We start from the raw sequence: 72,089 nt of genomic DNA, 5'->3' as shown, positions 1-72,089 counted from the left end.
CTAAGTAAACCAGGGAAAGCGCCAGGCCCCGACGGCGTACCGATTGACTTATACAAGGCCAATATTCAGCTATGGGGGTCTGTACTGACGCAGACACTGAGGGCCATCTGTATACGCTGCCCCTTACCATCTTGGCGAGACTCCAATATTATTCCAATATACAAAAAAGGTGATCGCCTTAACCCAGCCTGTTATGGGCCTATCTCATTGCTGGATACAACAGCTAAATTAGCAGGGAGAATTATCCTGAACAGACTGCAAATATGGGCAGGAGAAAAGAGTGTTTTAACTTCTGCCCAGTATGGATTCCGGAAAGGAATTGGGACAGTGGAGCAAAGCCTTAACTTAAGTATCATTATTGGAAAGTATACAAAGATTAGAGCAGGCAATTTGCATCTGGCTTTCATTGATCTATCCTCAGCATTTGACTGTGTACTACACGACAAGCTATGGGATATTTTAAGCAGCATGGGGGGTAGAGTCAGCTATAATTCAACTCATACGAGAAATGTACACAGGGTGCAGAGCAAGAGTGAGGTATGGGCTAAAAGGGGAATGCACCCGCCCTTTTGGTCTACATAGAGGAGTGCGTCAAGGTTGTTTCCTTGCCCCGTTCTTATTCTCAATGTACATAAATAATTTAGAAAATGAATTGGTTAGTAACTGCAAAGACCTACCCCAAATAGGTAAGCATGCTGTCCCGGAATTACTTTATGCAGACGATGCAGTATTAATGGCCAGGACCCCATTAGCTCTTCAAAAACGTTTAACCACTTGCATTACATTTATGTCGCAATTGGGACTCACCGTTAATCGCTCCAAAACGTTTGTTATGAACTGTGGTAGGAAACGCAGTAAGATTTATAATACTACCACCGCGGATGGGAGGGTTGAAACTGCAGGAACCTTTTCCTACCTTGGCATAATGTTCGATAAACAGGGTTCTTGGTCCAATTGCAGGAAAATGAAAAGAGCTCAGCTTATTAAAACAACGGCGGCGTTAAGTTTTTTTTTCCAAAAGGCTGGGTGGGATTACCCCCCGAACATGATAAAAATTTACAAAGCCAAGTGCATCCCGGCTATTTAGTATGGGTCTGGAATTTGGGGATACACCAACTGTAACCCGGTTCAGACGGCGGAAAATGACTTTTTAAGATATTTGCTGATGGTACCAAATGGTACATCATCATACATTATCCACTCTGAACTGGGGGTCCCCTTTATTGCAGATCTGATAAAGATTCAACCATTATTGCTATGGCATAAAATTTGGACCTCGGAATATACTGGATTAAACAAGGCCATCTTGACCGACTGTATGGAGTCAACATACTCAGCAAGGGTACCATGGTTAAGATATATCACGACCTTTTTTGGAAACATGGGTAACAAAAACTATTACACAAATCCGGTATCGCTAGAAAAAATCTCTAGGAAGGACCTGAGTGTTCGGGCATTGAAGTATCTAGAAGATTTACGTCATCTATAACCAAATAATTCTGTCAGCGGAGGGCATGCAGCCCTATTCGGCGAATGTGGTAAACCCCGCCACCGTTTCGTTCTCACTAGATTAAGGCTGGACACATTCCATCGTTTAGTAACCTTTCCAACTATGAACGACTGGAGTACCACGCTAAAGGCATGCCCCTGTGACGCAAAGGCACTTCAAACTACAATTCACGTGGTTCTATTCTGTAAATTTTAGAGAAAGCGCTTAGTAGTCCCTCTTTTAAGGTTAATCAATTTGCCCCAGTGTCGTATTGCATTTGCCAGCCTCCAGGTGTAATCCTCTATAGAGATGTGTGGAATTCTGGCTAACTTTTTATGCTCCGTATTAAATACAAGGAAGTCTATGGGGGTAGAGATGTAATTTTATTCAGTTCATTTAAATATTGATGATTGGGTAATATTAACAATATACTAAATACTCTGTCTGTTTTTTTAAATCTTTTTTATTATTTTAACTTATTTAAATTATTTATTTATCATATACTGAAATGTATAATATTTGATACTTTTATGACTTGCTGAAAGTCGAATAAAGTTTGTATTACTACTGAGTGTAGCGATTCTCCTGTACAGAATCTATTTGAAAGTAACTAGATCATTGGTTTAGTACAGACATTTCTAGACCAGGTCAAGTCCGAATATTCCCGTCTGGAAACTACAGAGATGAACAAGTTGCGCCCGCAACTTCATATAGATCAAGGATACTATTAACATAACAAAGCCCTGTTCTTACCCACTAAGTTAGTCCAGACAGAAGCCTTACGTATGTGCCACGATTCCCCCATCGCAGGTCATCGCGGAATGAAAGCTACCCAAAAGCTTCTGCTTCGCTCCTTCTGGTGGCCCACTCTCAAGGCGGATACTGAAGACTATGGTGGTCATTACAACCCTGGCGGACGGTGTTAAAGCTGCGGAAATACCGCAAACAGGCCGGCAGACAAAAAAAAGGGAATTATGACCCTGGCGGTAACCGCCAACAAAGACAGCCACTTTAACACTTCGCCCGCCACGGCGGTACAGAGAAACAGCGCGGCGGTCACCGCCAACAGACAGGCGGAAGACAATTTACTGCCCACAGTATCACAACACACCAATCCGCCACCTTTTCCGGGGCGGATTCTCCGTGGATAAAAACACGGCGGAAACAGCTTTTGCTATGGGAAAACGCTCACCTGAACACACTCCACGAGGAACGACGACTCCATGGAGCCGGAACTCCAAATACTACCTGCCCTTGTCTTTCTGCTCCTCTATGAACAACAGCGATGTAGGCGCAGAACATACCGGTGAGTACTGCATCTACGACACGGGGGAGGCAAAAGTTAGGGGGTCACCCACCAAACACCCCCACCCTCGCATATCACAACATACACACCAATGCAGTCAAAAATATCACATTAACAACCCACAATTCCCCCGTAAAAATGCAAAGACAAAGCGAATTGCGGTCAAACATTGTAATGTGCCAATATACATGTCATACAAAAATATACTGATTTATATCTCGAAATCCGTCATAATTATATATACAATACAAGAAGTAGTGCAGATATGTACACAACAATGTCCGTGCACCAACAGTCCAAAAATGCATGGGCGAGGCCCACAATAGATAACTGACCAAAATCCGAGAGAACACTGCCGTGGCATCAGATTGAAACACTACAGGCACCTCAGGGGGAAGGGAAGGTGGTGGGCACCTCAGCCGGATGACTGCAAAGCCAGATCCACGACGGGGCTCCATGCCCTTTGATGTATCCTGGGGAGTGCAAAGCCACAGTCTCACAAGTCTTTAACGTGGGTGGTTTGCCCACTGTACCATCCTGAGGAGTGCAAAGCCACTGTCTCACAAGTCTTTACAGTGGGTGGTTTGCCCACTGTACTATCCTGGGGAGTGCAAAGCCACAGTCTCACAAGTCTTTACAGTGGGTGGTTTGCCCACTGTACCATCCTGGGGAGTGCAAAGCCACAGTCTCACAAGTCTCTACAGTGGGTGGTTTGCCCACTGTGCCATCCTGGGGAGTGCAAAGCCACAGTCTCACAAGTCTCTACAGTGGGTGGTTTGCCCACTGTGCCATCCTGGGGAGTGCAAGGCCACAGTCTCACAAGTCTCTACAGTGGGTGGTTTGCCCACTGTACCATCCTGGGGAGTGCAAGGCCACAGTCTCACAAGTCTTTACAGTGGGTGGTTTGCCCACTGTGCGATCCTGGGGAGTGCAAAGCCACATTATCGTAAATAGATGCAGTTCTCAACTGGTACTGGGTGGGACTGGTGCCCAGACTGGATGAGTCTCCCGTGAAAGTTCCTGTCCTGTCACTGTCCCAGCTGCACATGGGATAAGGATGCCTGATGTGGTGGCCTATTCATACCCACACAGTGTTTGCCCTGCTCAGCGGTCTTCACTATGGCAGTCTTTGCCCTGTTCAGCAGTCTTCACCATGGCAGTCTTGGCCTTGTTCAGCGGTCTTCACCATGGCGGTCTTTGCCCTGTTCAGCGGTCTTCACCATGGCAGTCTTTGCCCTGTTCAGCGGTCTTCACCATGGCAGTCTAGACCTTGTTCAGCGGTCTTCACCATGGCGGTCCTTGCCCTGTTCAGTGGTCTTCACCATGGCAGTCTTGGCCTTGTTCAGCGGTGCTTTGCCATGGCGGTCTATGGACTGTTCAGCGGTGCTCTGACATGGCGGTCTTTGCCCTGTTCAGCGGTCTTCACCATGGCAGACTTGGCCTTCTTCAGCAGTGCTTTGCCATGGCGGTCTACGGACTGTTCAGCGGTGCTCTGACATGGCGGTCTTTGCCCTGTTCAGCGGTCTTCACCATGGCAGACTTGGCCTTGTTCAGCGGTGCTTTGCCATGGCGGTCTACGGACTGTTCAGCGGTGCTCTGACATGGCGGTCTTTGCCCTGTTCAGCGGTCTTCACCATGGCAGACTTGGCCTTGTTCAGCAGTGCTTTGCCATGGCGGTCTACGGACTGTTCAGCGGTGCTCTGACATGGCGGTCTTTGCCCTGTTCAGCGGTCTTCACCATGGCAGTCTTGGCCTTGTTCAGCGGTGCTTTGCCATGGCGGTCTACGGACTGTTCAGCGGTGCTCTGACATGGCGGTCTTTGCCCTGTTCAGCGGTCTTCACCATGGCAGTCTTGGCCTTGTTCAGCGGTGCTTTGCCATGGCGGTCTACGGACTGTTCAGCGGTGCTCTGACATGGCGGTCTTTGCCCTGTTCAGCGGTCTTCACCATGGCAGTCTTGGCCTTGTTCAGCGGTGCTCTGACATGGCGGTCTTTGCAATGTTCAGCGGTCTTCACCTTGGCAGTCTTGGCCTTGTTCAGCGGTGCTTTGCCATGGCGGTCTATGGACTGTTCAGCGGTGCTCTGACATGGCGGTTCGGATACTGACATTGGTGTGTGGCATGACGAACTCCACACTGGACATTGGTGTGTGGCATGACGAACCCCACACTGGACATTGGTGTGTGGCATGACGAACTCCACACTGGACAGTGGTGTGTGGCATGACGAACTCCACACTGGACATTGGTGTGTGGCATGACGAACTCCACACTGGACATTGGTGTGTGGCTTGACGTTCCACCATCGCCCAGCGGGGCTGTGGGATCCTGGTCCCTCCTGGGCACTGACTCCGGTGGTGGTCTCCTGACCAGTAACGATACTTGGGCCCTGCTGGGCACTGACTGCGGCGGTGGTCTCCTGACCAGTAACAATACTTGGGCCCTCCTGGGCACTGACTGCGGCGGTGGTCTCCTGACCAGTAACGATACTTGGGCCCTCCTGGGCACTGACTGCGGCGGTGGTCTCCTGACCAGTAACGATACTTGGGCCCTCCTGGGCACTGACTGCGGCGGTGGTCTCCTGACCAGTAACAATACTTGGGCCCTCCTGGGCACTGACTCCGGCAGTGGTCTCCTGACCAGTAACGATACTTGGGCCCTCCTGGGCACTGACTCTGGCGGTGGTCTCTGAACCAGTGACGATACTTGGGCCCTCCTGGGCTGTGACTCTGGCGGTGGTCTCCTGACCAGTAACGACGGTGCTGGCGGTTGTGTCTCGACCGCCGGAAATGATGGCGCACTTCTCCGCCGTGACACTCACAACAGGCTGGGCAGACTTCCTCAGGACCTTCCCCACCTTCTTTGGAGTTGCAGCTGACTCACCAATCGCCTTCGATCCCATTTCAGTTGTTGTCCCACCAGGAGTCTTGACACGGTCCTGTCGTCCACTCTCCAATTTCAGAGCCTTTACAGGGGGTGGGCTGCCAGTGCCTTGGCTCCGGGTCCTACTGCCTGCCCTGGTGGACGGTGCACTCCAAAAACCTGGAACACGCACCACTGACACTGGAGGCTTTTTGGCTGAGGCGCTACGACGGGACTGATGAACTGGAGGGGGGGGGTGGGGGCAAACAGGTCAATTTGACAGAGGGACAGTTTCTGACAGACACTGGGATGGGTAGCTGGAGGGGGTCTGGGAGTGGAGGTAGAGGAGGTGGTTGTAGTAGGTGTCACTTTAGGTGTTTTGGGTGCAGGTGCAGGTACTGGAGGCTGTTGCGAGGTGGATGGATGTTGGGTGAGTGATTGCCGGCGTTTGGGTACTTTGGGAGGGGGCGTCACAGACACACTGGGAGAGGACACAGGGGACGTGTAAATGGCAGTGGAGGTGGTGAGTGCAGGTGAGCGGCTTGTGGTGCTGGGTGTCCTGGTGCGAGTCCTAGTGCCTGTAGATGTGGTGCATGCAGGTGTGTGTGTAGACAACACTGGGAGGGAGGAGGGAGAAGAGGAGGAGGGAGACACAGTGGAGACAGTGGATGTTGCTGTGTCTGTATGGGTGTGATGCTTGTGTGAGTGCCTGTGGTGTGTGTGGTGCCTATGTTTGCTTGAGCTACTTTTGGGTGTTGACTTGTGTGCAGGCTGGTCTGTAGGTGTGCTTGGGATGGGCTGGGGTACAGGGGATTGGGTCTGGGTGGAGGAAGTTGGAGGGGGGAGGCTGGACACAGGGACAATGGCTGCCATCAGTGCTGAGGCCAGAGATTGCAGGGTTCGCTGAAGGACAGCCTGACCAGAATGAATGCCTTCCAGGAATGCATTACCGTGTTGCAACTCTCGTTCTACACCCTGGATGGCATTCACAATGGTAGACTGCCCAACAGTGAGTGACCTGAGGAGGTCAATGGCCTCCTCACTGAGGGCAGCAGGGGTGACTGGGGCAGGGCCTGAGATGCCTGGGGCGAAGGTGATGCCCACCCTCCTGGGTGAGCGGGCACGGGGCGAACGCTGAGGGGCTGCTGGGAGGGCGGTGATGGTAGAGGAGGTGGCAGCTGTACCTGTAGAAGTGGGGCGCACAGATGGTGCCGCCACCACAGGGGAGCTCACATCGGCGGACGAGTCCGTGTCGCTGGTTGGTAATCCTGTGGCCGATGTGAAGCTCCCCTCGCCCTCTGTCCCACTGGTGCATTCAGAGTCTGTGGTGTGGCCCTCCATGGCCATGTGGGATGCAGCTCTCTCGTGCTCCGGTGCCACTGTACCTCCGCCTGATGATGCTGATGTACAAAAGGACAGGGAGAGCAGGAAAAGGGGGCGAGACAGAAGAAAGAGAGTTTTAGTGCATGGCATACCGCTACCGGTGGCGGACAAGACAGACGCAGCAGCCCCATGCATTACGCCGACCTCCTGCCATCTGCACATGCAATTTCTGGGATATGGCCTACATGGCAATGGTAGAAATCTGCACACATGGATGGCAAAGGGGCAACTATACATCAACTTGCCTCTGTTCTGAGCTGGGGTAGAGTCCCACATGGCCTACATTACGGAGGGGCCTTGCCTACCTAACTCGCCCTGGCCTAGGGACACCCACAGCCCACCTCCCCCACCCAGACACCTCCACTGCACGCAAAGTCCACAGAATGAGGTTGTACTCACCCCCTTGTGTCTGCTGTGATGTCCTTAAGCGCCCATCCAACTCCGGGTAGGCCACCGCCAGGATCCGGAACATCAGGGGGGTCATGGTGCGACGGGCACCCCTCCCACGTTGGGAGGCCATCCCCAGCTGAGCCTCCGCCGTCTTCTTGCTGCAGCAGCGAATGTCCTCCCATCTCTTACGGCAGTGGGTGCCCCGTCTCTGGTGGGCCCCCAGGGTCCGGACTTCCTTGGCGATGGCACGCCAAATGTCCCTCTTCTGGTGGGTGCTGACCTACATGACATGCACAAGGAAAGAGAAACAGTCATTAGCTACTGCAGCGTCAATGTGAGTGGCCCCCTCCCAACTCTGTCCATGTGGCCCATTCATCCCCATGCATTTCTGTTGTAAGAACTCTGCCCCCTTCCCTCTCCCAACCAGCCCTGTCCACCCAGGCCTGGCCCATCCAAAGTGCTCCCTGTGTACTAACCTGTTGGTCTGGAGGACCGTAGAGTAGCATGTACTGGGGGAGGACCCCATCCATAAGTTTCTCCAACTCCTGTGCAGTGAAGGCAGGGGTCCTTTCCCCAGACGCAGCAGCCATCGTCGCTTCCAGACCGAGGTCACAGCAGCACTAACAGTGTAGGTCCTCTCCTGTCGAAGGTCAGGTATCTAGTGATTAAAGAGATAGAAAATGGTGGTGACGTCCGCGGCGGTGACGTCCGCGGCGGGGCGCATCATCACCGCCAGCGCACCTGTTCATTGGCTCCTGGGACCCATAGGTTCCAATGTTAACCAATGCAGCATTGCGCCGCGCTCTACGACTGCCTACCGCGAAGGTGTCCAACGCCAGCGCAGTTACCCCACAATTCCATTGTCCCAGTTTAGAGGTCAGGCAGCCGCCATTTCAGGGGCCCACATGGCTTAATTTACTACTGCGTCACACATACCGAGGCCTACACTCAAAACATTTCCCGGATGGGTTAATTGTCTGTTGTAGTCTTGTGTGTGACTGTGGGTACATACCTGGAGGAATGGTGACAGTTTCTTCGCTGTTGTCCTTCTTAGGCACCGTCAGTTGGGACATATTGGAAGATGGCGGAATCTGCCGGTGTACCGACCGCTGGTGGACCTGTTGACAACGGAAGAGAGACATTTGATCGTGACCTACCGGTTCGACGTGCCACAATCCAGGAACTATGTACACAGTTGGAGCCAGACCTGATGTCACCAATCCACCATCCGACTCGAATCCCCCCTGACGTCCAGGTGCTGTCAGTGCTCCATTTCCTTGCAAGTGGGTCATTTCAGACTACTGTGGCCATGGCATCAGGGATGTCCCAGCCTTTGTTTTCCAACGTGTTGTCCAGAGTGTTGTCTGCCCTGCTGAAACACGTAAGGAGATACATCATTTTCCCTGAGGTGGAGGATTTGCCTACAGTGAAAGGTGACTTCTATGCCGTTGGACATATCCCGAACGTCATAGGTGCCATTGATGGGACCCATGTAGCTCTGGTCCCCCCCGCAGGAGTGAACAGGTGTACAGGAACAGGAAGAGTTATCATTCGATGAATGTCCAGATGGTCTGTTTGGCAGACCAGTACATCTCGCAGGTAAATGCTATGTTCCCTGGCTCAGTGCATGACACCTACATCCTGCGGAATAGCAGAATCCCTGATATGATGGGTCAACTCCAGAGGCACCATGTATGGCTATTGGGGGACTCTGGTTACCCCAACCTGTCCTGGCTATTGACCCCAGTGAGGAATCCCAGGACCAGGGCAGAGGAACGGTACAATGAGGCCCATGGGCGGACTAGGAGGGTGATCGAACGCACCTTCGGCCTCCTGAAGGCCAGGTTCAGGTGCCTCCATATGACAGGTGGGTCCCTATTCTACTCACCGAAGAAGGTGTGCAACATCATCATCGCCTGCTCCATGCTCCATAATTTGGCATTGCGACGCCAGGTGCCTTTTCTCCAGGAGGATGATCCAGATGACGGTGTTGTAGCAGCGGTGGAGCCTGTGGAGCCTGTGGACAGTGATGAGGATGAAGCTGATGAAGAAGAAAACGACAACAGGGAGTCAGTCATACAGCAATATTTTCAGTGAGACACAGGTGAGTACATTTTCAGGTTTAACATAACATTAACTTTCACACGTCTATCTCTATCCTGTACCTACATTTCACTCACTATTTGTTAACTGAGTTGTCCCCTTCCATTTCAGTTTCACTAATGTGGTAACCTACGTGTCAACAGCTTGCACCCTTGAAAGGCTTGTGATGTGTGACATTGGTATGTTGGCCTTCCAATGGGTAACCATTTTTGACACTGTAATTGACAATACAAAGTTCAAACTTATTGACTGACTCCAGTTTTATTAGTGTTTCAAGGGTGTTTATGTAAGTGCATAACAATGAAGGGGGGTTGTGAAATGGGGATGGGTTATGGTGGAAGAATGTCCATGGCAGAGTCCAGTCTATTAGTCTCACAGGTACATTGCACATCTGGCGATTGGAAGTGGAGCTGGGGCAGTTCCGATTTGGACAGGGTAACAAGGTGGTACAGTGGGGGGACAATCAGGGTGGTCTTATTTCCTGGCGGGGGTCTTGCCATCTTGCTCTGTCCTGTTCCTGGATCTCAGGGACCGCTTTCGTGCTGGTTGTCCGTCTGCAGGGGGTGGGGTGCTGGTGTGTTGGTACTGTGGCGGGGCGTCCTGTCCACTAGCGCCGGCAGAGGTGGTGGCCATTTCATCTACCTGGCTAGTGTCAGGGGGCCCTTGGAGTGCCACGGTGTCCCTCAAGGTCTTTTGAATGTCCGTCAGCACCCCTACAATGGTGCCCAGGGCAGAGCCTATGGTCCTGAGCTCCTCCCTGAACCCCAAATACTGCTCCTCCTGCAGACGCAGGGTCTCCTGCAACTTGTCCAGGACCGTTGCCATCGTCTCCTGGGAGTGGTGGTATGCTCCCATGATGGAGGAGAGGGCCTCATTGAGAGTAGGTTCCCTTGACCTGTCCTTCCTCTGTCGCACAGCAGCCCTCCCAGTTCCCCTGTGTTCCTGTGCCTCCGTCCCCTGGACTGTGTGCCCACTACCACTGCCCCCAGGTCCCTGTTGTTGTTGGGGTGTTGGGTTAGCCTGGGTGCCCTGTAGTGGTGGACACACCGCTAATTGACCTGTCCTGGGTAGGGAGGTATGGGCCCGCTGGGTGGGTGCTGTGCTGGTGTTCCCAGGGGGTGGAAGGTCGGTGTTGGGCTGTGGCTGGGCAAGGGGAACCGACTGTCCTGAGGCCCACGTGGTCCGGGCTGGTCATCAAGATCCAGTAGGGCAGGGCTGCTGTCGTCACTGTGGGCCTCTTCTGGGGGTGGAGTGGTGTTGCCTGGACCCTCTGGTGTGGTGACGTTCCTTCGGGTTCCTGCGGGGTATGAGTACATGATTATTGCATGTGTGTGTTTCATGGTGTGCAATGTTTGGGTGTGCGTGTACACCAGTGCAGGCATTCCTGTGTGGGGGCTTGTGTGCTGATGGTTGGGAGGTGTTCTGGGTCTGTGCAGTGGGCATGCTTTAGTGATGGGTATCCATGCTTAGTTATGTCATGCAGGTCTTGGGGTTGGGATGGGTGGTTGGTGTCATGGGTAGATTAGTGAGGATTTGGGGTGATAGGGGAGGGTGTGAGGGTGTGGGTGTGATAGCATGCAGGTAGGGTGGAGGATATGATAGTTAAGATTTGACTTAGCAGTGTTCGTTCCTCCAACGACTCCTGCGAGGCCCTCAGGATGCAAGATGGACAAGACTTGCTCCTCCCATGTTGTTAGTTGTGGGGGAGGAGGTGGGGGTCCGCCGCCAGTCCGCTGTACCGCGATGTGGTGCCTGGATACCGTGGAACGCACCTTCCCCTGTAGGTCGTTCCACCTCTTCCTGATGCCCTCCCTATTTCTTGGGTGCTGTCCCACTGCGTTGACCCTGTCCACTATTCTTTGCCATAGCTCCATCTTCCTGGCTATGGATGTGTGCTGTACCTGTGAGCCAAATAGCTGTGGCTCTACCCGTAGGATTTCCTCCACCATGACCCTGAGCTCCTCCTCAGAGAAGCGGGGGTGTCTTTGGCGTGACATGGGGTGGTGTGTGTGAGGTGTTGGGTGGTGTATGTGTTGATGAGTGTGGTGAGTGTAGTGGTATGTGGTGTTTTGTGCGTGGGTGTTGTGTGGGTGATGGTGTAGTGTGCCTCTGTGTGATGGGGTTCTCTATTCTGTGCTGTCTCTCTATGGCCTTCTCTCTAATTTTGGGTCATAGGGGTTTGTGGGTGATGTGGGTGTGTGTTTTATATTGTGTTAGATGTGTGGGAGTGTTGTTTGTATGTGTATCAGGTGTGTGTATTTGGATTTGTCCAATGTGGCTGTGTTTTGGAGATGTGTGTGTATTTTGAGTGCGGCGGTGTGTACCGCCAATGGAATACCGCGGTTGAAAGACCGCCACGTGGATTCGTGGGTCGTAATGGCATGGGCGTGTTTCTGTTGCCGTGGAGGCGGAGGATTTGTTTCCGCATGTTTATCGCTGATCTTTGGTGTGGCGGGATTGTGTGGGTGTCTGACTTTCGGCGGATTCCGTGATGTGTGTCATAATAGCTGTGGCGGGCTCCTGCCGCCGCCGCGGTGTATTGGCGGTCTTCTGAACGGCGTTAAGCGCCTTATACCGCCAATGTTGTAATGACCCCCTATGTGTCATCCTGTCCCATATGTGCACAAGCCAAGACACCCCGTACTAAACCAGTAGGATTACTTCGCCCATTACCTGTTCCCCCAGGTCCATGGCAGACTATCTCCACTGATTTTATGTGCTCTTTACCCTCTTCAGTAGGAAATCAAGTAATTATGGTGACCGTTGACTCCTTCACTAAGATGGCTCATTTCACGGCATTAAGAAAACTACCAACGGCAAAGGAATTAAGCCAAATCTTTACGCAAGAGATCTTTCGGCTTCATGGATTACCTCAGGTCATTATCTCGGATCGAGGTCCCCAATATATCTCCTGATTCTGGAAACAATTCTGTAAGACCCTGGGAATAGAAGTGGCCTTATCATCAGGGTTCCATCCTCAAACTAATGGACAGACGGAACGACTAAATCAAGGCCTCGAACAATATTTACGCAGCTTCTGCAATGCTACGCAGAGTAATTGGTCTACCTATTTACCACTTGCAGAATTCTCCTACAACAACTCAATACAGTGTACACAGTGCCTCGAAAGTCTCCCCTTTCCATGGATCTTACGGTTTCCATCCTAAGGCCTTCCCAACTCCCCTGAAAGATACTTCCAATCTTCCTGCCATCTCCTCCTATGTTCGGCAACGACGGGGTGTCCAACGTGTTATCCATTCTAACCTTGTGGACACTAAGTCACGCATGAAAAGGATGGCTGATAAAGACGTTGTGAGGCTCCACAGTATCAGGTCCACGATAAGGTTTGTCTTTCCTCTAGATTTTCACCTCTCCGACTTACCCAGAACAAATTTAAACCTCGTTATTACTGTATGGTCCATTCCTGATTCTCCAGAAGATTAATCCAGTGTCTGTGCGTCTTCGTCTGCCCCAGACTTGGAAGATACATCCTGTTTTCCATGTCTCTCAACTCAAACCTTACCTTCCTGATCCTTTTCACAGACAATTCTCCTGTCCTCCCCCTCTGTTGATTGATAATGTGCCCGAATACGAGGTCCAGGAAATCTGTGACTCTCGGGTTTTCCATGGACGCCTCCAATATCTTATTCATTGGAAAGGCTACCCTATGAGTGAGTGTTCCTGGGAAGATGCCCATTCAGTTCATGCCCGTCTTTTGGTCCGTCGTTTTTTCCAGCTTTTCCCTCACAAACCTGGGGCCTCGGGGGGGGGGGGGACCTACTGTCGCGCCGCGGCCACAAGCACGGGCCGCCACGGCGCAAAACTCGGAGACCGCAGCGGCCCGCGGGCAGGCCGCGGGGGAAGCCACGGCTCGATTCAAGGGTCGCGGCACTCGCCGCCGCCCTTTTCTCCGGCTGCGGATTCCTGGGCAGACACGGCAGGACCGGAGAACCCGAATCGGATCACGGTCCTTGCCGCACTTGGTGCGTTAAGTTATAATAGCGCACTGGGATTCCCGGTACCCCCTCCTTTACACCACTTACCGGTCACACAAGCAAAAGCCGGATGCCTGCACATGATTATCTTTTATGCATGCTTTTCCCCTTCCCAGCATGCTGTTCACTTCCTCTCTTCCCTGCATGCATTGTTTCTCTTTTTCAGGCGCATGTTCTCTATTCTTAGTTATGACCTCTTCCCCAATCCAAGATGGTGGTATTACTACTTCCTGTTTTCCACTTCCTGTCTAGGGGTATATAAGGGGAATCTATCTTCTTTCTCATTGCGTTGCAACACTCCTGTGGTGGTAGTCACGCTCCGGATGGTTTCCTCTTGTGGAGCCAGTTGTTCTTGATCTGTCTTCCGTCTCCAGAATTCCTGAATTCCAGAATCTTCAGTCCTAACGTCCTTGTGTCCTCCTTCTGTTTCAGGGAGTTCCGGTTGGAGGTTTTATACCCTTTTGGGGTTTTTCCTCTGGGACTCCTTCTGGAGGGCACGGACTGTAGTGGCTTACTATTATCAAACAGCACCGTGGCTACCGGAAGGGGTCGCCCCTACCTCGGCCAACGCAGGATCTGCAGGAACCGGGCCGCTCACCACCTCTCTCCAACCTCGACGGTAAGTCCAGGGTGAATCGTGACAGATTGCAACGCCCAAAACTCCAGTTGCAGTCCGGAACCATGGAGAATCCAGTGATGAGTACAGAACCAACAAGACACACCCTGCGCCTGACTATACAACAACAGGCTCAAGAACTCCAACAGCTACGTACCACAAACACTGTCTACCGACAAGCAGAGAACATTGCCAAGACCCCCGCCAGGAAAAAGGACTCTCCTGATTGTCACCCTTCTGTCCCACTCTGTTTCCCTGAACACCTTGAACTGACATTGCTCCACTTCCTATGCCCCCTTCGACATTGCATCTGTGATACCAAGAGACTGGACTCTACCATGGACCTTTCTCCAACATCACCCCAGCCCCTGGCACATACCCCTATACTCATTAGCACCTAAATAAACACCCTTTAATCAATTACCAATGTGGAGTCAGTCTGATGATTCACAAATGTATTACTACAACATTAGCAAAGCATTGCAAGGTATATGTTCATATACTCATACCAATGTATGACAGTTGTTGGGCAGCAGTACACATAGCAGATGGCAGAATGGGGTACACAGATCTGAAAAAAAGAAATCCAAAGGGAACAGTCAATGTCCATAGACAGAGTTTAAGAGGCTGCCATGTACAATGTCCTAAAGTTAACTGATATGTGAAGAGGAGTTAAGTCTCTTACCTGTGTGTCACTGGAAGTAATGCAGGGTACTGTTTGTCCTGTTGTCAACATCTTCTTCCTCTGCCTCCTCTTCCTCACTGTCCACGGGCTCCACCGCTGCCACAACCCCATCACTGGCTCATCTTCCTGCAGAAAAGGCACTTGCAGTCTCAATGCCAGGTTGTGCAACATACAGCATGCCACGATGATCTGGCACACCTTCTTTGGTGAATAGTACAGGGAACCACCTGTGAGATGGAGGCACCGGAATCTGGCTTTCAGGAGGCCTCACTGGGGTCAGTAGCCATGACAGGTTGGGGTAGCCAGAGTCACCTGCAAATGTCGAGGGACAGCTGTTAGACACACACTAACCCTTAGGGACAACCCCAGACCCAGACAAATATTCACACAGGGTCCATGTCCTCACCTAATAGCCACACACAGTGCCTCTGGAGTTGCCCCATCACATAAGGGATTCTGCTATTCCTCAGAATGTAAGCGTCATGCACTGAGCCAGGGAACTTGGCGTTCAAATGGGAGATGTACTGGTCGGCCAAACACACCATCTGCACATTCATAGAATGGTAACTCTTCCGGTTTCTGTACACCTGTTCACTCCTGTGGGGGGGGGACCAAGGCCACATGTGTCTCATCAATGGCACCTATGATGTTGGGGATATGTCCCAGGGCATAGAAGTCACCTTTCACTGTAGGCAAATCCTCCACGTGAGGAAACACGATTTAGCTGCGCATATATTTCAGCAGGGCAGACAACACTCTGGATAACACGTTGGAAAACATAGGCTGGGACAACCCTGAAGCTATGGCCACTGTCGTCTGAAAAGACCCACTTGCCAGGAAATGGAGTACTGACAGTACCTGCACTAGAGGGGGTATCCCTGTGGGATGGCGGATAGCTGACATCAGGTCCGGCTCCAACTGGGCACACAGTTCCATGATTGTGGCACGGTCCAGTCTGTAGGTGACAATTACATGTCGCTCTTCCATTGTCGACAGGTCCACTAGCGGTCTGTACACCGGAGGATGCCGCCATCTCCTCACCTGCCCCAGCGGACATGCCCTATGGGCAAGAACAGCGAGCAGAGGGTCAGGCAACACTGAGGTACGAAAACACTACTTTATTGCACACATTTTTCAATCCACTATGTCCCTGTCGTAATGTGTATGCAAGGCCTAGATATGTGTGACGCATTTAAAATTAATGCCATGTGGCCTCGTGAAATGGTGGCTGCCTGACCTGTAATGTGGGACAAGGGGATATGAGGTAACTGCGCTGGCGTTGTACACCGTCGCGGTGGGCGGTTGAAGACCGCAGCGCAATCCTGCATTGGTTAACATTGGATGCTATGGGTCCCAGGAGCCAATGACGATGTACGCCGGCGGTGATGGTACGCACCGCCGGAGACGTGACCGCCATTTTCTGTCTGTTCACTCACTTGATACCTGATCTTCGATAGGAGAGGACCTACACTGCAAGTGCTACTGTGACCTCAGTCTGGAAGAGACAATGGCTCATATGTCTGGGGAAAGGGCCCCTGCCTTCACCACGGAGGAGTTGGAGAAACTAGTGGATGGGGTCCTCCCCCAGTACACGCTGCTCTACGGTCCTCCAGACAAACAGTGAGTACACTGGCAGCCTGCTGTGTAGGCAATGCCTGTGTGGAGTGGTGTGGATGGAAGATAGGGGGGGGAGAATGAGGCGTGCAGGAAACGACGGTGAGTGCATGTGCATTAGGGAAAGGGTGGGAACGTGGGCAAATGACTGTGACGTCCAGACGGTTATATCTCCCCCTTTTTACCTGTACCATTCCTGTAGGTCAGCGCCCACCAGAAGAAGGATATTTGGCGTGCCATCGCCAAGGAAGTCTGAACCCTGGGGGTCCACCACAGACGGAGCACCCACTGCTGTAAAAGATGGGAGAACATTCGCTGCTGGAGCAAGAAGACGAAGGCCCAGCTGGGAAAGGCCTCCCAACGTGGGAGGGGTGCCCGTCGCACCATGACCCCCCTGATGTTCCAGATCCTGGCGGTGGCGTATCCGGAGTTGGATGGGCGCTTGAGAGCATCACAGCAGCCACAAGGGGGTGAGTACACTCTCATTCAGCTGAATCAGGTGCATATAGAGGTGTCTGGGTGGGGGAGGTAGGCTGTGGGTTCCCCTAGGCCAGGGCGAGTTTAGTAGGCAAGGTCCCTTCGTAAGGCAGGCCATGTGGCACCCCACCACACCAGTGTTCAGAGGCAACTACACCTAGTCAGGCTCGTGTGACATCCATGTGTGCATCAATCGGGCATAGGCCTTGTACCCCATGTCCCTGTGAATAATTAGGGAACTGTAAGTGCACGGAGTAGTGCAGAGGTCTTCTGTGTCTGTAGTGTCCGCCAACGGTAGCGGTATTGCATGCACTCAACATGTCTTTCCTCTGTCTTCCCCCCCCCTTTTTTTGGTCTTCCTGTTCTTGTGTGCAATAGCATCATCAGGCGGAGGAGCAGTGGCACCGGAGCAGGAGGGAGCTGCATCCCACATGGCCCTGGAGGGCGAGACAAGGGAGTCTGAAGCCACCAGTGGGAAGGAGGGCGAGGGGAGCTCCACGGCGGGGACAGGAGCTGAGACCAGCGACACGGACTCCTCCTCGGATGTGAGCTCCCTTGGGGTGGCAATCCCCTCTGTGTCCCCAACATCTACAGGTACAGCCGTCACCCCCCCTACCAGCACCGCCCTCCCAGCAGCCCCTCACCGTGTGCCCCTTGGCCGCTCACCCAGGAGGGTGGGCATCTCCTTAGCCCCAGGCACCTCAGGCCCTGCCCAGTCAGCCCGGCTGCCCTCAGTGAGGAGGCCATTGACCTCTTCAGATCCCTCACTGTTGGGCAGTCTACCATTCTGAATGCCACCCAGGATGTAGAGAGGCAGTTGCAACAGACCAATGCATGCCTGGAGGGCATTAATTCTGGTCAGGCAGCCCAACAGCGAGCTTTTCAGACTCTGGCCTCAGCACTGATGGTGGCCATTGTCCCTGTGTCCAGCCTCCCCCCTCCAACTTCCTCCACCCAGACCCAAACCCCTGTACCTCAGCCTATCCCAAGCACACCATCAGACCAGCATGCACACACCTCAACACACAAGGGAAGCTCTGGCAAATATAAGCACCACACATCCCACAGGCACTCACACAAGCATCATACCCATGCAGACATACCAACAGCCAACGCCTCCACTGTGTCCCCCTCCTCTTCGTCTGCCTCCTCCCTCCCTGTCTTATTTCCACTCACACCTGCATGCACTACATCTTCATCCACTACGTCCCTCACCAGCACACCCATCAGCACACACTGCTCACGTGCAGTCACCACCCCCACTACCATTCACACATCCCCTGTGTCCTCTCCCAGTGTGTCTGTGAGCCCACCTACCAAGGTACAAAAACGCAGCCACACACCCACCCAACAGCCATCCACCTCACGACAGCCTCCAGCCCATGCACCTTCACCTAAAGTCAGCAAATGTACACCTCCTACAACCACTAACTCTTCCTCCAGTCCCAAACCCCCTCCATCTACCTGTCCCAGTGTGTCTAAAAAACATTTCCTGTCCAACCTTGACCTCTTCCCCTTACCTCCCCTACCCCTTCAGTCCCCTAGGGCACGCCTTTCCAGGTCCCAACCCAGCACCTCAGCCACCACATCAGCAGGAACAGTGGTGCCAGCAGTAACCGGCTTCTGGAGTGCGCCAAGCAGCAGGGCAGCCAGTGTGCCAAGGAGCCAGACCACGGACAGTCCCCCACCTCAGAAGCATAAGAAACTGGACACTGCCCGAAGGGAGAAGGGTAAAACACCTACCACCAAGGGCCCACCCAGGACTACAGTTGGGAGTGGGAAGAAAGCTGTGCCACCATCCAAGGTGGGGGAGGGGCACAGATAGAAAGGGAAGTCGCCGCCAACCTGCACAGCGGAGAAGACCGCTACCAGCACCGCTGCCAAGGACACCGCCGCCACCAGCACCGCTGCCCAGGACACCGCCGCCACCAGCATGACAGCCAAGGACACCGCCGCCACCAGCACCGCTGCCAAAGACACCACTGCAACCAGCACCGCTGCCCAGGACACCGCCGCCAGCAGCACTGCTGCCAAGGACACCACCGCCACCAGCACCACTGCCCAGGACACCGCTGCCAGCAGCACGCTCACTGAGCCACCCACCAGCACTGCAGGCCCATGAGCGCCGCAAGCACCGTAGCTACTGAGGCCACCACAAGCAGGATGAAGCAGTCTGGGCACAAAGCTCCCTCCAGAACCAGTGGAGAAAGGCATCCACTACCTCTGTCCTTGGCAGGATGAAGCACTCTGGGCACAAAGCCCCCTCCAGAACCAATGGAGAAAGGCATCCACTACCTCAGTCCTTGGCAGGATGAAGCACTCTGGGCACAAAGCCCCTCCAGAACCAGTGGAGAAAGGCATCCACTTCAGAGACTGTGGTTTTGCACTCCCCAGGATAAAGCAGTGGGCAAACCACCCACTGCAGAGGCTTGAGAGACTGTGGCCTTGCACTCCCCAGGATAAAGCAGTGCGCAAACCACCCACTTGAGAGACTTGAGAGACTGTGGCTTTGCACTCCCCAGGATAAAGCAGTGGGCAACCCACCCACTGGAAAGACTTGAGAGACTGTGGCTTTGAACTCCCCAGGATAAAGCAGTGGGCAACCCACCTACTGGAAAGACTTAAGAGACTGTGGCTTTGCACTCCCCAGGATGCAGCAGTGGGCAACCCACCCAATTGAGAGACTTGAGAGACTGTGGCTTTGCACTCCCCAGGATGCATGCAGCAGTGGGCAACCTACCCACTGGAGAGACTTGAGAGACTGTGGCTTTGAACTCCCCAGGACAAAGCAGTGGGCAACCCACCCACTGGAGAGACTTCAGAGACAGTGGCTTTGCACTCCACAGGTTAAAGCAGTGGGCAAACCACCCACTGTAGAGACTTGAGAGACTGGCATTGCACTCCCCAGGATAAAGCAGTGGGCAAACCACCCACTGTAGAGACTTGAGAGCCTGTGGCTTTGCACTCCCCAGGATGCAGCAGTGGGAAAACCACCCACTTGAGATACTTGAGAGACTGTGGCTTTGCACTCCCCAGGATGCAGCAGTGGGCAACCCACCCACTTGAGAGACTGTGGCTTTGCACTCCCCAGGATAAAGCAGCGGGCAACCCACCCACTGGAGAGACTTAAGAGACTGTGGCTTTGCACTCCCCAGGATAAAGCAGTGGGCAACCCACCCACTGGAGAGACTTGAGAGATTGTGGCTTTGCACTCCCCAGGATGCAGCAGTGGGCAACCCACCCACTGGAGAGACTTGAGAGACTGTGGCTTTGCACTCCCCAGGATACAGCAGTGGGCATGGAGCCCCCTCGTGGATCTGGCGTTGTGCACTCATCCGGCTGAGGTGCCCCCCCTTCCCTTCCCACTGAGGTGCCTGTTGTATTTCTATCTGATGCCCCTGCAGTGTTCTCTCTGTTTTGATCGGGGGTGTGGGCCTCGCCCATGCATTTTGGGCCCAGTGGTCCACGGACTTTAATGGTGCAATACCTGGACTTTTTATTATTGGTGTATATATTTGTTTATAGTGTATATATATTTTTGAGTACTGGATTTTATTAGATTACAATCGTTCAAATCATTTCCTTTTGTCTTTGCACTCTTCCAGGGGAGGTTGGGGGGGTGTAACTGTAGTGTATCAACATGTATTAGTGTGTGTTGTAGTGGGTGAGGGTGGGGGTGGGGGTGTTGCGTGTGTGTGTCACTCTTTTTTCCCTCCCCCCTCCCCTGTGTCGTAGGCGCAGTACTCACCGTGGTCTTCGCCGCCAGCATTCGTGCTCCTGGTAGAGGAGCAGGAAGACAAAGGCAGGGAGAATATGGAGTTCCGGCTCCATGGCGTCCTGGTTCCTCGTGGGGTGTGTAGAGGTGAGCGTTTTCCCTTCCAAGTCCTGTTTCCGCCGTGTTTTTGTTCGCAGTGAATCCGCCCCAGAAAAGGTGGTGGATAGGCCTATTGTAATACTGTGGGCGGTACATTGTCTTCCGCCTGTCTGTTGGCGGTTACTGCCGCGGTGTTTGTTTGTACCACGGTGGCGGTCGGAGTGTTAAAGTGGCTGTATTTGTTGCCGGTTTCCGCCATGGTCGTGATGCCATTTTTTTCCACTGGTCTGTTGGCGGTTTTACCGCCGCTTTAACACTGACCGCCAGGGTTGTAATGACCACCAAAGTAACTTTGCACCTAACCTTCACTAAGTGAGGGTTAGACATATAGGTGACCTATAAGTTACTTAAGTGCAGTGTAGAATGGCTGTGAAATAACGTGGATGTTATTTCACTCAGGCTGCAGTGGCAGTCCTGTGTAAGAATTGTCTGAGCTCCCTACGGGTGGCAAAAGAAATGCTGCAGCCCATAGGGATCTCCTGGAACCCCAATACCCTGGGTACCTAGGTACCATATACTAGGGAATTATAAGTGTGTTCCAGTGTGGCAATGAGAATTGGTAAAATTAGTCACTAGCCTGCAGTGACAATTTTGAAAGCAGAGAGAGCAAAAACACTGAGGTTCTGGTTAGCAGAGCCTCAGTGATACAGTTAGGCACCACACAGGGAACACATACAGGGCACACTTTATGAGCACTGGGGTCCTGGCTAGCAGGATCCCAGTGACACAGGCAAAAACAAACATACATACAAGTAAAAATGGGGTTAACATGCCAGGCAAGATGGTACTTTCCTACAGTATCTCTTTAGGTAAACCAGTCCTGGCAAAATAGGGGATATCAACATCATGCATGAGCCACTAAGGTCCCCAATAAAGGAGCAAGTGGTGTAATCTACCAGTACAAGGATCTATTTAAGTGTGTATTTTCTGCTCTCATATACTCCCTGTAATGTGAATATATTGTTTCTTTTAATGGTGTAGGTACCAACACATGCCTAGTCAGATCTCAGATTACTAAAAAAACACTTGATGAACAAATTCCGTACACAACCAGCCCCCTCTCCCTGCTTTAACAGGTACCTCAGATTGGGATTCAAAATGGGCCTCTGCAACTCAGCAGGCAAAAACATAAAAAGCTGTTAGGGAATACAGCGTCAATAGAAAAGCAAGCAGAAGCAAGGAAGAACAAAAGATGGATAAGGAGAAAAGGGAAAATGGAAGGAACATTGGATGGGAGAAAGGGTGAAAGGAAGTATGAATAGATGAGTGAATGGATAGGTGGATGGAAGGTGAGAGGATGTCATAGTACACGGATGGATGGATGAGTGAGCAAATGGATATGTGGATAGTCAAGTGAAAGGAAGGCAGCATAAAGGGATGGGTACATAGGTAAATGCTCCGGGGAAAGGATGGGATAGTAAAGGCTTGGGCAGAGGGAAGGACAGATGGAAAAATGGCAGAGGAAATGGGTGGATGGATAGGTGAATGTACAGGTGAAAATATGGCAGAGTAAAGGGATTGAAAGGTGGATAAACAGGTGAATTGATGGTGTAGTAAAGGGATAGGTGAGTGGGTGAAAGGATAAGTGAATAGATGGCAGAGTGGATGGATGAGTGAATGGTTGGCAGAGTAAAGAGTTGGATAGGTGGATGGACAGGTGAATGAATGGCAGAGTAAAGGGATGAATCAATGAGTGGGCATATGGATGAGTGAATGGATGGCAGAGTAGATGGATGGATGTCAGGGTGGATGGATGGCAGAATAGATAGATGGACGGATGGGTGGCAGAATAGATGGATGGGTAGCAGAATGGATGGATAGGTAGCAGAGTGGACGGGTGGGCGGCAGAGTGGCTGGCTGGATGGGTGGCAGAAGGTTGGGTGGTCTAGATTGCAGAGTGGATGGCTGGCTGGATGGATGGATGGATGACCGAGTAGGTGGATGGACAGGCTGATGATGGCTGAGTGGATGGGTTGAGGACAAAGTGGACTGATGATTGGATGGAAGACTGTATGATAGATAAATGGCAGAGTGGATGGGTAGATGGATGGCAGAGTGGAGGGACGGATTTATCCAGAAAACAGATTGTCCCAGGGAAACAAAGAGGTATGACGGCCTGAACGCTATGGTCTCTGCTCCTCTCCTCCCACCTCTATCCTTCTGGCCTGTCCGAGTCCCATACCGGAAGTCGGCCATTTTCTTTTAAGCTTCTGTCTCTGCTGAGTACTAAGCCAGATGATTACCTTCCAGTAGAGCTGCAGAAACTGAAAGCATATTACTACTACTAAGGCAGCAAGTCAATGGAAATCAGAAGATAATTATTTCTCCCTCCGTGGCGCTGTCTTATACTTCTTCTCTTGAAAGACAGGCTCATACCTCGAATATTAAAGTAGAAACTCAACTTGCCTTGCAGTAAGCTGGCAGCCTGTTAGAAAACAAAAAGCCATAATCTCTCACAAATTAATTTTGGAGATTGAAAGGAAATAGTGGACAATGGCGTCAGTCATTACCTTGACTGCCTCAGGTGCAGACGGAGAACATCTATAGCTCCTGGTGTAAATGGGAAGACAACATCAGAGGAAACAGGAAGATCAAGTGACTGTCCAAACAAAGTGGCACCATGTATGCCATGTGACGTGGAAGCAGCAAGATGAGCTGGGTGACGCCATCATCTAGACAACACCTAGAGTCTGTCCCACCAAGGTAGGTCCATCCTCAGAATTCTCCAGGCTCTTATTCTGTCCTGACACTAAGGGCCATATTTATACTTTTTGATGCAAAACTGCGCCAACGCAGTTGGGCAACAAAAAGTTTAACGCCGGCTAATGGCATTTCTTAGCACCACCCGGGCGTCAAATTTATACTTTGGCACAAACCACGGGTTAGAGTCATTTTTTTTATTCTAACCATTGCGCCACATCGTAAAGGAAAACGACGTTAACGCGGCAAAAATGAATTTAATCCGGTTTACAATGTCACAAACCGGATATGCGCCTTTTTTGGACCCGATATAGTCAAAAAGTGGCGCAACCATAGCAAACTGTGCTAAGTAGCCCCAAAATGGATTCCAGAAGCCAGGAGATACCCCAGGAAGATGACAAACGACCAGGAACCAGCCATGAGGACCCACACAAGATCCAGGAGAGGGAGAAGATGAAAAGGAGGTGTTACTTAAGTGCAGAGGAGCATGAAATACTGGTGAAAGAGGTGAAGAAACACCAGCATCAACTTTTTGTCACCTGTAAATTGCCAATTGGGAGGAGAGAGGCAATTTGGCAACAAATTGTCTATAAGATCAACAGTGTGACAGAAGTACAGAGAACAGTCACTGAGTGCAAGAAACACTGGCATGACTGCAAGAGCAGGACAAAGGAAAAGATGGACAGGAACAGGAAGGCAGCACTGCAGACTGGAGGTGGGGGTCCAGCACCGCAGGAAGCCCTGGACCAGATGGAGAAGATGGTGGCATCCATCATCCCTGAGGAGATCGTCACAGGGATTCAAGGACAGGACAGCGCAGACTACCAGGATACAACACAGATGCAGGGTAAGTGGCATGGGGAACAAAAATGCCTAATTGTTAACTGCAGCCAGGGGTGGGACATACCTACTACACAGTGCATGTCAGCCATGATAATCAGGTAGTAGAAAGGGCAAAGGGGCACAGCATGGGTGCAGAAAGTGTTGTGCTGTGCCCCAGGGGAAACCTGGGGCACAGCACAACACTACACCAACAACCTTTGCATGGGGGTACTCTGCCATGCCAAGAATGTTGGAAAGGCAAAGCCAGTCAAGCAGGGTAGGGTACAACGTAAAACTGGCCTGCTGTCACACTACAGCTGGTATTGTCACAACATGAACTAGGTCTCGATTTCCAGTCTTAGGCCATATCCGCAAGTGCCATGTACCATTAACAGTTGCCACTACCACCTCTGCTGTGTGTGCAAGTCAAGTAGCCAATGGCAGTTACGTGCCCATGGATCAAACACACCCAAAATAGAGGGTTCAGGATGACAACGTTATCAATCCCCTGTAATTAATAAAAATGTGCAAATCCTGTCAAATGCTCATGTCTATAGGCGCTACAAACATCAGGTATTGTCATTAACATTATGAGGTACACAGCTGTAATGTCATACCCATGCTGCACATGTCAGGGTCTACCCTGTGCCTGTGTTACAATAGCTGCAATGCCACCATGCAACATCTCAAGTGTCACAGTGCTAAGAAAAACAGCATTGAGGGGGAGGACATATGTTTGTAGCTAGTGAAACACACCTGCACAGTCGTAAGAGGAAATGGAACACTGCTAGGACCGTCAGTGCAATCCAATGTAGCACACATTCCCGAACATCAGCAGTACACACTACCAATGCTGACACCCATATTGTGCCATGCCAATGCTATACATAGTATATGCTAGGTCTCAGCAACATATAGGTGGTTGTGAAATATCAGAGACTGGGTCAGTTCTAGATTGTTAAGAGTGGTGCAACTGCCATCAGAACACCCACAGCCAGTGGAAGGCCACACCATGATAATGAAAGTAGACGGAGGGTTGAGTAGTACAAGAAGGTTGCAAGATGCAACTTGGGCAGAACCTACACCTAGAGGATGTGACGCAGACATTTCCCCAAACTGCCCACACTACATGTGACATGCAGGTGGGGCATAGGCCTGGGAGAATGCTAATGTTAATGACAGGGACAATGAACAGGAACCAAGATTACAATGTGCAACTAATATGAAGTCAGGCACGTCACACTACAAATGCCACAACACAGACACACTAATTGTACAATATCTCATTGTAGAGGACAATGGCTCTCCTGGGGATATGCCTGTCCTGGACTTCCCTGATGACATGGATGATGAGCTGACAAACATTAGCCAGCAGACCCTCCAAGATGTCCTTGGAACCCTCTGGACCCCACCTTCAGTTGCAAGGAGGAGCACAGAAGTAGCAGCCATCACAGAGGACCCACCCACCACCCCAATTATACTGTCGTAGTTTGGACTCTTGCTCTGAGCAAGACTGCTGGTCTCAGGATGACAGTACTTTCGTTTGTAGGTGACTAAGTTTCTTCCTACAACTAGTTGTAACTGTTGTCCAAACCTTACCGGCTTACTAGCAGTACCTCACCAGAAACACAATAGTAAAAGGTGATTTGTAGCAGTCGCTTACGCATGGACTCAAAGTAAGATCTCTCAGGGTTGTCGTGGTTAAACGGAAATTACCCTTTTCTCACAGACTTATTATGTCTCATACAAACAAAGGCAATAACACAGATGCAGTAAAGTTATAATAGTTTTTATTCAACATAACTGCAATTTGTGATAAGTTGCATGAACTGCAATGATTAGGATAATGAATTTACCAAGCAATATTATTGTGAAGAAGAGAGTCATTGTTATAAAGACCCCCACCATTATGCAATATATGAGAAAAATATATGTATATGTATAAGATGGAATAAGCCCTAATACCCTAAGGAGAATAGGTCTAACCTCCTACCTAAAAGGAGAGCTGGGTTCGTTTAACCTAATCTGCCAAAGCTGTGTCCATGAGAGTAGCCCCCAACCCTCGTTACCTTGGAATGAGGTCTCTATCTCAGACTCCGCAGGGACACGAAGACTGGGTCAGCGTCAAGATGACTGCAACATCGGTATCAGCGATGGTGGCGATGCCCTCTGGTCGGAATCCCTCTGATTATCTGTCTAAAATTGTGTTGTATTTATACAGATCTACAAGGTCCCCTGACATAAGTGTTATTCATAACAATAGATAACAGGCATGCTTGGGACGGCAATTAATATCAACAATCCCTCGAAAGTATGGAGAGGGAAAATCCCTAAGTGTGAATGCCTACTGTATGTTTGTCTTTCGTGCTTGATCTTGACGCCTTGGCGCAGTGACACTGATAATAGAACCCATAACAAGTGGCCTAACTATAAACAAGGCCGCCATCTTAACGGAAATAAATAATTAAATGGACTAAGACAGAGCAAGCTAAGTAGGTTAAAAGTCACTGGGTGACGGGGGCACGAGTTTACAAGCCTACGGCTAAGCTAACTCCTGTTATCCCATTAAAACAAACTAGGATTCACTACAATACTACCTGCCAGCTCCAACCCAGCTGAGGACTCTGAGGAGACTGGCACCACCTTTGAGAGGACTGGAGTTGGAGTACATCAGGAGCTGGCCAAGGAGGTGCAGGTGGGGATACAAAATATGGCAGCCAGCCTTGAGGGGATGCATTCGTGCATGATGTCATCTGCAGAACAGGCAGTAGCCATGCAAGCGCTAACATCTATCCTGCAAGGACTTCAACAAAGTGTAAAGGAATTCACCACTGCAGTAAGGGAGTTGCCACAACACCTCGCACCCAAAACCTTTCACTGCGTGCACGAATGCAATCATGACCCCCTCAGGGCCGACCTAGCTGCCTACCACAGTGATGTAGCTGCTATCCTTAAGAACCAGCAGCTCCTCCTTGCTGCAGTACTGCCCTTAATAGCCCCACAGTTGGCAGCTACCAGGAACGGCAGCTACTGGGAAGGGCAGAGGAGACGACACACACATCAGAAGATGAAGACGTGGAACAGATCACCTTCACCCGTAAGAGTACACGGTAGCACAAGTCCATGCTACATGGGCACTTATATCCTAGGTCCTGTGCTTATTAACATGCCAGTCTTGCAACAGCTGCTCACATGCACTGTTTACCTTGACACTATGCTCTGTGATTGTCTCTCACTACCTCATTGGCAATTCCTGTTCCTCTGCACTGTATGACACTTCACCCCAGCATGTCCAATGACTGACATGTCCCATTGCAGTTGTGTAGCATCGCAATAGAAGGCGTCACACTAATGGACTCACAATCCTGGACTATGTAAATATTCCACTACAGCACTTACACAACCACTTTGTCTCTGTGTAATGTGACACATGAACTGTGTAGGAGATTATTGATGTATGTCACATGTCAATGGCCATAGAATGTCAATACAACTGCGTTTAAAGATTATGGGCTGATAACTATGCACTGGGGTCTGGATTGTATCATCATCTGTGCTTCCAGAGGATTATTTCTGAAGTAAATAGAAAACTGTGTTGGACTGAAAAAGTCCGCTTCAAGGTATGTTTAAGCTGAAAATAAATGTGTTCAAAATTCCATTCAAAACAATCTTTATGTATGTGACATCTGACTATAAACTTTCATCTTACACACACACCATACAGCAGGAATGGATGTGTACAAGTGTATGGACAAATATGTAACCTGGGAGTACAATGTAAGAAATGCTAGGCGTGAGTTATATATACAATACTACATAAGATTAGAACCTCACTCACCTTATAAGGGTTCACATGAACATCAGGCTGCAGGCAGACGTACCACAGTGCCCAAGATTCCAAATCAGGTCTCAAACGATGACAGATTGAAAACACACATCCAAACTTAACAACACATTTGGAACCATTGTAACCTTGAGTGGTGGGTGCAATGGATGACAGATGCATAGAGAAATAGCTTTGGTGTAGCTGCCAATGTGACCGCACATTAGGCATTGTGAATAATCAAGTCAATAATGGGATTTGGATGCAGGATGGAACACAAATGAAAATACTAAATTGACACTGTTCACCCATGCCAAAGCCCTGATCCCCAAGCATATGACACATACTGTAAAGGAGTACCTAAATATTTATTTAACAGTAAAATAGGATACTAAAACTAGGGGAAACACTTCAACTAACCTAACCTATCCTAACTATACATTACCCACAACTGGCCCTAACTACCCTAATCTAAACTTACTGATCAAATTTAACTAAACACTCTAAACATCAACACCTACCCCCCTTATATGATGGGACACATGTAGGACAACATATACTGACTTAAACACATACTAACTTATCCTAAACAAATATATTTTCTTTAAAAATTTTAATATATTTTTGTGTATTTATTATTTTTTTATACACATAAACCCCAACATCATCATCCTTCACCCACCCACCCACCCACAAAAATAACACATGTAATAATATACGCCCTCCACCCTCCAACCCACTTATACTAACTAAACTGACAGCCTATTCTAACCTAACACTAAGCCCCCTAAACCCATTAAATATAAGAACCAGAAAAGAGGAGGGAGGGGAGGGAATCATGGCTGAGGGTCTCAAAGTCACACATTTGCCCTCTGCAGGATATTTTTTATACCATGCAGGCTCCTGCTATTGCGGGACACCTCCTAATGCAGCCTATCCATCCTGTGCAACATCCGTTGCATGTCATGTCTCATTTGTAGGAATTCTGCATTGTCTATCACTGCTGCAGGGGTTGTCTGTGTGCCACTAGTGGAAGGTAGCGCTGGTGCTGGTGCCGTGCTTGGAGGGGGAGGTGCAGGAGCTGCAGTCTGTGGGCCTGGAGCTGATGAGGTAGAGGGACCTGCAACAGTGGCTGTCAACCTTTGTGCGACTGTGGTCAGAGTGGTTGTGCTGGTGGTGGTGGCTGCTGTGGCCAAGGATGGCCCACCTTGGGCAAATGCCCTCCAGACCCCTGTGGTTTTCTCATGCCGATAACGGCATGCCACATTGCGGAAGCAAGACTCCACATCCAGTATGTGGCGGTAATGCATCGCTCGCCTCTGGGATTCCCTCATCTGATGGGCATCCATATATAGGCAGCTGTAAAAATAGAGAAAGCCAAACATTAGTGACATTGTTGTGTGATACATCTACTGATGATATTCTAACACTTCCTCAAAATTAGCTTAAACAGTCCGAATCACAGTACAGATCATGGAATGTCCCTGAGGAATGACATGCCAACGCCGCGTACACATCTCCTATCTAACAGCCCAACAATGCTCAAAAAGCTGTGTATCTACTTAAATGGTCTGTGCATCATTGTTCTGCCAATAGTCACTTAACCAATGCTGCAAGTACTCCACATGTGACGGCCAACTAATGAATATCTTCTGGATGACAATCAAGGCCCACAAGATCTGTGATTTGTCAATGGAATTGCCTGGACGGTATGCAGTTGTTAATCATGAGGGGATATCCTAGGTTGGAACTAATGAATGTTGGAATTACATGTCTGTCTACTACACTGGGATCCTCACACCTAGGTACACATATTTCATAACCCTAACACTGCGCCTCAGGGGATAGTGGACATGCAACTCATACTTTAAAACATCAAGGACAGCCAGGAAGCTTTGGACAGCTGTCCATGGGATTAGTCAGTCCACCACAGGGAAGGAGGGCTACCAAATAGGATTGACTCAAACATTGGACAATCACAGCCACATTTATGTTCCTAATTGCGGACAACTGTCAACATAAGTTTCCAAAAACAAGCACATAGATGCAAGCAGCCATCTGGGCTTGACCTGCATGCACACCTATGACATAAACATAGCACAACATGTGGAGCCAGATGCTGATAGGAAGTCAAACATACAGTCCTACTTGTTCATTAGGTAACAGGGAGGCTCAAGTCTGTGGGTAATACTTCGGCATCACTGGTCTGTGTGAATCAGGGTATGACTTGCTGATTAAATCATGAAACTGGACACCTCCAAATTATTAATTGGCATACATGCAGCGGTGTCCTCACATACAGGGTCCTGCCCCCTGCCCTCTTGGTTAGGAGGACAATAATTAGCACTGGGGCAGGCAAGCTGGAGAAAGAGGAGAGAAGAGAGTGAGAGAGAGGAGACAGAAAGGGGGGCCCTAACAAACATTGGCACACAGGGTGCCACTAGCGCGCTAAAGCCTGCCCTGCTCATATCTCACAGTAACTCAACAATACTGTTTTTAGAAAGAGAGATACTCTGCAACACAGCACTGTATTTAAAAAGAAAGGGAGTTATTAGGCAATACTTTATTTAATTACCCAAACTTCCTTATCTTCTCAAGTCTTGCTACTGTCTTCAGGGTTCGATTTTCAAGGGAAGGGTAGGGCTCAGGAGGGACGGGATGCAGACAGCAATCAACAAAGGGCCTCTCCTCTCCCTTTGTTCTCAGAAGTGTATGCAGCTGTGGCAAGGTGAGAAAGAATCCCTTGTGTGCTGCAGCACAACAAAAGGGAGGAGGGCAAGTGTCCTGGAGGCAGGTCACAGGTCAAGTGCAGGGCCAGTATAGGTAGCACTTTCATGCGCCAATGGCCCTGCCAAATACAGAAGAGAAGGGAAAAATCTTCTGTCCCCTCGTCCCCCCCACCCTTGTCCCCCATGTCTCCCCCACTCCAACATCTGGGGGGGACATATCCCCTGCGTCCCCCACACTTCCTACGCCCATGCATTTTCTTCCTTGGTGATAATTCCTCACCCGTCCTCCTCTTTGTCCACCTTGTTACCGCAGTTCATCCTGAGCAGAATCCTTGGTGTCTGGGTGGCAGAATATACGAGAGGGGCTTTTCTCATCTCATCTTCGTTGGTCTTCTTAATGGATGTCACTTCATCTCCTTTTCAACTCCGGCGTCTTTCTCACACGACCAACACTGCGTAGCAGGGCACACCCCCTTAAAGTATTGCGCGTACTTCCTGGTCCTTTCCATTCAGAGTCATGTGACCCTCCTGAGTTGCTGATCAACACGTCGTGCCCGTAGGTATTGGAACAGGGCTCAACTTCATGCTCAAAGATGGTTTGAAGTCCTGAAAGGGCAAGGGACACATTTTAGCCACAATATTTGTTTCAGCAGGCACACCCCAGGGAAAACTATTGGCTTCCTCGCCCAACATGCTTTCATCGGACCTTGTCTCTTGTCAGCTGGTAACTTTGCTTTTTTCATCTGCATTATTATCACAGCTCATTTTCTCTATGCAAGATTATGATTGTTTCAATAAATGTATTGAAAACGTATCTTGTATCTCTCTTGTGTTTCGTCTGGGCATACATGAAAAGTACAACTAAAGGGTAAGATCTGTTTCCACAAGTTCCTTGGGAGTCATGGTGTCATGTTCAGGTTGCCAATACTCACCTTCCACCCTGGTAAGGTTAGGGGTTTGGGTGAGGCACTGAGAGCTAGCCAGGATTTGGACTGACAGTCTCTGATGGTCTGGAAGGACTCTACAATCTGAAGTTCTGCCATCCTAATACGCACTCCTATTATTTTGGTAGAAAATATATAACATGGGACCACCAATGTTCATAGGTCGGGTACTTATTTAATGGGTCTCCTCAGTAGTTTCTCTTGTGTGCCCAAGGTCCCCTATTCACTTTAAAACTGAGATGACCAAGGTGTTAGGGATTAAATCCTCCTCAGCGTTAAAGGAAGCTCCTTTTTTTCTCTGCACATTGTTCCGGCTTGAACCTTTAAAAAGATACCACACTTTAATATTTCCCTCTGTTAATTTGTTATAAAATGGTGAAGTCAATAACTATTAATGGTAACTGCAGGCATACTATTACAGCACATTTGAATGCACATGGGCTACCTAATGAGGTGGAGATAGTGCCTTCATGGGTGAGGCTGCTTACTGTGCATACAAAACTGAAGTATTTTATTTATGGCTCACTTTTCCTGCAGTCTATGCTAACACAAATACATTTCACACATGCACAGCAGCCAATGTGCCAGGCCAGTACTGACCATATCATGATTTAGAAATGCCAATAACATCTCAAGAACACCAAAATTGGTTCCAGGGTGCACTACCACGCATTATAGAAAATGTTAGATTGGATCCCCTCAGCAATGTCAGGCCCACATGACCGGTTCAAGCCAGTAACACGCGATATCCCAGCTTACAGAAATTAGCTGTGGGAGATTTGCACCCTTTATATAATAATTTAGTTTGACTATACAGATGTATAACGCAGTTTATGCATGTATTAATAGCTGCCCCAAGTGAGAGCTGCTCAAGCTCACAATTTGCTATGCCTGGTATTTACCCAGTAGCTATCAGTGCTATCATGGGTAGTGTACCCACCAGACAAAAGGAAATTCCATTCTGGATTGTAAAAAAAAAAAAAACGGCCTGAAGTAGTTTTTCCCCAAACAGGACCCCAGGATGAACATAGAATTCTCACAATGTGCTTGCCACTTGGGATGGCTCCCTCCATTTATGACTGTTCCTAATGGGGTTCAGTGTGTGCTACGGTACAGACCATATCTCTTGGTACACCTTCACTAACTGTTTTGATAGATGTGCTAAAACAGATATAAAATGAATACAAGGCAGCCCCTGCCCTTGACTTGCGGATGAAATTAATAAGCAACTTTGCCACAGTATCCTCAGTTAGTTAAGAAAATATTGAAAGAGAAGCAGAAGAACTGGCATACACCAACACTTTGCATAGGTTCTATTGGTAGACCAAAAGTTATTGCGGACACCTATCCATTAATAAGTTGAGATAATTTGGGGGCCAGACCAAATAAGGCACGGTTTAAGGGTAATTCTGACAATGACAATACCAAGCAAACACCAGAGTCCTCTGAGAAATGCTGAGCTAAATAAATAAATTATAAAGAAAAACGAAGTCACAGGATTAATCTCCACAACGGAGACCTCTATAAAACGTTATAATTTATGAAACCGTGATACACTAAATCAGACTGATATGTACCAGTAAAATGATACATGATACAAGCCCTTCTTATTCCTTTCAGGACTCACCTGTCAGACGGTCTGAGAGAGCAGGGCGGTTAGAGCGCAGACAAGAAGAGTATGTGAAACTTAAGAAGGACTCAGAACGCTTGTCCCTCATCATCATTGTGAGAAATACTGACGCAATGCGGTGGAAAGGCAGATGCATCAGCAAAACCTGCGCTGCAGTACAGTAGTTCTAAACGCCTTGGCTGTGTCATATTTACGATACTGTGCACCATGGTGTAAAGTCCCATTGTGCATTAAAAAAAAAGACACATCCGGGGGACTGCTGCCGTACAGAAAACTGACGCATTTCCTGCAAAAGTGATGCTATGCAGCTGTGCGACATGTAAACCAACACAAATCAGCCTTCCATCACATTTGATTGTGTAATGCGTCAAAAATACATCAAAAAGTGACACATTTACGGGAAAAAACATTTCCCCATATCTCAAAAGTGAGAGCTAGAGTAGGCATCAGGCAGCAGCAGCCAGGACAACAACCCCAGCACCAGCCAGGATGTCCAAACAGACTGCCCCAGGGAAGAGAAAGAGTAATGTTAGCGAGGAGGAGAATCAAATCCTGCTAACAGATATGACAAAGTATGAACTCTTAGTCACCTCAAAATTGCCATTAGGGAAGAAAGATACCATTTGGCAGTCCATAGTGGACAAGATCAACAGTGTAGGGCAAGTTAAAAGGACAGTGTAGGAAGCTGGCCTGCTGTGTGCTGGGCACCTATGGTGTTGTCACCTTATGCCAGGTATCCCCTATTGGAGAAGTGTAGGCAGTGTATAGGAAGCCAGGGCTCACTAGGGGTAGCTGTGGATGAGCAGCCAAGACTTATCTAGAAGACATGCAAAGCTTATGCAATACCACTATAGTAACACAGCAACTTATCACACACGAAAAAACCACACAGTGTTAGAAAAATAAAGGTACTTTGTTATAGTAACACAACAATAGAATATTTATAGGCAGTTCCCCCCAACTGAAGGTAAGTACACACTAATTAAATACAGTATAGCAATTAGCAAAGAAACAACAAGCATTGGTAAAACATAGTTAATAATGAGGGCCTTAGGGGAGGGCCAAACCATATACAAAGAAAGTGAAATGCAAGATATAGTCCCCACCAAAGGATGTGGAGTTTTTAGAGGGGAACTGGAAGAACTAGGAACCCATAGAGGTGAGTACCTGAGTGACCCCCAGCAACCAGGAGAGCAGAAGTAGGTACCTGGTCTCCCCAAGGGCTCATAGTAAGACTTGGTAAAAGGATTGTACAAGAACAGGACCAGACTAGAAGAAACCAAAGGTGGATTGCGGTAGAAGAGGACCTGAAAAAGAAGAAGATGGAGTCCAGTCTACAATGGAGTGTCCAGTAGGGACAGGAGCTACTACCTATCCTTCTGTGGATGAGGAACCAGGTCAATGAGGGAAGAAGAAGATCAGCTTTGGAGCCCAGGAGCTGAAGAGGAGTCCTTGGAGTAGTGCAGATGGTGTCCCACGTCGGTCGTCGGGTTGCAGATGGTCAGTGGTGTTGGACAACCACCAACAAGCCTTGGCAAATTAAAGAGGATCAAAAGAAGAGTTGCAAGACTAAAGAGGGACCAGCAAGGCGAATCGACCCTTGGAGGGGAGTCCGGGGTGACCCTCAGCAGTTGAGAGAGCCAGCAGAAGCAGTCACAGCTCCAACAGACAACCCACTGGCAGCAGGAGCAATAAGTCACAGTGAGACTCATTCAGCACACCTGAAGAGGAGTCCCACATTGCTGGAGCAGCAGAGAGGAGACTGTACTTGGCAGGAAGAAGTGCTGGGGGCTGGGGCTTGTCTATTCTGAGCCTGAAGATCCCTTGGAGCAGGAGACAACAAACATTGGTAGCTGCAAGAGGTGTGGTGCACAGGGGTAATGCCCTGCAAGGAGAGGCAAAGGCTTACCGTCTTCCAAGTTGGAAAGCTGGCAGGGAGGACAAAGGGGACCACTCCAGACCATGACCTGTGATACAGGATCCACGCAGTTCTAGAAGGGAGCAGGCTACACCTCCCAAGCATTGTAACACCTATTTATAAGGATGAGGGTGTTGCCACCCTCTTCCACAGGAAATCCTTTGTTCTGCCTTTCCCTGCTTGAGCTGGTCAAGCAGCAGGAGGGCAGAAACCTGTCTGAGGGGTGGCAACAGCACGGGCTGCCCAGTAAACCCCAGAAGACAGGTAGGAGCAATACTGGAGGGTCCTCTAAGGAACCTCAGAGTGCATGGAAGCATACAACTAATACTGGCAACAGTATTGGGTATAATTCTGACATGTGTGATACCAACATGATTCCCTACACTCATGAAGTCCAGTGCAATGGAACTGGAGCTCGTAGGGGCACCTCTGCTCATGCAGCGGTGTCCTCACATACAGGGTCCTGCCCCCTGCCCTCTTGGTTAGGAGGGCCTACCATAGGGGTGACTTACAGTGACCTGGTACAGTGACCTATGGTGAAAGCGTGCATGCACCTTTTTCATGCGGACTGCAATGACGGACCTGTAGGCACATTTTGCATGGGCTCCCATGGGTGGCACAATACATTCTGCAACCCATAGGGAGCCCCTGGTGTCCCAATGCTCTGGGTACCTGTAGGAAAGTACCATCTTTCTTGGCGTGTTACCCCCAAATTCTACTTCTTTGTTTTGCCTGTCTCACTGGGATCCTGCTGGTCAGGACCCCAATTCTCATAGTTTGTGGTCTAATGTGTGTGTTTTCAGTAGTGCTTAACTATGTCACTGAAGTTTTGCTAACCAGAACTTCAGTGCTTATGGTCTCTCTGCTTCCAAATTAGTCACTATAGTTTAGTGACTTAATTTACCAATTCCAATTGGCACACTGGACCCCCCTTATAAGTCCCTAGTATATGGTACCTAGGTACCCAGGGCAATGGGGTTCCAGGAGATCCTTATGGGCTACAGCATTTCTTTTGCCACCCTTAAGGCGCTCAGACAAACCCTTTCACAGGACTGGCACTGCAGCCTGCGTGAAATAGTGCACATACTATTTCACAGCCATTTTTATGGAGCACTTAAGTACTTATAAGTGGCCTATATGTCTAACCTTCATTTACTGAAGGCTTGGTTCAAAGTTACTAAGTGTGAGGGCACCCTTGCAAAAGCAAAAGTGCCCCCACGCTGTCCAGGGGATACCATTACATGCATGCACTACATATAGGTCAATACTTATATGGAGCTTCACTACATAACTCCAAATATGGCCATGTAAGGTGTCTAAGATCATGGAATTGTCTCCTCATTCCAAAACTGGTATTGGGTGGCCAATCCCATGCATCCTGGGGGCTCTACCATGGACCCCCAGTAATGCCAAACCAGCTCTTTGAAGCTTGCACTGCAACTACAGCTGCTGCCACCTCACAGACAGGGTTCTTCCCTCCTGGGGTCTGAGCAGCTCAGTCCCAGGAAGGCAGAACAAAGCACCCTCTCCCTTTGGAAAAAGTTGTGAGGGGTAGCCTTCCAAAGCCTCTGGAAATGCTTTGAAGGGCATGGATAGTGCCCTCCTTGTATAAGCCAGTCTACACCGGTTCAGGGATCCCCAGTACCTCCACTGGCATGAAACCGGACAATGGACAGGGGAGTGACCACTCCCCTGTCCATCACCACCCCAGGGGTGGTGCCCAGAGCTCCTCCAGTGTGTCCCTGGCATTAGCCATCTTGTTTTCCAAGGTGTGGGGACACTCTGGAGATCTCTGAGTGGCCAGTGCCAGCAGGTGACTTCAGAGACCCCTCCAGATAGGCGCATACCTGGTTAGGTAGCCATTCCCCCTCTCAGGGCTATTTAGAGTCTCTCCTGTGGGTTCCTCTTCCGATTCAGCTTGCAGGTTTCCATCAGGAATCCTCTGCAACTCATGCTTTATCCTCTGACTGTCGGAGCAAAAGCAGACTGCTCCACGAACTGCTGTAACTGCAACAAAGTATCCAAGAAGGCTACTGTGACTCTGCAACTTCTGCTCCAGCCAGAAATTGCAACATTTTCCAAGGTGTGCACACTCTGAGAACTCCCTGTCTTCACGCTGCACCAGAAGGACTGAAAAAATCTCCCATGGAGTGACGGAGTCACTTCCCTGCTCCAGCAGGCACCTTCTAAGATGACAACCGGTTCTCTGGGACTCCTCTCCTGACGACGAGTGTGCTCCCAAGAACACAGGTGGTGGACCCCTTCGACACAGACTGTCCTAAGGTCCAGCTGTCCATATTTGGAGGAGGTAAGAGACTGCCTTCCCAGTTTGCGACAGTACCCCTGTGCACCAGGTCATCTCTAGCTCCTGAGGCCTCTGTGCATTATTTGCAGGAATCCTTCATGCACAGCCTGGCCCAGGTCCCCAGCACTCTATCCTGTGACGCTCAACTCGTCAAGTTGTTCTCCGGCGGCGTGGGACCTCCATTTGTAGTGCTGCAGCAACCGCAATTTGTACCTTCTTTGTCCCCATGTCCAGGGACTCCTGGGGCTGCTGCCTAGACATCTGTGGGTTCCCTCCAGTTTTGGGAGCCCCCTCTGCCTCCTCAGTCTGATTTGGGGCCACTCCTGGGTCCAGGCAGCACCATTTTGATGCAAACCACAACATTGCTTGAACCAAGCTTGTTGGGCGAATCTAGCGCTGCAACTCACCTGCATCCAACATCTCAACGTGGGACATCCTTTGCATCATGCAGGAACCCGTACACATCTTTGGTGCTCTTTTGCAGACTTCTTCCAACCGGAGAATCCTCTTTTGCATAATCTTCTAGGTTGGCATGGGCTCCTGTCCTTCCTGGAATCTTCTGCGACTTCTGAACTTGGTCTCTTCCCTTTACAGGTCTTCAGGTCCAGGAATCCACCATTTGTTGCCTGCAGTCTTGCTTGCTTCTTGCAATAATTCTTATCACAACTTGTTGTGTGTCCTGAGGAAACTTGCAGTACTTTACTCCTACTTTCCTGGGTTCTGGGATGGGGTATTTTACTCACCTTTGTGGTTTTCTTACACTCCCAGCACCCCTCTACACACTACACTTACCTAGGGGGCTATTCGTGATTCGCATTCCATTTTCTTAGTATATGGTTTGTGTTGCCCCTAGGCCTATTTCTTCCTATTGCATTCTATGGTACTTTCTACTGTTTGCACTATTCTGTGACTATTTACTTACCTGATTTAGGTCTCTAGTCTGTATATTGTGTATAATACTTACCTCCAGAGGGAGTATTGCCTCTAAGATATTTTTGGCCTTGTGTCACTAAATTAAAGTACCTTTATTTTTGATAACACTGAGTATTGTCTTTTATTGTGTATAAGTACTGTGTAACTATAGTGGTATTGCAGGAGCATTGCATGTCTCCTAGTTCAGCCTAAGCTGCTCTGCTACAGCTACCTCTATCAGCCGAAGCTGCTAGAACAATGACTACATTTCACTAATAAGGGATAACTGGACCTGGTATAAGGTGTAAGTACCTAGGGTGCCCACTACAAACCAGGCCGGCCTCCTACATTGATGGCGCAGTGGTGGGATAAGTACTTGCAATTGCTTTACCACTTTGTTACTAGTGTTTTTCACAAGAAAAGCTTGCTCAAATACTTAGAGCTATACACAATTGTACCTAGAAGTCACTCTTAACTTTCTAAAAAGTTCTTTAAAGCTTAGCAAAAGCTTTTTCAAAGTTTCTGAAAAGTTTTCCTTTCTCTAAAAAGTTAGGCCTAATAGTCTACTAACTTATTTCTCTTTTTCCTAAACACTTTCTGTCAATATGTCTGTTGTAGAGGCTACCCTTATTGTGAAGAAAACCCATGAAAGTTTGAATTTTAAAAGTTTGAGGGGTCTCTGCATTGAAAGAAGTTTAGGGATCGGGACGACCCTCAACAAGGAATTCCTCTTAAATCTTCTCCTGAAGGCTGACCAGGGACTTACCACTGGTCAGGAACAGCCAGAGGGGGAGGTAAAGGAAAATTCCAACCAGGTAGGCTCAGAGGAGCATTCTGATAATCCTGCGGAGGGTCCTTCCACCGATCTTTCCATCAACAAACCCCCTAGTGTAGCTGGAAGTGTGAACGGGTCACACACCAGTAGGGCTACCTTTACATCTAGAGGCCAGATAACTAGGGTGACTAAAGTTAGGAAAAGATCTGCCAATGGCAATTCCAATGTCACTTCTGTCTCAGAAGTATCCCACACTTCTAACCCTAAGACCAGCCCCTAGATAGAGAACTCAGAAAGCTGAGTTTAGAGTAGGCCAGACTGAAGCTACAGCATCAACAGTTGGCCTTAGACAGGGAATTCCGGGCTGTGGAAAGGGAAAGGCAGGGGTTGGGGTTAGTTCCCCATGGTGGCAGCAGCAGTTTCAGGAATTCCAGTGTTAGGGAATCTAAATTTGATTCTAGAAATCTGCACAAAGTTGTTCCCCCTTACAAGGATAGGGATGACATCTATAAGTGGTTTGTTTCACTTGAGAGGGCCTATAAATTTCAGAGGGTCCCTCAAGCACAGTGAGCTTCTATCATGTGGTTGTCTTTCACTGGCAAGGGGAGAGACAGACTCCTTATTGTCAGGGAGGATGACTCAGACAACTATCACATTTTTAAAAGTGCACTCTTGGATGGTCTGGGCTTAACCACTGAGCAATATAGAATAAAGTTCAGAGAGACCGGAAAGGAGTCTTCACAGGATTGGATAGACTTTGTAGACTGTTCAGTGAATGGCCCAGAAGGTTGGTTAAATGAATGGCAGTAAGGTGACTGACTATGAAAGCCTGTATAACTTAATTCTGAGAGAGCATATATTGAACAATTGTGTGTCTGATTTGTTGCATCAGTATCTTGTGGACTCAGATCTGACCTCTCCCCAAGAATTGGGAAAGAAGGCAGACAAATGGGTCAGAACAAGGGTGAGCAGAAAAGCTCATCCAGTGGGTGACAAGGACAGCAAGAAGTAGGATGGTAAGTCGCATGACAATGGTGGGGACAAAGATAAAAAATCTTCAGAGTCTTCATCAGGCCCACAAAAATCCTCTGGGGGTGGTGGGTCCAAATCCTCTTCACATAATCAAAAAAAGCCATGGTGTTACTTATGTAAAGCTAAAGGCCAGTGGGCAAGTGACCCCACTTGTCGAAAAAGAAACATTAAGCCTCCCACAACCACAACCCCCACTGCTTCCACTAGTGCCCCTAGTAATAGCAGTGATGGTGGGAAGAACACTACTAATAGCCAGTCAAAGGGTGTAGCTGGGCTCACTTATGGTAATGTAGTGGGGGTTGGTCTAGTTAGGAGACCACTGAAGCTGTTTTAGTCCCTGATGGTGGCATTGACCTTGCGACCCTTAATATGGATAAGTACAAGCAACTACCCCTAATAAATGGTGTTCAGGTTGAGGCCTACAGGGACACAGGTGCTAGTGTCACTATGGTGATGGAGAAACTGGTAGCCCCTGAGCAACACCTACTTGGTCATCAGTACAAAGTGATAGACACCCATAACAACACTGTTAGCCACAACATGGCTGTTGTGACTCTCAACGGGGGGGGGGGTTACTGGTCCAAAGAAAGTTGTGGTATTTACTGACGTACCTGTAGAGTGTCTCTTAGGAAATGATTTGGAAACTTCAGCTTGGGCTGAAGTGGAGTTGGAGGCCCATACAGCAATGCTGGGCATTTCTGGGCATATCTTTGCTCTTACTACTGCTCAGGCCAAGAAGCAAAGAGAACAGGGAAACTTGGATCCTGGCACAATGGACCAAGTGCTCCCAAAAACTAGGGGTAGAAAGGGCAAACCCTTGTCCACTAGCCCTCCCTCTCCAGATGATTCCCCTTTTGATGAGGGGGAGTCTACTCCTTCTGCAGAACCTACACCAGAGGAGCTTGACGCTGGCACAGCTGAGCGTTTGGGTGCAGGCTGGCCTGTCAGGGAGGAACTGAGTGTGGCACAGCAGACCTGTCCCACACTAGAGGGTCTCAGACAGCAAGCTGTCAAACAGCAACATAGGGATGTCCATGATGTCCATAGAGATTACTGGGAGAATAATCTCCTCTATACTGAGGCAAGGGAGCCCAAACCTGGTGCCACTAGGAGACCGGTCATCCCTTTACAGTATAGGGAATTCCTCCTAACTCTGGCACATGACATTCCTTTGCCTGGACATTTGGGGCGAAGTACAACATGGGACAGACTTGTTCCCCACTTTTACTGGTCTCACATGTCAGAGGACATTAAGGAGTTTTGTTTCTCCTGTGTCACCTGCCAAGCCAGTGGCAAGACTGGTGGCACCATAAAAGGCCCCCTTAATCCCACTGCCAGCGGTTGGAGTGCCGTTTGAGAGTGTAGAGGTTGATATTGTTGGCCCCCTTAACCCTCCTACAGCTCCTGGTAATAGATTCATCCTTGTGGTGGTGGACCATGCAACAAAGTATCCAGAAGCTATCCCCTTAAGGACCACTACAGCAACTGAAGTGGCAAAGGCCCTCCTGGGAATATTTTCCAGTGTTGGTTTCCATAAGAAAGTGGTATCAGACAGAGGTAATAACTTCATGTCTGCATACCTCAAAGCAATGTGGATGGAGTGTGGTGTAACATACAAATTCACCACCCCTTATCATCCACAAACAAATGGATTGGTTGAAAGGTTTAATAAAACTCTCAAAGGCATGATCATGGCACTCTCTGAAAATCTCAGAAGAAGATGGGATGTCCTCTTGCCATGTCTCCTTTTCACCAACAGGGAGGTACCACCGAAAGGAGTGGGCTATAGCCCCTTTGAACTCCTCTTTGGTCACCCTGTTAGGGGTCCACTTGCTCTTGCGAAAGAGGGGTGGGAGCAACCGTTGAAGCCCCCTAAACAAGACTTTGTGGATTATGTACTTGGCCTAAGATCCAAAATGGCAGAGCACATGAAAAAGGCCACTAAAAACCATCAGGCCAGCCAAGAGCTCCAAAAACAATGGCATGACCAGAAGCCTGTCCTGACAGGGTACCACCCAGGAAAGAAGGTGTGGGTATTGGAGCCTGTGGCCTGAAGAGCACTCCAGGGTAAATGGAGTGGACCCCATCTCATTGTGGAGAAGAAAGGTGAGGTCACCTACCTGGTGCACCTGGGCACTGCCAGAAGCCCCCTTAGGGTGCTTCATGTCAATCACCTTAAACCTTACTATGATAGGGCTGATTTAATCCTACTCATGGCCACAGATGAGGGGCAGGAAGAGGAGAGTGACCCTCTCCCTGACCTCTTCTCCAACACTAAAGCTGATGGCGTAGTGGAAGGAGTGGTGCTTTCAGACTACCTCACTGCAGAGCAGAAGGAGGGCTACAAAAACCTCCTAGGACAATTTTCTGACCTCTTTTCCCTCATACCTGGTACAACTCCCTAGTGTGAACATTCAATTGATACTGGAGACAGTTTTCCTGTCAAAAGTAACATTTATAGGCAGCCTTACCATGTCAGAGATTGCATTAAATCATGTACAGAAAATTTTAGACCTGAGAGTTATTAAGCCCTCTGATAGCCCCTGGGCCAGCCCAATGGTGCTTATCCCCAAACCTCATTGCAAAGAAGGAAAGAGAGAAATGCGGTTTTGTGGGGACTATAGAGGACTTAGGCCCTCATTACAACCCTGGCGGTTGGTGATAAACGGCGGTAATGCCGCCAACAGGCCGGCGGTAAAAAAAATGGAATTATGACCATGGTGGAAACCGCTCAGACAGACAGACACTTTAACACTCCGACCGCCACAGCGCTAGCAACAAGCACCACGTCGATGAACGCCAACAGCCAGGCGGAAGACAGTGTACCACCCACTGTATTAAGACCGGCCTATCCGCCACCTTTTCCGGGGCGGTACCAACAACAGCAAAAGCACGGCGGAAACAGAACACAGAAGTCAAAGGACTCACCTCTGGACACTCAGTGAACAACCACGACGCCATGGAGCCCGAGCTGCACATTTTCACCATGCTCGTCTACCTCTTCCTGCATTACGAGCAACAACGCCGGCGAAGACGACCACAGTGAGTACTGCCACTTAGCACAGAAGGGAGAGGGGAGGAAAGAGAGAGTGACACACACACACAACACACAATACCTCCCTGCCACCCCCAAAACCAGACACACAACCAGTAACATTACATATTCGCCCGCTACCCCTAAGGAATAATGCAAGGACAAAAAGGATTGGAAGAAAGTGAGTGTAATATGATAAAATAACATGAATAAGTACATCAAAATACAAACGTATATACATATTTATAAATTGAGGGACACTGCCCAGTCCTCATTGTCCGTGGGCCACAGGGCCACCACACATAGGCCAAAGCCCCACCTCACTCCTGCAACAACACAGAGAGAACACTGCAGGGGCATCAGGTCGAAAACACACAGCACCTCAGGGGGACGGGGAATGGGGGGCACCTCAGCTGGAAGATTGTACAACGCCACTGGTCCTGTAGGGGGCTACATGCCCTGTATGATGTCCTGGGGAGTGCAAGGCCACAGTCTCTCTAGTGGGTGGTTTGCCCACTACTTGGTCCTTGGAAGTGCAAGGCCACAGTCTCTCTAGTGGGTGTTTTGCCCACTGCTTGGTCCTGGGGAGTGCAAGGCCACAGTCTCTCAAGTGGGTGGTTTGCCCACTGCTTGGACCTGGGGAGTGCAAGGCCACAGTCTTTCTAGTGGATGGCTTCTCCATTGGTGCTGGAGGGGGCCTTGTGCCCAGTGTGCTTCATCCTAGGAAGGATGGGGTGAGTGGATGGCTTCTTCCACTGGTTCTGGAGGTGGCCTTGTGCTCAGTGTGCTTCATCCTGGGATGGATGGGGTGAGTGGATGGCTTCCCCACTAGTGCTGGAGGGGGCATTGTGCCCAGTCTGTGGATGGCTTTTTCCTCTGGTTCTGGAGGGGGCATTGTGCCCAGTGTGCTTCATCAAGGGAAGGATGGGGTGAGTGGATGGCTTCATCCACTGGTGCTGGAGGGGGCCTTGTGGCCAGTGTGCTGCATCCTGGGAAGGATGGGGTGAGTGGATGGCTTCTTCCACTGGTTCTGGAGTGGGCATTGTGCCCAGTGTGCTTCATCCTGGGAAGGATGGGGTGAGTGGATGGCTTCTTCCACTGGTACTGGAGGGGGCATTGTGCCCTGTGATGCAGATCTTGGGGAGTGCAAGGCCACAGTCTCTTACCTGGGTGTCACTCCTACAGGATTAGCAGGGTCCAGGACGCACTACAGCCCATGGAGGCAGGACTACACACTGCCCGCCGGCGGTGACGGCTGCTCAGTGGTAGCAGGGACGGGTCTGGTGTCGGCGGGCAGGGTCCAACCCATCCCCTGCAGCCTCGGACAGCTGCCCACTGGGGCTGCTGCTGTTGGTGGCGGTGCAGGTGTCAGTGCCGGCAGAGGTGCTGGTAGCGGTGCTGGCAGTGTTGGGGGAAGGCTCCAGCCCTTCTCCTGCAGCCTCAGACGGCTGCCCACTAGGGCTGCTTCTGCAGTGGTCCTGGTGGCGGTGCTAGTGGCAGTGCTGGCAGTGGTGCTGGTGGCAGGGCTGGCAGTGGGTGGGGTGGCTCCAGCCCCTCCCCTCCAGCCTCGGATGGCTGAACTGCCATGGTTGGTAGTGGGGGCTCCGAATCAGTCCCAGCACCAGGTCTCCTGTCCTGCCCACCTGCTGGTGCTGGCTCCTTGTCCTTCCCTTTTGCAGCTGGTGGTGCCTCCTTGCCCTTCACTTTGGCAGCTGTTGGTGCCTCCTTGCCCTTCCCTTTGGCAGCTGGTGGTACCTCCTTGCCCTTCCCTTTGGCAGCTGGTGGTGCCTCCTTGCCCTTCACTTTATCAGCTGGTGGTGCCTCCTTGCCCTTCCCTTTCGCAGCTGGTGGTGCCTCCTTGCCCTTTCTTGATGCACCTGGTGCATACACACTTCCAGTACTGCTGGCTGGTTCCCGGGATCCTTGCTCACCTGCAGTAGCTGTCAACACTACTGTGGCCTTGACCTGAGTGGCTGAGGTGCTCGCCTGGGTTCTGACCACCCTGGCCCAACGTGAAGGATGCGGGGGGAGGGGTAGGGAAGAGGTCAACAGTGGAGAGGAAAAGCTTCTTCGGGACTTTGGGGCAGGAAGAGGGTGAAGGTTTGGGAGTGGAGAAAGAGGAAGTGGTTGTAGGAGGTGTCTGTCTGCTGTGTATGGGTGCAGGTACATGGGCTGGATGCTGTTGTGAGGTGGATGGCAGTTGGATGTCTGAGTGCTTGCGTTTGTGTACTTTGGGAGGAGAGGGCACAGACACAGTGGGAGAGGACCCAGGGGAGGTGTGCATGTATGTGGGGGTGGTGACTGCCAATGAGGGTCGTGTAGTGATAGGCATGCTGGTTGGTAGTGGATGAGGATATAGTGCATGCAGGTGTGGGTGTAGATGCTACTGGGAGGGAGGTGGACGACGAGGAGGAGGGGGCCACAGTGGAGGCAGTGCATGTTGGTATGTATTCATCTAGATGGTGTTTGTGTGAGTGCCTGTGGGATGATGTGTAGTGCTTGTGTTTGCCTGAACCACTCCTGTGTGGGTGCATGCTGGTCTGCCTGTGTGCTTGGGATAGGTTGGGGTTGAGGGGAACGGGACTGGGTAGAGGAAGTTGGAGGGGGAGGCTAGAAACAGGGACAATGGCTGCCATCAGAGAGGAGGCTAAAGCCTGGATTGATCTCTATTGGGCCGCCATGCCAGAGTGAATGCCATCCAGGAATGCATTTGTTTGTTGCAAATGGCCTGCCAGCCCCCTGGATGGCATTCATAATGGTTGACTTCCCAACAGAGATGGATCTCAGGAGGTCAATAGCCTCTTCACTGAGTGCAGCAGTGCTAACTGGGGCAGTGCCTGAGGTGCCTGGGGCGAATGAGATGCCCACCCTCCTGGGTGAGCGGGCACGGGAAACTCACTGAGGGGCTGCTGGGAGGGCGGTGCTGGTACAGGGGGTGACGGTTGTACCTGTAGTTGGGGTGGCCACAGAGGTGTCCGCCACCACCAGGGAGCTTCCATCGGAGGAGGTATCACTGTCCGAACTGTCCCCTCCTGTCTCTGCCGTGGTGCTCCCCTCGCCCTCCGTCTCACTGGTGCCCTCACCGTCGGTGGATTCGGCCTCCTGGGCCCTGTGGGATGCAGCTCCCTCCTTCACCGGTGCCTCTGCTTCTCCGCCAAATGACGCTAATGCACAGAAGGACAGGGTGACAAAACAAAAAAGGGGGGGAGACAAAGGATATACTGGGTCAATGGCTGCTCCAACACCACCGTTGGCGTACATGACCACACACATACAAACACAGGGAACAACCCTACGCATTAGGCAAAGCACTACCAGTCACAATGCTAGACACCAGCCCATGGACAGTAATACCTAACGCCATTAACGGCATACCAGAGACCCACAGACCCATGCCCAGTAGTGGATGCCTACTAGCTTGGTTGGAGGTGATTCACATCATACCCTGCCCAACATGGGACCTACCCTGCAATGTCCGGCCTGGCCTAGGGGAACAGATAGAAAATGGAGGTCAGGTCTGCGTCAGTGCGTACTGTCACCGCCTACGTACATCACCATTGGTCACTGTAACTCATACGGCCCAATGGGATCCAATGAGGAGTTGCACGGTGGTTTTCGACCGCCTGCCGCAACGGCGCACAACGTCAGCGGAATTACCTCATTTCCACATGTCACCCCATACAGGACAGGCTGACGCCATTTCAGGGAGGAGGGCAAGCCATGGCACCTAACTGCGTCACAGTACACATGTGCAACATTTGGGCCTATACAACAATCTTGTGTTACAGTCACAACATGCAATACAGTGTAGTGTTTTGAAATATGGGATACTAACCAGCTACTCACTGTTTGCCCCCTTCTGCGGATGAATTGGAGATGGAGACATCCCCCCATATACAGGCCCCATGTGGACTTGGAATCAATGGAGGACAGGCATATTATTCGTACCTATAGACTGGACAGGGCCACAGTCACAGAGCTGTGTGCCCAATTGGAACCTGACCTGATATCTGCTATCCGTCAGCCCACCGAGATCACCCCTCTTGTGCAAGTCCTATCTGTGCTCCATTTCCTGGCAAGTGGCTCCTTTCAAGTGACAGTGGGCTTGTCAGCAGGAATGTCTCAGACAATGTTCTCAATAGTGCTAACCTGAGTGTTGTCTGCTCTGATTAAACACATGCACAGATACATTATTTTCCCCCAGGTGGAGGATTTGGCCACAGTCAAAGCTGATTTCTATGCAATGGGACATATCCCCAACATTATTGGGGCTATTGATGGTACACATATTGCATTTGTCCCCAGCCGGAGAAATGAACAGGTGTTCAGAAATCGAAAGAGGTTTCACTCCATGAATGTGCAGGCAGACCAGTACATCTCCCATGTCAGTGCAAAGTGTCCTGGGTCTGTACATGATTCCTTTATCCTGAGGAATAGCAGCATCCCATATGTGATGGGTCAACTCCAGAGGCACTGGGTGTGGCTAATAGGTGAGCCCTGGTTCCCACCCAGTGGATGTTGGTGTATAGGTATGATGTGGGCCCTAAGGGTTAGTGTGTGTCTAACAGTTGTCCCTCGATATTTGCAGGTGACTCTGGTTACCCAAACCTCTCATGGCTACTGACCCCTGTGAGGAATCCAGGACAAGGGCAGAGGAACGTTAAAATGAGGCACATGGGCGAACAAGAAGAATAATAGAAAGGACATTCGGCTTCCTGAAGGCCAGGTTTCATTGCCTCCATCTAACAAGTGGATCCTTGTACTACTCATTCAAGAAGGTGTGCCCGATCATTGTGGAATGCTGTATGTTGAACAACCTTGCCTTACGTCACCAGGTGCCTTTTCTGCAGGAGGATGAGACTGGAGATGGCAGCAGTGGACCCTGTGGGCAATGAAGATGAGGAGGCAGAGGATAAGGGTGAGGGCAACAGAAGTCCTATTGTAAGACAGTACTTCCAATGACACACAGGTAAGACACTGTAATTACACTTTACATCAACAGTTTTGTATTTGACATTGTCCCTGGCAGGCTAATTGTCCAACTTCTATGGCCACTTTCTGTACCCTTTGGCATCTCTATTTTCAGATACTTGTCTCCCACTATCGCTCCTGGTGTGTTCACTGCAGCCAACTACAGGTCATTCCTATGTATACAATACAGTTATATTGCAGTGTTTAAAGCTTGTTAAACAAATACATGGTTAAATGATTTGACAGACTCCATATGTATTTTTTTAAATGGTGTTTATTTAAGTGCTAATGATTAGAGGGGGATGTGCATTGGGCTGGGTTGATGATGGAGGAAAGTCCAGGATAGAGTCCAGTCTATTTGTATCACAGGTGCATTGTCCATGGGGGCATGGGAAGGGGAGCAATGGCAGTTCAAGGTGGACAGGGTGACAGAGTGGGACACAAGGGTGACTTTCAGGAGAGTCTTATTTCCTGGTGGGGGTCTTGACAATGTTCTCTGGTTTCTATCTGGATCGCAGGAACCGTTTGCAGGGTGGTTCTCCTCCTGCAGGCGGTGGGGTGCTGGTTGCCTGTTTTTCCTGTGGCAGGGCCTCCTGTCCACTAGCGGCAGTGGAGGTGGAAGGCTGTTCATCGGTTTGGCTAGTGTCAGGGGCCTGGTGGTGTGCCACTGCCTCCCTCATGGTGTTGGCAAAGTCAGCCAGCACCCCTGCAATGGTGATCAGGGTGGTGTTTATGTCCTTCAAGTCCTCCCTGATCCCCAGATACTGTCCCTCCTCCAGCCACTGGGTCCCCTGCACCTTGTCCAGTATCTGGCCCATTGTTTCCTGGAAACGGTGGTATGCTCCCAGGATGTTGGTAAGTGCTCCTGGAGAGTCGGTTCCCTGGGCCTGTCTTCCCCCTGTCGCACAGAGGTCCTCCCAGCTTCCCTGTTGTCATGTGCCTCTACTCCTGAACCGTCTGCCCACCACCACTGACCCCAGGTCCCTGATCGTCCTGAGTTTGTGGGGTGGCCTGGGGTCCCTGTAGTGGTGGAAACACTGCTGATTGACGTGTCCTGGGGACAGAGGTATGGGCCCACTGGGTGAGTACTGTGGTGGTGTTTCCTGAGGGGGTAGGCTCTGTGGTGGTATGGGACTGTGCCTGGGTAACCGACTGTCCGGAGATCCCTGATGGGCCAGGTTGGTCATCCAGATAAAGGCATCCAGAGCTGCTGTCATCACTGTGGGCCTCTTCTGGGGGTGGACTGGAAGTCGCTGGCACCTCTTCCCTGGTGACGCTGGGTGGGGGACCTGTGGGGATGTAAATACAGTGTTATTGTTTCTGTGAATGTCATCTTGTGCATGGGTGTATTGCCTTGTATGGTTGTTATTGCCCTGCCAGCTTTGCCTTGTGTGAGTAGTGATTTTGTGGGCTAGGTGATTCTCTCTAATGTGCATGCTTTAGTGATGGGTGTCCATGCAGGTCTGTGTGTGGTGTCCATGCATTGGTGTTACATGCATGGCTTGGTATTGGGATAAGTGGGTTGTGATGGTGGGGTATGTGGGAGGTGGTGAAGTGATGGAAGTGAGGGTAGGGGTGGGGGTTTGTGATGGCATGCAGGTCGGGTGGGTGATAATAATAGAAATTTGACTTACCAGAGTCCAGTCCTCTTCCTACTCCTGCCAGGCCCTCAGGATGCATGATCGCCAAGTCTTACTCCTCCCATGTTGTTAGTCGTGGGGAGGAGGTGGGGGTCCACTGCCAGTCCTCTGTACAGCTATTTGGTGCCTTGCTGCTGTGGAACATACCTTCGCCGTAGGTCGTTCCACCTCTTCCTGATGTCATCCCTTGTTCTGGGGTGCTGTCCCACGGAGTTAACCCTGTCCAAGATTCTCCGCCATAGCTCCATCTTCCTTGCAATGGACGTCTGCTGCAACTGTGATCTGAATAGCAGTGGCTCTACCCGGATTATTTCCTCCACCATGAGCCTTAGTTCGTCCTCAAAGAACCTGGGGTGTCGTTGCGGTGCCATGGGTGTAGTGTGAGTAGTGTGGGTGAGAGTGTGTGGGGTGCTGTGTTGGGGTGTGTGATGTGCGATGCGTGGATGGTGTATAGGTGATGGTGGTGTGTGTCTGTGGTCTTGTCTGTGGTCTTGCTATCTCTTGTTTCACTTGTTTGTAACAATAAAGGGTTGTGGGTAATGTGTGTGTGTGTACTATAGTGGTGTGGGTGTGGGTGTGGTATGTGTATGTGTGTCAGGTGTTTGTAGTTTGAATTGTCCAATGTGGTGTAGTTTTGTATGTGTGGTGTATTTTGAGCGTGACGGTATGTACCGCTAATGGTTTAGCGCCATTGAATGTCGGCTGTGGTGATTTGTGGGTCATAATGCTTTTGGCGTAGTTCTGTGGGCGTAACGGTGTGAGTTTTGGTACCGCCAGTTTATCACTGACCTTTGGGCTGGCTGACTTTTGTGTGTGGCTGTATAGTGACGGATTGCTATGTGTGGGTCATGATATGGGTGGCGGTAATCCGCTGCGGTGGCGGTATGTTGGCGACAGTCAGAATGGCAGTAAGTGGGATTCACCACCAAGGTCATAATGAGGGCCTTAATACTGTAACCAAAACTGATGCTCACCCTATACCCAGGGCGGATGAGCTCATAGATACACTGGCTTCTGCCAAGTATCTAAGCACCTTTGCTCTGACTGCAGGGTATTGGCAGATCAAGTTATTAGAGGATGCAAAAGCAAAAACTGCATTATCTACCATATGAGGGCATTACCAATTCACAGTTATGCCCTTTGGTTGGAAAAATGAACCTGCCACTTTCTAGAGGCTGGTGAATACAGTCCTCCAAGGTTTTGGAAGCTTTCAGTGCAGCATACTTAATTGACATTGCTGTATTTAGCTCCACCTGGGATGACCACCTGGTCCACCTATGGAAAGTTTTGGAGGCCCTGTAAAAGGCAGGCCTCACTATCAAGGCTTCAAAGTGCCAGATAGGACAGGGGAAAGTGATTTTTCTGGCCCACCTGGTAGGTGGAGAACAGATTGAACCACTACATGGGAAGATCCAAAAATGTATGGACTGGGCTCTGCCTTCTACTCAGACCCAGGTCAGAGCCGTCTTAGGTCTCACTGGGTATTACAGGAGGTTCCTTAAGAAAGATGGCTCCACTGTTGCCCTTCTTAATGGCCTTACTTCCAAGAAAATGCCTAAAAAGGTATTATGGATAGCTAGATGTCAGAAAGCTTTTGAGGAGCTTGAGCAGGCTATGTGCACTGCACCTGTCTTAAAAATACCAAATTACTCCAAAAAAGTCATTGTCCAGACAAATGCTTCTGATCTGTGGGTTGGGGCAGTGTTATCACAACTTAACTCAAATGGCCAAGATCAACCTGTTGCTTTTATCGGTAGGAGGTTGACCCCTAGAGAAAAGTGTTGGCATAGAGAGGGAGGCCTTTGTTGTGGCCTGGGCCTTAAAGAAGCTGAGACCCTACTTGTTTGGGACTCACTTCATTGTTCATACAGACCACAAACCTCTCTTATGGCTAAAACAGATGAAAGGTGAAAACCCTAAATTGCTGAGGTGGTCCATTTCCCTACAGGGAATGGACTTTTGCAGTGGAACATAGACCTGGGAGTACACACACCAATGCAGATAGACTCTCCAGATATTTCCACTTAGACAATGAAGACTCATCTGGGCAAGGTTAGCCTTATTGTCCCTCGTTTGGGGGGGGGGGGGGGATTGTGTAGAAAAGTACCATCTTTCTTGGCATGTTACCCCCAAATTCTACCTGTTTGTCAGTATGTTTTGCCTGTATCACTGGGATCCTGCTGGTCAGGACCCCAGTGCTCATAGTTTGTGGCCTAATGTGTGTGTTGTCAGTAGTGCTTAACTGTGTCACTGAAGTCCTGCTAACAAGGAACGTCTGTGCTTATGCTCTTTCTGCTTCCAAATTAGTGAATGTAGTTTAGTGACTTCACTTACCAATTCTAATTGGCAAACTGGACCCCTCCCCCCCTATAAGTCCCTAGTATATGGTACCTAGGTACCCAGGACATTGGGGTTCCAGGAGATTCTTATGGGCTGCATCATTTCTTTTGCCACCCATCAGGAGCTCAGACAAACCCTTTCACAGGACTGCCACTGCAGCCTGCATGAAATAGTGCACACACTATTTCACAGCCATTTTCACTGCACTTAAGTAACTTATAAGTCACCTATATGTCTAACCTTCATTTACTGAAGGCTAAGTGCAAAGTTACTAAGTGTGAGGGCACCCTGGCACTAGCAAAGGTGCCCCCGCACTGTCCAGGACCAGTTAAACGGCTGCACTACATATAATTCAATACCTATATGTAGCTTCACAATGATAACTCCGAATGTGGCCATGTAAGGTGTCTAAGATCATGTAATTGTCACCCATTCCGAATCTGGTATTTGGGGGTCAATCCCATGCATTGTGGGGGCTCCACCATGGACCACCAGTAGTTACAAACCAGCTCTCTGAGGCATGCACTGCAGCTACAGCTGCTGCCACCTCACAGACAGGGTTCTGCCCTCCTGGGATCTGAGAAGCTCAATCCCAGGAAGACAGAACAAAGCATTTCATTTGGGAGGAGGTTGTTACACCCTCTCCATTTGGAAATAGGTGTTACAGGCTTGGGAGAGGTAGCCTCCCAGAGCCTCTGGAAATGCTTTGAAGGGCACAGATGGTGCCCTCCTTGCATAAGCCAGTCTACACCGGTTCAGAGAATCCCCAGTCCCTGCTCTGGCGTAAAACTGGACAAAGAAAAGGGGAGAGACCACTCTCCTGTCCATCACCACCCCAGGGGTGGTGTCCAGATCTCCTGCAGTGTGTCCCTGGTGTTAGCCATCTTGTTTTCCAAGTTGTGGGGACACTCTGGAGATCTCTGAGTGGCCAGTGCCAGCAGGTGACATCAGAGACCCCTCCTGATAGATGCATACCTGGTTAGGTAGCCATTCCCCCTCTGAGGGCTATTTAGGGTCTCTCCTGTGGGTTCCTCTTTAGATTCAGCTGGCAAGTTTCCACCAGGAATCCTCTGCAACTCCTGCTTCATCCTCTGACCGTCAGATCAACCGCAGACTGCTCCAGGAAACGCTGTAACTGCAACATAGTATTCAAGAAGGCTACTATGGCTCTGCAACTTCAACTCCAGCCAGCAACTGCAACAGTTTCAAAGGTGTGCACGCTCTGAGGACTCCCTGTCTTTACCCTGCACCAGAAGGACCGAAGAAATCTCCTGTGGAGTGACGGAGGCACTTCCCTGCTCCAGCAGGCACCTTCTAAGATGACAACCGGTTCTCTGTGACATCTCTCCCGACGACGAGCATGCTCCCTGGAACACTGGTGGGTGACCGCTTCGACACAGACTGTCCTAAGGTCCAGCTATCCAAATTTGGAGGTGGGAAGAGCTTGCCTTCCCAGTTTGCAACCTTCTTTTGTAGTGCTGCAGCAACTGCAATTGGCACCTTACCTTCTTTGTCCCCATGTCCTGGGACTCCCGTGGGTGCTGCCTGGTCATCTGTGGGTTCCCTCCAGTGTTTGGAGCCACCTCTGCCTCCTCTGTCTGAGTTTAAGCACCCAGGCCCCTCCTGGGTCCAAGCAGCGCCATTTGGATGCAAACCACATTGCTTGAACCAAGGCTTGTTGGAAGAATCCAGCGCTGCAACTCACCTGCATTCAACATCTCGACGTGGGACATCCTTTGCATCATGCAGGTACCCGCAGACATCTACTGTGGTGCTCTTCTGCAGACTTCTTCCAACTGGAGAATCCTCTTTTGCACCATCTTCTAGGTTGGCAGGGGCTCCTGTCCTTCCTGGAATCATCTGTGACTTCTGAACTTGGTCTCCTCTGTTTACAGGTCTTCAGTTCCAGGAATCCACCATTTGTTGTTTGCAGTCTTGCTTGGTTCTTGCAATAACTCTTATCATGACTTGTAGGGTGTCCTGAGGAAACTTGCAGTACTTTACTTCTACTTTCCTGGGCTCTGGTGTTTGAGTATTTTACTCACCTTTGTGGTTTGCTCACACTCCCAGCACCACTCTACACACTACACTTGCCTAGGGGGGAATTCATGATTCGCATTCCACTTTCTTAGTATATATTTTGTGTTGCCCCCTAGGCCTGGTTAGGTAGCCATTCCCCCTCTCAGGGCTATTTAGAGTCTCTCCTGTGGGTTCCTCTTCCGATTCAGCTTGCAGGTTTCCATCAGGAATCCTCTGCAACTCATGCTTTATCCTCTGACTGTCGGAGCAAAAGCAGACTGCTCCACGAACTGCTGTAACTGCAACAAAGTATCCAAGAAGGCTACTGTGACTCTGCAACTTCTGCTCCAGCCAGAAATTGCAACATTTTCCAAGGTGTGCACACTCTGAGAACTCCCTGTCTTCACGCTGCACCAGAAGGACTGAAAAAATCTCCCATGGAGTGACGGAGTCACTTCCCTGCTCCAGCAGGCACCTTCTAAGATGACAACCGGTTCTCTGGGACTCCTCTCCTGACGACGAGTGTGCTCCCAAGAACACAGGTGGTGGACCCCTTCGACACAGACTGTCCTAAGGTCCAGCTGTCCATATTTGGAGGAGGTAAGAGACTGCCTTCCCAGTTTGCGACAGTACCCCTGTGCACCAGGTCATCTCTAGCTCCTGAGGCCTCTGTGCATTATTTGCAGGAATCCTTCATGCACAGCCTGGCCCAGGTCCCCAGCACTCTATCCTGTGACGCTCAACTCGTCAAGTTGTTCTCCGGCGGCGTGGGACCTCCATTTGTAGTGCTGCAGCAACCGCAATTTGTACCTTCTTTGTCCCCATGTCCAGGGACTCCTGGGGCTGCTGCCTAGACATCTGTGGGTTCCCTCCAGTTTTGGGAGCCCCCTCTGCCTCCTCAGTCTGATTTGGGGCCACTCCTGGGTCCAGGCAGCACCATTTTGATGCAAACCACAACATTGCTTGAACCAAGCTTGTTGGGCGAATCTAGCGCTGCAACTCACCTGCATCCAACATCTCAACGTGGGACATCCTTTGCATCATGCAGGAACCCGTACACATCTTTGGTGCTCTTTTGCAGACTTCTTCCAACCGGAGAATCCTCTTTTGCATAATCTTCTAGGTTGGCAGGGGCTCCTGTCCTTCCTGGAATCTTCTGCGACTTCTGAACTTGGTCTCCTCCCTTTACAGGTCTTCAGGTCCAGGAATCCACCATTTGTTGCCTGCAGTCTTGCTTGCTTCTTGCAATAATTCTTATCACAACTTGTTGTGTGTCCTGAGGAAACTTGCAGTACTTTACTCCTACTTTCCTGGGTTCTGGGATGGGGTATTTTACTCACCTTTGTGGTTTTCTTACACTCCCAGCACCCCTCTACACACTACACTTACCTAGGGGGCTATTCGTGATTCGCATTCCATTTTCTTAGTATATGGTTTGTGTTGCCCCTAGGCCTATTTCTTCCTATTGCATTCTATGGTATTTTCTACTGTTTGCACTTTTCTGTGACTATTTACTTAACTGATTTTGGTCTCTACTCAAAATAAAGGGGGCTGTTGTCCCAGTAGACTTTATGGGTACCACTGACATCCCCTGGTTCCTGTGCTGCAGCTTGCTAACTTAAAGCTTCCAGTGTGGGACAGGACTGCTGTTCCTTAGTGGGTTCCTCCCTGATGGGCCCCCCTGCACCTAAGAGCTCAGCTGTGTCAGCTTTAAGCTTTAAGGTAAGTACACACTAATTAGATACACATAACTTTGCTGATTGCTATTGTGTACATCATTAGTGTGTACTTACCTACAGTTGGGGTGGACTGCCTATAAGTATTCTAGTGCTATGTTACTATAATAAAACACCTTTACTTTATAACACTGTGTGGCTCTTTCACGTGTGATACGTTGCTGTGTGACTATAGTGGTATTGCATAAGCTTTGCATGACTCCTAGATAAGTCTTGGCTGCTCATCCAAAGCTGCCTCTCGCTTCTTAGACACTGCCTACACTTCACTAATAGGGGATACCTGGACCTGGTATAAGGTGACAACACCATAGGTGTCCACCACACACCAGGCCAGCTTCCTACAAACAGAAACAGAGTGCAAGAAGTGCTGGCAAAATCACAAGTGCAGAGCCAAAAAGAAATGGCCAACAACCTGAAGGCAGCCATGCGGTCTAGAGAAGGAGAACCTGATGTCCCAGAGGAGCTGACGTCCTTGGAGGAGCAGGTGGCATCAGTCATCCCAGCAGAGTTGATAGCTGGAGTGGAAGGACTCAACAGTGTAGCCTATGAGGACCACCAAGATCTACAGGGTATGTGGCAAAAAGGGGCAATATCCCCAATATGTCATCCTCTGCAGCACAGCATGCAACTTTCCTGTGCTGCACTGTGCTGAGTGTAAGGGAAAGGGATGGAATTGTACACATGCCCAGTCAAACATAGAAATGTAGGTCAAAACGACCAGTTGCATGTTCCACTGCCCAGTCCACCTCCATCAGGTTTGTCCAGTCCATGTCTAATGTACAGTACCAGTCCTGCTTCATCTTTGTATATTCTTTTTTAGTTTTTTGTCCTCATTCACTTTACCCACAGGCCAAATATATTTTCAGAGGCCACCGCTGGGGGATACATTTGTTCTAGATTAATCTCCCCTTAGAGGCTCCCAACCGGGGTGATCCATATCTGTGGAGTAGCCCTCGGAGCGCATCTACGCAGCATTCCCTTGGACTCACACCTGTGTAATCATGGGACAGACCAATTTTATGTTGCTAACCAGTTTTTTAGCGGGCCCAGAAACCATAATTCTTAATATCTTCTTCCTTCCCCCTTGAATCATATGTTAAGTTAAATATTAACGAGTCTTTCCATTCCGAGATCGTACTGATCCATTTCCTACAAATCTCCATCATGGCCAATATTATCATATAGAACAACAATTTAGCCCTATCCTTATTTACCTCTGTTTTACAACCAAAAATAACTACTGGGGGGCTTACCTGACACTTTATAGGTAAGATCTTATTGATACTTTCACCATCCTCACTCCAAAATCGGCTAAGCTTTGGGCACTCCTAGAACAGGTGCAAATCTCCTGCAGATTCTAGGCCACATTTCCCACACCTGACCTTATTACCGAGCTTCAATCTTGATAACTTCTCTGGGGTCCAAAAGGCCCTGTGCATTGAAAACAAATTGTTCCTTCTGAAACAGGCAGGTTTGACTGTGGAATACAACAGGGTAATAGATACATGCCAAGTTCTCTTATCTGTGATCCTGGGAAATGTTCTTGCAAATTTCTTCTGGCATAAGAAATTCTCTATCATTTCCAGGAGTGTCCAGTACCATCTCGATACTTCTTTCTTGTAGAGGTCAGCCTGCTGAAGCAACCTTTCAGCCTCGTTTGAGCCTCCCACTCCTCCTTTAGCCTCTTTTACCCAGCTCTTTATTTGCATATATTAAATTTGGAGAGGTTTCCAGCTATCTCCCTGTTGAGGTCTTCATAGGAGATCAAGCCCTCTTCCTTACACAGTTGTCCCCAATGCAGAAGACCGGCCTCTTTCAGGGGTACAGCTAGAGCGTCTTTAGTCCATTCTGGTGAGCCCGGTGAATCCCATAGCGGTGCACATTTACTGTAGTATGGCAAGTTAGTAGCCCTCCTCACCTCATACCACATTCTTGCCAAGTCTTGCATTAGTTTAAATCTCACCTTCTTGAAGAATTTAGGGTCTCCAAATGTACATAGAAACCCCATCTCTGTAACCATCTCAAATTACATCATAACTTTTAATATCTGCCCCAGCTCGGAGACAGTTGACCCTCCTAGAGCCCCTCTCATATTGTTAATAAAGAGTGCCCATGGATAATATTGTAGATCTGGTAGCACAGCCCCCCCCTTCTCTTGCCTTCGTGTCAGCTTCTTTCATGCTATATGCGCTCCCTTGTTGGCCCATATAAAACTACTGAATTTACCCTGAAACTTACTTAACCATTCCTTATTGTACCTCAAAGACAGCGCGTTAAAAATAAATAGCAATTTCGGTAAGATCATCATTTTAACAAGGTTGACACTCTAAAATCGTAAGGGGTAAGTTAGCCCAACTCTTCATCTGCTTACATGACTCAGTCATAACCCTCTTAAAATTTATTTCTCTAATTTTTTCAGTATCATGTGTTATCGTAATGCCCAAGTATTCCAGCTCTCTCTTACTTGGGACGCTCTCATCAGACATGTTCCAAGTCATGACTTCTGTTTTTCCTTTACTAACTGTGTATCCTGCAATTTCCACACATTTTGTCATCAGATTTTCCAAGACGAGTAAGGTTTGTTTCAGATTTATTGTATAAACCATCAGATCATCTGCATATAGGGCCACTTTCCTGGATCAGTTTCCACAATGAAACGGGGCTATCCTCAACTCTCTTTTAATTTTACAGGCCAGGGGTTCTATGTACAGATTAAATAACAATGAGGATAGTATGCATCCCTGTCTAGTTCCCCTCCCAATTTTGAAATTGCGAGTTAAGGAGCCGTTAACCAAAATTCTTGAGTCCGAATTTTGATATATTATCCGTAACATCCTTATAAGTCTCCTTCCCAGGTTAATAGTCTCACAGAGAGTACTCAGATATGACCAATTGACCCTATCAAATGCCTTGGCGGCATCAATCGTCACCACATCTATTGTGCCTATCAAACATTGAGTTAACGCATGCATGTCTCTACCCTTTAAAAACCCTTTTTGATCTACGTGAATCAATTTACCTAGCACATTGCCCAACCTGGCCGCTAAAACGTTTGTAAACATGTTATAATCACTGTTTAGTAAAGAGATCGTCCTGTATGATTCGCAACGCGTGGGGTCTTTCCCCGGCTTTAAGATTAGTGTGATCATAGCCTCCCTCCAAGGGGGGGGAGCATAGCCCCCTCTACCAGAATGTTATTACACAACCCAGCGAGGATTTTAATTATACTGTCCCCTAAGACTTTATAGATTTCGAGAGGTAACCCATGCGGGCCTGACGTTTCCCTGATTTCCCCGAATGTATCACCTCATCCACTTCTTCCTGCCCAATTGCTTCATTCAGGGTTTTGTTGTCCTCTTCTCCCAGGTTAATGAGATCTAAATTTTTCAGTCAAGACTGTACCTTATCTGGTGACACCTCTAAATTCTCTGTATAAAGATCCTGAAAAAAATCTCAAAAGGACTCACCAATCTCCTCGTTTCTCCTACACGTGTTCCCCTAGATTTTTTCCCTGAATCTCTGCCACCTTGTTTCTCAGGTGCTTTGACTTTGGCTGCCAAGCTAGTAACTTCCCACTGTTTTCCCCATATTCAAAATGTGCCACCCTATGGGCTTCACATCTTGCCTTAACTTTTTTGTCTAAAACTGCTTCAAGTTCATATAGTAGATCTTGGAGCGCCTTCGCTAGTTTTCCACTTTCTTCTACCTCACCGCTTTTGTCTATCAGCTCTTTCTCCACTAATTGTATACTCTCTTCCAAGTGACTGAACTCATTTTTATATAGTTATTGTTGTATGTATATGCCCGCTTTGCTCCCATCATCTTTCTCCATACATCATGTAACCCTGAGACGCCATATTAATTACTTGAGATTGCCCGATAAAGCATTTTATATACGACAATGAATTTTATTAGCTTATAAAATGACAAAGATACTGAGCAAAAGCTCCAGACATAAGTTTTTATCAAAGTTCCTTTTATCTTATGTACGTTTAATTTATTGTATTTTAAGCACGATCATAGCCTCAGTTTCGAGGATTTTACTGTAACATTTTTTGCCACCAGCTTCTATTAATACTATGTACGACTGCTATTTTGAATTTTAACGGTATCAACCTACTGTGTAAGACTGTTACCTTTTCGAATTTTTAATGGTCTAAATTTTTAGACCGAATGAATTTAAATAAAATATACTTGAGATTGCATCTTCTCTTTCATTTTCGATCTGCTTCCAGGCGACCTATCTAAATTGTAATTTAATACTATATTGCAATCCCCCACCAATATTATTGGATCAAGACATTGGAACAAATGTCGGAATAACTCTCCCAAGGGTGCAATATCATCCCTGTTAGGCCCATAGCAGTCCACTAAAGTGAACACTTGATCAAAAGCCACCAATTTTCCTGTTGCCCACCTACCTGCCTTATCTACCGGCCCTCCCTGGAAAGAAATTCCAGGGTGATTTCTGACTAGTATAGCTACCCCATTACTACACCCACCTGTTTGGTGCTTAATATGTGCTGAATCCATCTACATGGCTTAAACAACTTGGTACACTCTTCATTAGACAAATGTGTTTCTTGCAAGACTATCCCCTTAGCTTGGGTATCTCTACAGTATTGCACCAGCCTGTTTTGCCTACTCCTCACCCTTAAACCATTAACATTCCATGATAGGAGTCTCATCTCATTTCCCCTCAACATCTACCTTCTATGATCCGCCCAGCTTTAGCGGCCCCGAATACAGGCAAATGGAAATCCTTTTCAGGTACAAGTGAATGAGGACATTTATTTTTTAATTTGAACCATGCTCCCCACCCTGTGTTTTCCCCCATGTGCCAACCCCCTCCCAACATCCCTGTGACACATCCCCTTATCCCTAGGAAAAACACCCTTTCATCATACTCTAGGCGAATATGCCTCAGGAGGACCCACCTGGGCCCATGAGTACTATCCGTATTGAGTCTGTACGCATATTAACCAAGTAGCTAATTGCCCTTATCTAGCTTTTTAATGAAATCGTCCACATCTCTACAATCACTGAAGGTATACATTTTGTTATTAGCCATAACTCTCAGGAGAAGCCAGGAATTTCAATTGGGCCATAGCCCCTAACTCTTTAGGACTTCAATTCTCTTTCCCAATTCCAATTGTTTGTTCAATGTCACATTTGAGAGATCAGATCTGATCTCCAAACTAGTATTCTCAACCGTCAGTGGCTTTTTTTCGATACAGCAGCTAAAAAATGCACCTTGATAGCATATGTATTTAAGTAGACCAGGATCTTTCAGGGTTTATCACTGTTAGGGGGTTCTCTAAATGGATCTCTTGCACCATCAGGATATCTTCTTCAGTATCATCAATCTGGACCTCTTGTTTGATCAGACGGACTACCAGACATTTCAAATCTCCTCGTTCCAGACCTTCGGGGACTTTTAAAAACTTCAAATAATTTCTTCTTGGATTATTTTCCATTGATTCAAGCTTTAACTGAACCCTTGAATTGCCTCCCTGTTTTCCTCCGTGGCTCTCCTCAATTCACTGACCTCTACTTCCAATGCAGCAGTCCTCTCTGCCAGGTCGTCAAACGTCTGCCCAAGGACTTCGCATAGATCTCTTATCTCTTTCTGATTACTGTTCGAGATCTCAAAACTGCCTCTGACCTCCAACGCCAAGGCTCCTATCATTCCTGCTATAGACTGATTAAGAGATTGCATCACTGAGCCCTGCGCCTGGGGACTCTGCCCCTGCTGCTGTAAGCCCCCATCTAAAACCTGCATCTCCTCGTTCTCTAACTCCTGCTGGTAACTGATTGATATCCCTTTTGCGAGATCCACTGAAACGTCCTGACCAGAAGGTATATTGTTATTAATCTGACTCAAATTTCCCTGTTCCAGGATTTGAAACTTATTAGGGGAGCACTGCCTTTGCGATACTCGGTTAACCTCCATGCTCCCCTCTAAATGTATGCCTTGTAGCTCCCAGTCTCTCCCTTCCATCGCCAACGTGGCAGGCAAAACTTTGAAGTATGTCCTTAGGGAGGGGGTGATCTTCAGCTTCTTAATAAAAGGTCTATCGTTTTCTTAACTCACCGGAGCCAAAACCGTATTGCTGCTACCGTTCTCCTGACTATCCGAAGTAGCAGATATAAACGATTTGGTAGATTTAGCAATTTTTTGGGGGGCAGCCCCTGTCACAAAAGCCAGGTTCCCTTTTGGACCTGAAATCCTCCTACCGCTTCTCAAAGAATAAATAGGGTCAAATTTATTCACACCTGCACCCCCTTCCTTTTGCCGGAGTTTAGCTCTCTTGAGCCCTGCATAGCAATACTTTTGTTTTTATTTCCATCACTTTCCAGAGATTCTATGGGGAAACCAAATCCAACAATCCCCTTCCCAGGTGGGAACGAATTACCTCTCCTTGAGAAGTCGGGTGTGTGAAAATCAGCCATCAACTAAAATCTCCTACTTTCACTGTGCTCCGGTGTCCTTTCTCCATCTATGCTGCTTGTGCTGCCTCTGCCTCTATTCCCCTGGATGGGAATCCTCATCGATACCCACTTGCCACGCTGCAGCCCGAGCGTTGGCAGGTGGGTAGCGGTGAGGATTCCATGGACACCAGGGACTCTGATAATCCCTCCAGGGCAACGTTCAGGTAAATGTTTACTGCCTCTAATCCCCACGATTTAGCTGCTCCTCATTACGGGGAAATGCGCAGACTCCTGTACTCTCGCGCAACAGGTTCTAGGGGAGCAGCCTGCACCTAGCTGGCTGCCATGTTCTCTCCCCAGTAATGTCAATCTTTGTATAGTCTGACTTGTTGTGTAATTGACCAAGACTAAAGTGCCCCAATAGAAAGCAAAAAATCTGGAGAGGAACACCACAACATGCCAGGACACTGGCACCATGCCCACCCTGACTTCGATACTGCATGCCCTCTTGCACAATGAGGCTAGTGTGTTTGTCTTGGGGTCATAAAGCCAAATCTGGATTGCAAAGCAATGGAATGGAGTTAGGTTGTCAGAGGATAAACTCCTCATCGGAGAAATAGGGGTCAGGTGTGGGGCATGTGTAATATCACCACATAGGCTGAACTAGGAGACATGCAAAGCTCCTACCATACCACTTATATCACTTTGCACTATATCATAAAAATACAATACTCAGAGTTACCAAAAATAAAGGTACTTTGGGCCAGATGTAGTAAACCCCGATTTTACGAATCGGAAATTGCGAGTCGGTGCGACGCCGTGCATCGCAAAATCAGATGCAGAACGGTGTCTCAGACACCGTCTGCAAATCTCAATGGGGTCGCAAAGACCCACCTCATTAATATTAATGAGGTGGGTCGCATTTTGCGACCCCATTGAGATTCCCTGCACTCACAGGGATGGTGGCTTGCTGGAGACAGCAGACCTCCATGTCTGTGACTGCTTTTTAAATAAAGCAGTTTTTTTTTGTATTGCAGCCCATTTTCCTTAAAGGAAAACGAGTTGCAATACAAAAACGAAAACGAAACCATTTGTTTCGGTTTTTCAGAGTAGGCAGTGGTCCATTGGACCACTGCCTGCTCTGAAAAAACATTAAGGGCAACATTCACAAAGGGGAAGGGGTCCCATGGGGGCCCCCTCCCTTTTGCAAAAGGGTTACCACCAGTGTAACACTAGTGGTAACTGCAAATTGCTTTGCGACCGCATTCGCGATCACAAAGCAATTCTGCATCACTGTGCGAGTCGCAAATAGGAGGGGAACACCCCTTCCTATTTGCGAGTTGCATTCCCATTTTGCGATTCCGTACCGACTCGCAAAATGGGAATGTGCCTCACGATGCACGTTTTGCATGGCGCAAACTGCGATTTTCGCAGTTTGCGCCATGCAAAACGCTTACTACATCTTGCCGTTTATTTTAGTGACAATATGCCAAAACTATCTCAGAGGATATACTCCCTTAGGAGGTAAGTAAAATACACAAAATATAAACACAAACCAAAATCAGGTAAGTAAAACACTTAGAAAAGTAGTGCAAATACTGTAGAACACAATAGAATGCAATAGGAGACAATAGGCCTAGGGGCAACACAAACCATATACTCCAAAAGTGGAATGCGAACCACAAATGGACCCCAGGCCGAGGTGCTGGTCAGGGGAGTGGTCACTCCCCTTTCCTTTGTCCAGTTTCGCACCAGAGCAGGGCTGGGGGGATCCCTGAACCGTTGTAGACTGGCTTATGAAAGGAGGGCACCATCTGTGCCCTTCAAAGCATTACCAGAGGCCAGGAGAGGCTACTCCTCTCAGGCCCTTAACACCTATTTCCAAAGGGAGAGGGTATAACACCCTCTCTCAGAGGAAATCCTTTGTTCTGCCTTCCTGGGACTGGGCTGCCAAGGCCCCAGGGGGGCAGAAACCTGTCTGAAGATTGGCAGCAGCGGTAGCTGCAGAGAAAACCCCAGAGAGTTAGTTTGGCACTACTCAGGATCTATGCTGGAGCCCCGGGGATGCATGGAATTGTCACCCCCAATACCAGAATGGTATTGAGGTGACAATTCCATGATCCTAGACATGTTACATGGCCATGTTCGGAGTTACCATTGTAATGCTACATATAGGTATTGACCCTTATGTAGTGCATGCGTGTAATGGTGTCCTGAACAGTGTGGGGGCACCTTGGCTAGTGCCAGGGTGCCCTAACACTAAGTTACTTTGCACCTAACCTTCACTACGTTAGGGTTAGACATACAGGTGACTTATAAGTTACTTAAGTGCAGTGTAAAATGGCTGTGAAATAACGTGGACGTTATTTCACTCAGGCTGCAGTGGCAGTCCTGTGTAAGAATTGTTTGAGCTCCATATGGGTGGCAAAAGAAATGCTGCAGCCCACAGGGATCTCCTGGAACCCCAATACCCTGTGTACCTAGGTACCATATACTAGGGAATTATAAGGGTGTTCCAGTGTGCCAATTATAATTGGTAAAATTAGTCACTTGCCTGCAGTGACAAATTTTAAAAGCAGAGATAGCATAAACACTGAGGTTCTGGTTAGCAGAGCCTCAGTGATACAGTTAGGCACCACAGAGGGAACACATACAGGCCACAAACTTTATGAGCACTGGGGTCCTGGCTAGCAGGATCCCAGTGACACATATCAAACATACTGACAACATAGGGTTTTCACTATGAGCACTGGGCCCTGGATAGCAGGATCCCAGTGAGACAGTAAAAACACCCTGACATATACTCACAAACAGGCCAAAAGTGGGGGTAACAAGGCTAGAAAGAGGCTACCTTACTACAACTAGCATGAAACTACATTGTACACAGGTTACTTGATGTGCGGGGTGAGAGCACAAAGGTGTTGCTTCCCATGGTAGAGACCACCCTAACTCCTTTTATGTACAAATTAATACTGGGCGAGATCTAAGTGATGCATCCCAGAGGACCATGTGTGTTTGTTCAAACAATAGATTGTGTGTGAGCCCAGTGGGCCCCTGGTAGTGCTGTGCAATGTAGGTGTGGTTGAGCACATTGAACTGGTACTGTGTTTGATTGGAGAGACATTGCATAGCAAGGAGGTGAGAACTGATGTGTGTACTGGAAGGTAACCTGAGCAATACACATGCACTGTAACGTCTAATAGTGTCACACTTGTGTTGCAGCTGGGAAAGGATGACATACAAGAGGGAATAGATGTACCTCATCCTACATGTGATGTGGGTGAAGATGTAGAGGTGCGATGGACAAGAAAATGTCCTACTAGGCCACTTATATCAAAGCGGGAGGAAGTCAAACAGGGAACTGTGAAGTGACAGGATGCGCTAGGTTGCCACAACTATGAGCAGGATTCAGGGTTGGGAGGAGGGTTAGAAGTTTATGGGACTACGTGTATGGGAAACCAGGGTAGGTATGTGTCACTGATTATCACAACTACTAGCATGTAGTGTACAGTGAGACATGTAGCCCTTAAATACAGGCAGCCATGTTGGGTGATTGGAAGTGGTGACTCATAGGGCTTGGCATCACATGAGTCAATTTATGATCTGGGTTCCATCAGTGTGTGACAAGAAGTGGCCTCCCTAGCCCTAAATGAGGATTGCTAGAGGAGTCATGTACGAGTGAGTTGGTTTGAGTCAAACAATGTGTGATCCTCGGCAGATAACCAACTTGGGCAATGATGAAATGGGATGAGCGTCAGTGCTAGTAACCTGCCTAGTTTGACTGGGCCTATCTCCGTACAGTTAGCACACACTGTTTTAACAATGAAGCCAACTGTGTTTTTAATGAAGTCCCATGAATATACACAGATAGCACAACCATGGTGAGTACACTCCCTTACATATTCCCGCAGTGTAGCAAGCTTGCTAGCTGTGTAGAGTAATGTGGATGCGTGATCGAGATGAGCCATTGGCAACATGAATGCACAATGTACATACAAGACACCACAACAAGGCAGACTGCTGTGGTGTACAGAGTGTAAGGCAGACTGCAGGATCAAATTAAATGCTTGACCAAACCCACACCACTTTCCCAGGAGCCGTGGCTAGAGGAAATTCCATGGCACCCAGGTGACTTGTTGAAATGTGCACAGTAGTGCTGTCAATACCAGAAAACACATTCAGTGCAGCCATTATGAAAATGAAAGCTAATCTACAAGGCAGATGTGGACCTTTCCTTAACTTACCCACATTGGCAGGGCAGGCAAGCAAGCTGTGTAAATGTGTTGCAGTGTGTGGTATGACACAACTAATCATCCTTGTCACTCAGTAGTTGGTGGACAATGCACAGATACTGCCATCTGAAAGACAACTACAGTGCCACTTGGCCTCAATACCTAGAAGTCACAAGGGTCCTACACATTTGTGTTGTACTGAAAGTGAATGGGGATAAATACTGTATGTCAGCCAGATAACTCGTCAACATTTAGCATAGATCACCATTGACATATCTCCATTTTATTGCAGAGGGAGAAACTACTCCTCCTGACCAGCTGTCTGTCCTGGATGACCATCCTGCTGGCAATGACCTGCTGCCCCCACACTTTTCAGCTAATCCTGGACTACATTGTAAGACCTTTGGTTGCAGGAGGGGCTGACAGTGTTGATGGGTCTCCAGATGAACTGCCTCCAACAGGACCTACCCCATCTGCCAGCTCCAACCCAGCTCAGGACTCTGAGGACCCTCAATTTGTCTTTCAGTGCCAAGCGGTAGGAGTCCAGTGGCAGATAATAGATGATGTGGGGGTGGAGATAAAGACCATTGCGAGCACGATAGAGGGAGTCCTTAGATGCCTTGGTCCCAATAAGTACACATCTGAGGCAAAAAGAGCCACCTACCCTCCGCTTCAGAGATTGGAACAGTCCCTATCTGACATCACTGGTGTCATGGGGCAGAGGCAAGAACAGCCCTGCCGATGTGACACCAGTGAGGTTGCCACCCATCTGGGAGCTACACACACCATCCTTGAATCTATGGAGCAGAAGTAGGACCCTATATTGCAACAATGGGTGCCTTTCATTGCAACGTTGTTGCTGTGCTAATAAGGCAGCAGACCCTTCTCATTGCTGTGCTGCCTTACTTGTTGGCACAGGCAAATGCTCCTGGGAACAGGGGAGCCACATCTTCAGCACCTGATATGTGTGTGCCTCAAATGCCTTCTGCACAAACACCACCATCCTCAGGAGAGGCACAACACAAGATGTGGACTTTCCCAATTTCCAGGGGAGAACTAGCCAGTGACATTTATCTTTGGCTCTTGGCCAATTTCTCATTGGACCTGTGTCAATTATCATGCCACTGCACTTGTCACCTAATACTGTTTCTGTTTTGTATGTCCACCTGTTAATCTGATCCGTTTGTGGACGGTCAATGAGGCCTACCTTCCCTAATGGCAATTTGAACCACTTCCTCACTGGAATACACCTCTTCTCCACATGTCACATGACATGTATACCACATGTCTGGACATCCTTTGCCTCTCAAATAATGTAGGGGTTGTTGCTGCCAGAACTGCTACTGTTAATCAGCCTACGAACGCACCAGTAAATAAATGCACTAACTTGAACCTGTTTGTTGTATTTCTGTTGCAGATGGGACTAACTAGACCATGGTCGATGTGTAGGCACAAAGGCACATCATAACATCTAAAGGGATATGCGCTACAGCCCCTTATACATTCGCTTGTTGGAGAAGACCAAGTATCGTGGACCTCCCCTGCCATGCCATTATGTTGCAAATCTTGTTGAACTATTAAATTTAATTGTTTGACTTGGTACCTTGGGTGCCGCACAGTGAATTAGGCCAACTAATCACACAATTGCAGGATGGCACACATTGGGGCCTGTGACACAGGTGAGCCACTAACACATTCTTACACATCTACATATATTTAGCTTACTTACCATAAAAAGGTCAACATGCACATATGTCAGCCTCAATGCTTACATAGAAGATATGTTATGAGTAGTATCATAATGCATGCACTGACAATATGCTGATAAAAATGGCCAGACTCCTTCAGTATAGCATCATACCTATGCCAAACAAAGATGTAGAAGCTCAGTGCTACATTTTGGATGTTATTAAACATGAACTGCAACTACTAAATGGTGTGTCAAAGCACACTGGGATACAAAGGGACAATGTGTTCCTATGGCACTGAGAACCCTTGCAAGCACTGAGTGTGAGTGTAACCACATATGACATCAACTGTACTATGTACACATATGACAGTATAGAGGAGCCAGACCACAGAGCTTGGAAACAAGCTACACATCCCTAATGTCAGACAATTGTGTAGACCAGCTTAGCAAGTATTTGCACTAATTCCCATGCAGGATGTGCCTCACTTAGCAAGTACTCAATGGCAATGATGACTGACATTTCTAGTCAGATGAGGGGCATTTTTGTGGATATAAACCAGCATACCACAATGGCATACTAATACAATACTCCAAGGGTGAGTGTGTAAGTGCCAGGCACCAGTGTGTGTACAAAGCTATGATTGTGTACCCTGTGGTGACTGTTCCATCCCTGTTGTATCTTAACCTACACTCAGTGCTAAAGTAGATGACTATCTGTGTTGGGCTGTTTGTCCAGTCACACAAAGAGGACTACTTACAGTGCCCATAGAATGTTGAAGAGTCCCTAAATGACTCCATTGCACTGTTTACTGACACTTGTCCATAGGCCTCTCACTACGTTACACATATTTACCAAAAATATCATGCACTCAAACCAACATTAGCAATCATGACAACTGTTGGGCAGTGAATATGCCTTTAGTTTGTGAAAGTAGAAACAAGTTGAATATATGAAAGTCCTAAATATCACTAACTAAAACTAAGTAGCCTACATTACCTAACACTATCTAACCTAAGCCTAAACTAACCTAACCTACCTACCCCACACTACTTTATCTTAAAACTGCCTTAACCTACCTAAACTTAGCCTCATCTGTGCTACACATGTAACACAGCAGACATGTTAAACATCAATCCCCCACCCCCTCACTACACCTATCTCTGCACAACACAAAAGACAAAAACATCCTGAACAGACACTACCTAAACAAATAAATCTAAACAAGTATATATTTTTGGTATTTCGTAAAACACACACAATATATCAAGCTCCAACAGAAACATACCCAACCATATGCACACAGTAACACTACTCACTAATAAAAGATATAATAACTAATACTACCCTAACCTATACCTACGCTAAACCTATTCAAACTATGCTAAAAAGACTATAGAAACAAGTATTAAACAACAAAGGAAAGGTAAAAGCCCAAGGGAGAATTAAATCTGGGCACTCATCTGCTGCAAAGTCTGCACCAAGGCCTGCAGACTAGAGAGTTTCCCCTCCATGGCAGCCATTCCTCTGATCAAATTCTTGTAGGTCTTTCAGGGCCTGTGTCTCAAATATTGAGCTCACTCCAAGGGTCGTGGGCATTGCATCTGTTACTTAGCCCTGCTGTGCAGATGATGTGTCTGGAACCGCCACTTGGACTCCACTGTGGTTTTGGCCCACATCCTGAGGGGTTGATGCCTTGGAAGGTCTTGGTTGCCCCTGCCTGTCTGACTTTCAGGTACTAGCTGCCTTTCCTTCCTCGTACAAGTCTCCCCATCCACTTGTAGGCCTTTGCCCCGTGCCTGATGTGACAGTAGTGCTCCAGCCTAATGATACAGGCTTTCCCCTCCTCTGCTGTCATGTCTTGTTGTCTGGTGGAAATGAAGGACATATATCTCAACCAAAGCTGAACTTGTGTATGTTGTCAGCAATAATAGGCTCACATTTTCTAAACATCACATGTGGCCTGTCCAGCCAAAACCACATTTTTGGAAAGAGAAATGAACAATCTTCCTTCTAAGCATTCACTTCTCCTAATGTGATAAGACAAACATACTCAAGTGCTGGCAGTGTAGGTATATAAAATGGCAATGTCCACACAAATAAACTTATAACCATATCAATCCAGAGAGTGAGTTGGAAGTATGATGTGGTGTACACATGGAATTGAACACATGGTCCACATAGGGACACCCTGGTGTTGGTTATGCAGCATGCAACAGGGTATATGTTGTGGTCAGTAACCTATGTGAAATGAGTTAGGTTAGGCAAGTACAGGTAGTGTGCCTCAGCATTAGTTAACTCATATGGCAAATTGCTGCATTGGCTGACTCTGCCAGGTAGTTAAAACATAGATGGAGGGTGGATATCTAACTCCTGTAAAACAGACCTGTTGGACACTTCTCCAATGTTGACTCATGGAAATACCAAGAACTCTAACACATAGCGTATGGAATACATTTCCTGCAACACCAGTTGGACCTTTACATATCCTGGTGTCTGTCCACATGTCAGCAAGGCTACTTTCCTTGATGCACATTAACAAAAAGCATATCCATGTAATGAGAGTGTGCATCCATGCTTCAGATCGCATATTTACAGGTACGTTGTGCTGTATCTTGAAGGTCAAGGGTGACAGCTTTGGTGCTAGACAGCAGGGGTAATGAGGTACTGGGTTTTTCAGAACCGCTACTGATCCGGTAACCCAGCGGTGCCAGGGTACACCCAAAGACCTCGGGTACTTTCCTGATTCAGACCACAGAAACTCAGAGTCTTCTAGGTGAAGTCAAAGATCGAATTTATTGGCTGCAGCCAAGTAACAAGCGTCCTAGAAGTACAACATCACGGTTTGTATGTTCTCAGGAGACTGTGTTTCAATGCAAAGTCAGGTTTCCTTATATACAGTTTTTTAAGCTTCAGGCAAACATTCTTGACATTTTGGTTGATCATTCACATGTTTTCACTACAAAGGAAAAAACAGTGTCATGATGAAACCTCATATTTCATGGCATCCAACCCATAATAAATTACCCGGCAAGGCCTAGTATTTTACATCAGATAAGTGTGGACCCCCAATAAAAACGGGCACCTCCCCCTCGTAAAGTAAGAAGAAGAAAAGAGCAGGTGCAGGTGTGAGCAAGATTAGGCAGGGTGTGTGAGCGATAATAAGGGTTTTATGGCATGGTGTGCCTTGATGCTATCTGATTCGGCCACTGGGAGAGGGACTGACCAAACAGGTTTGGCCTGAGGCAATGGTTCCAGCTTGCCCAGGTCAGAGAAAAGTCAATCAAGGTGTACGTGTCCTTGGAATCAAATCTGACTGTATTATAAGCCTATGTGAGGGCAACTTTTAAAATGGCTGCCGTGTATAAAATGGGAGCCACGAGTGCAGGACGAAAATGGCGATTTCGAGGTGAAAACGCTGCTGGAATTGAGCGAAAATGCTCATGCTTAGTGTACTAGTCATTATCGGTCTTTTGATACTAAAATCGTACTGCTGTGGCAAAGTAAATTACATGGGTCCAGAATTTTTAGAACCACAGTAATGCTACCAGTAGGTAAACAATGTAATAGGCTGTATTCTGCTGACACAGTGAAGACCTGCATATGGTTCTTCCC

The 72,089-nt window shown here is 48.7% G+C and overlaps 1 long non-coding RNA gene across 1 annotated transcript; it reads right to left on the bottom strand.

The window, feature by feature from the left end:
* Positions 1-28,834: 28,834 nt before the first annotated feature.
* On the bottom strand, positions 28,835-62,650 carry LOC138302091 (uncharacterized). The gene is made up of 3 exons (XR_011205269.1): positions 62,539-62,650; positions 31,147-31,472; positions 28,835-29,496 (listed from the first exon to the last, which is right to left on the bottom strand). It is a non-coding gene; the product is annotated as an uncharacterized lncRNA (long non-coding RNA).
* Between the last annotated feature and the right edge of the window lie 9,439 nt (positions 62,651-72,089).

The sequence above is a fragment of the Pleurodeles waltl genome, chromosome 6, assembly GCF_031143425.1.
Source record: "Pleurodeles waltl isolate 20211129_DDA chromosome 6, aPleWal1.hap1.20221129, whole genome shotgun sequence".
Classification (NCBI taxonomy): Eukaryota; Metazoa; Chordata; class Amphibia; order Caudata; family Salamandridae; genus Pleurodeles; species Pleurodeles waltl.
The sequence above is the reverse complement of the archived record's forward strand: the minus strand, read 5'-3'. Positions and strand labels throughout refer to the sequence as shown.